This window comes from Mercenaria mercenaria, chromosome 14 (genome assembly GCF_021730395.1).
Source record: "Mercenaria mercenaria strain notata chromosome 14, MADL_Memer_1, whole genome shotgun sequence".
Classification (NCBI taxonomy): domain Eukaryota; kingdom Metazoa; phylum Mollusca; class Bivalvia; order Venerida; family Veneridae; genus Mercenaria; species Mercenaria mercenaria.
The window spans coordinates 58,906,470-58,960,799 of record NC_069374.1 but is presented as its reverse complement, the minus strand read 5'-3'; the positions used below and the strand labels follow the sequence as shown (position 1 = coordinate 58,960,799).

General features: G+C 35.1%; 1 protein-coding gene across 3 annotated transcripts; it reads right to left on the bottom strand.

Moving 5' to 3' along the window:
* Window positions 1–453: 453 nt before the first annotated feature.
* On the bottom strand, window positions 454–32,971 carry LOC123527023 (carotenoid-cleaving dioxygenase, mitochondrial-like). Of its 3 annotated transcripts, XR_008367131.1 has the most exons (16): window positions 32,773–32,966; window positions 31,876–31,926; window positions 30,774–30,844; window positions 29,512–29,634; window positions 29,066–29,201; window positions 28,661–28,802; window positions 27,672–27,810; window positions 27,050–27,261; window positions 25,877–25,988; window positions 25,391–25,548; window positions 24,590–24,695; window positions 24,052–24,152; window positions 20,671–20,782; window positions 16,772–20,450; window positions 14,643–14,713; window positions 12,884–13,006 (listed from the first exon to the last, which is right to left on the bottom strand). XR_008367131.1 is itself a non-coding variant. In XM_053523619.1 (13 exons), the coding sequence occupies exons 2-13, from the start codon at window positions 30,835–30,837 to the stop codon at window positions 526–528; spliced, it is 1,566 nt and encodes a 521-aa protein (XP_053379594.1). In that variant the 5' UTR covers window positions 30,838–30,844; window positions 32,773–32,971; the 3' UTR covers window positions 454–525. The 3 variants fall into 3 exon arrangements, 1 of the variants encoding a protein (XP_053379594.1); XR_008367130.1 differs by lacking the exon at window positions 31,876–31,926 and having other exon boundaries at window positions 32,773–32,965; XM_053523619.1 differs by lacking the exons at window positions 12,884–13,006; window positions 14,643–14,713; window positions 16,772–20,450; window positions 20,671–20,782; window positions 31,876–31,926 and adding exons at window positions 454–686; window positions 1,460–1,571 and having other exon boundaries at window positions 32,773–32,971.
* Window positions 32,972–54,330: the final 21,359 nt, after the last annotated feature.

Genomic DNA, 54,330 nt, shown 5'->3' with positions numbered 1-54,330 from the left:
AGAGAAGACTGAATATTATTTCAAATACATAATTCTCAGACATGTTGATATTGCAGCTACTTACATCACGCTTATTTTGATTTGGTTTTTATGGGGCACCAACACAGTACAGGTTATATGGCGCCAAACAGTACTTAAACTTTGGTTTCATACCTCATTTACATCGAAATAAAAATATGAAATATGGGTACAAAACTTATGTACCTGCTGGAATCAGAGAGATACAGTAAAACCACGTGTTCAGACCATATTAGTCGCATGCTACGATCATGCAAGTGTAAGAAGAAATAATATGTACATGATGTATGTAACTATATTTATATTCGGTCATTGCTTCTTGATAGCAAATGCTAAAAGATACAAAAACAAGTCATGATACCCATCTTTTGAGAAAGGTTAATAACAATAGTGCAAAATATGCACAGGAATTTGTTTCGGAAAAAACAATGTATATGACTTGAAGTCTCATATTTTCGGATGAACTGAAATACTGTTATTTCCATTTTTTTCACGCAGCAGACTCATTCACTGACTAGATTTAAACATGCCATGGAAGTCCTTGGGGAATCTTGGAATATCAAACTCTGCTCTGGCAATTTCTGTCATAGATTTAGCATCCAACACCAGTAGGAAGGCGTTCTTCCCTTTGTCGAAGTCAGAATTGTTCACAGCGGATAGCAACACACCTAGAAATAATAAAAAAACGAGAACCTTTGTATATTGTATTAAATGCCACGAAACTTATATGGTTTTGAAAAATAACATTTTACAAAAAAAAATGAGATTTTTATGCTCCCCGAAGGGCAAGCTTTGTCCGTCCTTCCGTTTGTCACACTTTTGTCCGGAGTATAACTTGAAAAGTGTTAACGGCATTTGATTGAAACTTCACATAATACAAAATAAGGCTTGTCCGGAGCATTACCTGAAAAGTATTAATGGCATTTCAATTTTCTTCTTTAATTTTATTATCTCCATTTTGTTGGTTTCTAATACGTTATTCCCCATATTGGGACAACCAGGAGCATCATTCGGTTTTACCGATTCCTTGTTTTTTACTTAATTTATACGTTGAAATATAAAAAAAACAACTTGATTTTAATGTAGCTGATATACGGACACGATTGTTTTTCTTTTAAAAAACTTCGAAATTGGACGCATTAGAGTAAAATGTTACCCTGCTAAATTTCTAAAATGGACTGATCCATCATTCAGTTTTAGCAGTACCACTTATGATACAAAGGGGTGTTCACTGAAAATTAAGTGACTGAATAGCGAACAGTGCAGACCATGATCTGCCTGCACGGATGTGCAGGCCGAACTTGGTCTGCACTCGCCGCAAAGGCAAAATCACTTGCCGCCAGTAGGCTAAAGGTTAAGTCTGGTTTTTAAATTTGTATTGAATAATATATATTTTCTACCGTTTTTCATATTTCACTATAAAGTAAAAAGTCTACCGTACCATCATCTTCATCTGTACCTTTGGGATTAGGTACAAACACTGGTTCTGAGGGGTAGCAATTATCTTCACTCCATTCCTTGAAAGTCTTCGTGTTGATGTCAATCTTCATAACCTGTGGAATAAATTTACATCTCAATCAAGCAAATCATGTGTGAGGGTTACATGTAGAAAAACATCGATTCTGATACAATGATGGGAGATATAAGTCGCTGGACACGGGCTCACTTGAAGCATGAAGGAACAAACACTTAATTACATATCCACATAATCTCCGCCACCCTTGAAATTTCATGAACAAAATTACATTTTACTCTTGCTTTCAAATTCTGTACATAAGATATTATTGGATGTCAGAAAAGTTGTTTGATATGTTCTGTTTATTGTAATATTCACTATTTCTCAGAACAGTGTCGGAATGTTTTGAAGGTTTCTTCGAGACTAAATTTCTACTCTGGTAATGAGAATTCTAAAAAAAATGGAAAGAAATTAGCTTTTCATTTACTTTTGATCATTTAACAATTGATGTTTGCTAATATATGCTAAGTTACCAACCTGTTTCTAAATAATTAACGCCGTCTTACAGTTAGTATAATATTTCTCACAACGTCATAGTAATAACTTGCATATTTCTTTAACACAAATATCATAAAAATTAACATTGTCTTTCTTTGAAATTTATTTAACTGTAAAATATTTTAACAGCTGATCGTTTTCATTCTTCTGAATATGGTTCACACTACATACTGTGTTGTTACATATAGCTATATATAAACACTGTACTGATATTTTTTACACAGGTGCTCGTCCAGTCTTGGTGCCCATAATATTATGGGTCCCCCAATTAAAAAAAAGTTAAAAGCCACTGTTTTTAATCCTAAAACGAAAAAAAAATGATTTTTTTTCCGATATACTGATTACATTGAACATTTGTACTTCGGTCACATACAGACGAGAAATTATCACCATACATATTTAGATAAAATATTTCACTATCTTTGATACACTTGTTTGATACAGGCATGCAATTGTCACCTCAGATAGAAAGATAAAATACTTTAAAATCTTTGGTGTTGATACAGACTGAGTGATAATACAAATGGTCTGCTCTCATAAGTACATATTGTACTCTAAAGTCAGACTTTTGCATAGAATCATATTGAACCATGATACTGCCTCCATTGCACATATCTGCACTCAGTAAATTCCGTTGTGGTGTTGCACACCTTAGACTAGAAACTGGGAGATACGAAAATTTGGAGGAACAAAACCGTAAATGTCTGACTAATACAGAGTCAGAATTTCATGTAATTTTACATTCTCCGTTATACAATGATTACAGGCATTTTATTTGCAAAGGCAACAGCAGTCGAACCAGAATTCTGTAATATGCCAGAGAGCGATAAACATGTGTTTCTTTTCACTAATACCGTATTAATTAGAATGTGTGCCAAAGCCTGTTTCAATATTCTTAACAGACGTAAATCTTATCTTTGTAAATAATGCTATATGTTGTTTTTAATTATAGCTTTCAATTTTATAGTCATCTAAGGAGTAGCTGTTAATCAGTTCGCTTATGTTCTGATCGAGGTCAGTGCCGCTGTTCTCCTCCCATATCCTATTAAACGCATTAGTGCCCACTTTTTGATTCAGTTTCTTACACCAGTTTTGTCTTAACTCTGTTTTGCAACATGATTAGCAACTGCCCCTTAGCTTTAGCATGTAATCTGTTTGCGCATGCTATAACTGTCTATTGTTTTACGATGTATGTACATAGTCTCTTATAATTCTGTATAGAATGGCCATTTACATGTAATCTCTATTGTGAATACGTTGTATTATATTGATCATATATGTGTATGAGACTTTAATAATAAATAGATAAATAAGTAGCTTATCAGTTACCATTTAACTGTATCCTAATATACACTTAAAATGAATGGCTTACCGGTCAATAGTCAAAACTATTGTCCGAAGTCCGAAAGACTGAGGGTCAATAGTCTCGACTATGGTCATTCAATAAGTATTGTATTGCATGGTACCAGTAATATATCTTCAGTTATTTTCTTCAAGTGTTGATTATTATATATACCTTAGTGTTCAACTATAAAACAGTCATTAGCACAAACAAGGAACCGGGTAATACTACTAATAATTTTAGTTTTTTGCATTTGTAATGAATTTTGGCAAACTATATACCTGTCAATACAAATATTTGACACATTTGTTATAATAGTGCTTATTTTCATATTATTCCTTAGGCAAAATATGTTTATTAAAGTTTTACTTATGCTAAAATAACATTACTACAGGATAGGAAAATTAAATTTTAAAAATATGTCCAGTGAAAATCGAACATGTATTGAGAAATCAATGAAGACAATATAAGTTTAAATGATTAACTGTTAAAGTTTTGAACAACTCCATTAGTTGACCAAAATCTGATTAACCAAATGAAAAAAAGGCATTAATTATGAAAATACTCAACATTTCCACGTTTCAATTATATACTTTTCGGTTATTAAAGAAATGGTTATTTTTAAAGTTTATAAGATACTTACAGTATGGAAATGTTTTCCTTTCGGATGCCATCCCACACCATACGCATATCATATGCCATATGACAATGCAGATGTTTTAGATATCTTTTAGGACATTACCTAGTCTGAGTTAATTTCAGTACATAGGACTGACTCAGATGACAGGAAACATTAAATGTATCTTTCCATGCTTGCCTATTTCCTTGCGACAGTTTAAAATATTAACTATTGCATATAGTGGAAAATTATTACACCAATCCGCTCCAAACATTTTCTTCTACATCTGTCACATGTGGGAAGTGCCACAAGATCAGAAAGTTACCTGTATTAGCAAGTATCTCCCAAGTACAATACACCGTGTCGCCTGCTGTCTTTTCTGCTTTGGCGGCTGACTGTGTTATTTCCACCAAGTTCCTGTTCCTCGGCGTCTTGATATATAGCGAACAAACATTTTGTCAGCCAAAATTTAACAGAATCTAGTTTAGTCATGTTGCTAAAGCGTGTACTTCGTTAAAATGTCATTAATGTCATGCATACAAATGTAAAATTACGATAACATAAATTACAAACAGGATTGAGAGGAAAGAAAACTCTCGCCTGATTGTACTGAAGTCAAATACTCTAAATTCCAGGAACCTGCATCTACGATTAAATAGCTCAAGTCTGAACACAGATCCTTTTAGCATGTCACTCAAAGTCATTCAGCACGACACTCAAAGCCTTTTAGCATGGCATAACTCCCAAAGTCTTTTAGCATGACACTCAAAGCATTAAAGCAATACAGTCAAAGCCTTTCAGCATGGCGCTCAACGCCTTTAAGCATGTCAATCAAAACCTTTAAGAATGACTCTCAAATCATTTTAGCATGTCATTCAAAGCCTTTTAACAAGACACTCAAAGCCTTTTAGGATGTCACTTAAAATCATTTAAGCATAACACTCAAAGCATTAAAGCAAGACATTCAAAGCCTTTCAGCAAGGCGCTCAAAGCCTTTAAGCATGTCACTCAAAGTCTTTAGGCATGACTCTCAAATCATTTTAACATGTCATTCAAAGCCTTTTAACAAGACGCTCAAAACGTTTTAGCATGTCACTCAAAGCCTTTAAGAATGACTCTCAAAACCTTTTAGCAAAACACTCAAAGCCTTTTAGCATGACACTCACAGCATTTAAGCATGTAACGCAGAGCCTTTCGGCTTGACACTGAAAGCCTTTCAACAAAACACATGAAGCCTTTCAGCAAACCCTTAAGCCTTTTAGCATGTCATTCAAAGTCTTTTAGCATGACACTCAAACCCTTTTAGCAAGACACGCAAAGCTTTTAAGCAAGACACGCAAATCCTTTTAGCAAGACGCTAATAGCTTTTAGGCATGTCACTCGAAACCTTTTATCAAGACACTAAAAGCCTTTTAGCATTTCATTCAAAGCCTTTAGCTTGACACACAAAGCCATTCAGCAAAACACTAATAACCTTTCAGAAAAACAATAAAAGCCTTTCAGCGAAACAATAAAAGCCTTTCAGCAAGATACTCAAAGCATTTTAGTATGCCTTTCTAAGTATTTAAGCACGACACTCAAAGCCTTTAAGCAACACACTCAAATTTTTTAATCAAGACACTCAAAGCCTTTTAGCTAGACGCTCAAAGCCTTTTAGCATTTCATTCAAAGTCTTTTAGCTTGACACTCAAAGCCTTTCAGAAAAACACTAAAAACCTTTCAGCAAAACACTAAAAGCCTTTCAGCAAGATACTCAAAGCCTTTTAAGCAAAACACTAAAAGCATTTTAGCATGACACTCAAAGCCTTTAAGCATATCACTCAAAGCCTTCTAGCAAGACACTAAAAGCCTTTTAGTATGTCACTCAAAGCCTTTAAGCTTGACACTCAAAACCTTTCAGCAGAACACTAAAAGCCTTTCAGCAAGACATTCAAAGCTTTTTAGCATGTTATTCAAAGTCTTTTAGCATGTCACTCAAAGCCTTTTAGCATGATATTCAAAGCTTTTTAGAATTACACTGCTAAGGTAATGCAGCCGAGTTTGTTGCACTTCTGTACGCACGTCACATTATTTTGTAAGTTTAGTTCCTTTAGTAGTCACGTATTATGACTCCAGGCTGGTCAGTGTTCGGTGGCGATTAAGTGTGAGAGGTGAAAGGTAATTCCAAGACTCGATAAAAGTTAGTGCGGAAATTGTCTGAGATTTTCCTACGAACAGCACGTTGAAATTAAAAATTCACATCATTCTTTGTTTACACTGTTGTGATCATAACATATACCTGTTGGTCAATTTTCAAGGGCAGCACATATCGCCTTGGCTCTGGTACGTCAAATTTTCTCCACTTTTCCTCACATTGTTCTGACGTAAGATCCTTCAGATAGACATAGTTTAGTGCATCCTGAGAGGTAAAGGTACACAGGTCCAACACAATGTGACCTTCATGAAACAGACATTAAAATGTTTTTGTGCTTGGTTTCCTCATGCAATGGCACAGTTTAGAATAGCTGCGCACAGAAGTAAGGTGGCTGTTTTCTGCCATTTCGCGTTTTCGCCCCGCGACCCCGCCGAGCGAAAACACAAGAATTAACAAATTAAAATGGCGGGGGCGCGGGGCGAAAACTCGCTATTTAGTGGGGGCGCAGAGAGAAAAAAACACGATAATTGGCGGGGTCGCGGGGCGAGATTTAGTAAGTGAAATGTCGGGGGCGCGGTGCGAAAACTCGACGTTTAAGCAGCGCTAATTATCATGTTTTAGCGCCGCGCCCCCGACATAAAAGTTACTAAATCTCGCCCCGCGACCCTGCTAATTATCGTGTTTTCGCTCCGCGGTCCCGCTAAATAGCGAGTTTTGCCCGCGACCCCATTTTACTTGTTATTCTAGTTATTCGCGTCGGGGGCGCGGGGCGAAAACTCGCTATTAGCGGGGGCGCGGAGCAAAAAAACACGCTAATTAGCGGGGTCGCGGGGCGAGATTTAGTCACTGGAATGTCGGGGGCGCGGTGCGAAAACTTAAGCAGCGCTAATTATCGTGTTTTCGTGCCGCGCCCCCGACATACCAGTTACAAAATCTCGCCCCGCGACCCCGCTAATTATCGTGTTTTCTCTCCGCGCCCCCGCGGAGGGGCACCTGAGGTCTTCCTCCACCATCAAAGCTGAAAAGTTATGACCTATAATTGTGTCGGTGCGATGTTAAACCCAACAAAAAACATTTAATAAACATTCAATAAATAAAATGCAGAGATATTGTGGAATATCCCAAACTGAAGTAATTTGTCATACCATCATCCTCGTAAGCATTTACATGATGAAACACCATCAGCGGATCTGCTTCATATTTAATATCCGGGTTGACTTCTTCGCCTGTTTTCTTGTCTATAATACGAAATCTTGTCTGAAATTCACATGAAAGCAAAGATAAATTAAGAATACAGAAGTCATACTGTGTATAAACACCTGTTACAACAATTTCAAACGTTAATGGTAGCTGCAGTTAACCCTTAGCCTGCTGGCGGCAAGTGATTCTGCCTTTGCGACCAGTGCAGACCAAGATCATGGTCTGCACTGCTCGCTAATCCGTCAGTAAATTTTATGTGAACACCTCTTCAAATGATAAATGGTACCGTCTAAACTGAATGATGGATCAGTCCATTTTGGACATGAAGAGGGGTAAGGATTAAAGTAAATATGAACTGTACGTGTACATTCTCCGTATCGAGTTTTGTAAGGCATTTCATTAGTCTACAGTAATCTTCATGAAGTTAGCAATTGCATGTGATGCCAGACCTATCTCATAGAAAACTGAATCACATCCGGTTATTTCAAAAATCACTTTATTCAGGATATGTTGCCTTCAGTTTGAGTGAATATTGCAAGAACTAAATCACACGAAAGGTGAAAACCTTTTTACGGAATACGTATATCAAAAACTATATCTTTGTCTAAGTATCTTTTGTTGCCATTTTAATGTTTGAATTTTTAAATCGTTAGACAGATGATACTAGTATACAAATTCCATACACATCGTTCGTTCCAATAGTTCAGGATTTCTGTCCTGGTATAATTGATTGTAACTTTGCATGATATACATTCAAATAGTTATCTCGGCTGAGACGAACCCTCTTCGTAACAGAAGTCTTAACCCTTAGCCTGCTGGCGGCAAGTGATTCTGCCTTTGCGACCAGTGCAGACCAAGATCAGCCTGCACATCCGTGCAGTCGGATCATGGTCTGCACTGTTCGCTATTCAGTCAATAAATTTTCATTGAACACCCCTTTGAAAATCAAATGGTATTGCCCAATTTGAATGATGGACCAGTCCATTTCAGAAATTTAGCAGGGTAAGAGTTAACATAAGAATGTTCGTTTGCAAATGCAACAATGTTTACCTTGATACTAGGATACCAGTCTATGGCATTAACCAGCGGTGAACCACGTATTTTTGACGTGAGTACTTTCAGTAGGTTCACGAACATTGGTTGTTCAACATACACATAATAGTTCTCTGTCATCCCAAAACTGTGCATATAGTTCACTCATTTTCCCTGAGGATTTTATCGATGACATAACCTGTCCTTTAGGGAACTCGTCAGATTTTTCTGTTGAGGGATAAAAAGTTAATACAATTATTTTTCATATGATTTATTTCAGATGAGTTCTAAACAAGAGGGCCATGATGGCCCTATATCGCTCACCTGTTATCATTCCACTTAAGGACAAGGAGGTCCTCAGAAAAAAATATCTAAGTCTAAAGGACAGTAACAACAAGGAGAAGAAATTTAACCAAAAAGAAAAAAAAATTCTTACAAGGTACAGATATGTCAAAATACACCTAAAAATTGGAGGTACCATCCATGTTGTACCACAGAAAAGTGGTCTCAGTTTTTCCCTACGGCCAATAATAAAAAAGTTACTAAAAGTAAGCTATTTATAGTAATGTAAAAGGGAAGTAATTTAAAAAAAAATATTGCAAGTGAACAAAAGAAGGATCTGCCAAAAAAATCTGTTGACATAAATGAAATTTCAGATTAATTTGAGGTACCATCCATGTTGTACCACAGAAAAGTGGTCTCAGTTTTCCCTACGGCCAATAATAAAAAGTTACTAAGTAAATATAGAGTAAAGGGAAGTAATTTAAAAAAAAATATTGCAAGTGAACAAAAGAAGGATCTGCCAAAAAAATCTGTTGACATAAATGAAATTTCAGATTAGTATCTTCATTAGTTACGGAGATATACCCATTTTATTTGAAATAAAGGGAGGTAATTGACATAAAATCAGTCATAGTATTACTGATGCTCAGTCAACTAATGACATAATGAAATTTCAAATAAGTCCTATAAGTACTTACTGATATAATCCATTTGATTCAACAGGGAGTATCAGATATAATAATCTGACCTACGCTTGGATTGTTTGTAATGGAATCCAGAATTAATGTTGTTGAGTTATTTGGAAGTTTGTATCAAATAAAACCATAAATGAAGTCTCTTTATGGCTGCAAAAGCCAAAATAGCCAATTTTGGACCTTTAAGGGGCCATAACTCTGGAACCCATGAAGAAATCTGCCCAGTTCAAGAACGGAACCAAGATCTTGTGGTGATACAAGTTTGGTTAAAATCGAATCATAAATGAAGCTGCTATTGTGCAGACAAGGTCAAAATAGCTAGTTTTGGCCCTTTCAGGGGCCATAACTCTGGAACCCATTAAGGGATCTGGCCGGTTCAACTAAGGAATCAAGATCTTATGGTGACACAAGTTTTGTGCAAGTTTGATTAAATTCAAATCATAAATGAAGCTGCTATTGTGCAGACAAGGTCAAAATGGCTAATTCTGGCCCTTTCAGGAGCCATAACTCTGGAACCCATAATGGAATCTGGTAAGTTCAAGAAAAGAACCAAGATCTTATGGTGATACAAGTTGTGTGCAAGTTTGGTTAAAATCAAATCATAAATGAAGCTGCTATTGTGCAGACAAGGTCAAAATAGCTAATTCTGGCCCTTTCAGGGGCCATAACTCTAGAAACCATAAGGGAATCTGGCCAGTTCAAGAAAGGAACCAAGACCTTATGGTGATACAAGTTGTGTGCCAGTTTGATAAAAATCAAATCCTAAATAAAGCTGCTATTGTGCAGACAAGGTCAAAATAGCTAATTATGGCCCTTTCAGGGGCCATACCTCTGGAACCCATAATGGGATCTGGCCAGTTCAAGACAGGAACCGAGATCTTATGGTGATACAAGTTGTGTGCAAGTTTGGTTAAAATAAAATCATAAATGAAACCACTATCGTGCAGACAGGAAATTGTTGACGGACGCACGCACGTCCGCACGGACGGACTGACGACGGACGACGGACGAAGGGTGATCACAAAAGCTCACCTTGTCACTATGTGACAGGTGAGCTAAAAAGGGTAGCAGTGGTCTAGTGGTTAAGGTGTCGGCCGATCAACCCGGGGGTCGTGGGTTCGAGTCCCACTGGGGTTACTTCTCATATGACACCAGTACTGAGTTTTCCAGGAATCGTTCAAATAAGCTTACAGCTTTCATCAAATAAATAAGTATAAACTAAAAAAGAAGTCTCAATCTATATTTATCAAGCATTTTCATATTTTGGATTATAGTGTCCAGCTCTTACCGCAGAGGTCACTGATTTGATCGGTACCACCTTAGATGCTACCCTTTGATATTTTCGTTTAAGAATTCATTATCTGCTTTTGTCTTCACAACTGATCTGATGGCTTTTGTAAGTTTTAAGCTGTCTTTTAATTCAGACATTTACATTTAGTTAGCATAGACTATCAAACAACATGCAAGGTCAGCTTTTAACGAGAAATGTCGAGTATTCCCTCCCTTGATTATTGATTGTGTTAAAGCAATGCCTTCAAATTGGATTGTCTCCCTTACATTAGCTACAGTCGTATCATTCATAGCTCATATCAATAATTCTGTGTCATAGATTTTGCATTGATCTTGATATTGCTTTGGGCAATACATTGAAATAAAGCTCTCATATTTCTCCATAGAAAGCAACAAAACTTTCTGCATTTGGGCCGTTTTCAATATAAGTCATGTTGTTTTATAGAAATATTATTTCTGTAAATACAAAAAACTTCTGTAAAAAGCACATGATACATTATGTTGGTTATAATATTACGAAATTCGTGCTTTCATGTAACAGAAAATGAAGACATTTAGATAATTTTCTTTCCTTTTGTTTTGAAACTTTAAATTCCGCCATACATTGAAATCCGAGGATTATTTTATATACGAGCTTTCCCGAAAAAACATGTAGGCCCTACAGCAATTTTCTTCGAGAAAAACGAGACTCATGTGGAGATACATGTGTTTCCATTTTGTTTGAATGCTTTTGTCCATATAACAGTACTTTTGTTTAACTTTACATGCCTAGACGTCAGAAGTGCGGAAGTTAGAAGTAGGAAGTAGGAAGTCAAGAAGTTGGAAGTGAGAAGTGCAAAAGTTAGAAGTCAGAAGTGGGAAGTACGGAAATCAATTGTCCCTCCAGGGCTTCCATACTTCGCCCATATATTAAACGATTTTCCTTGTTTTCCCTTAATGCATACATGCAACTTTTCTGCGCGAATTTATCAGTCGAACTGAAATTTGTTGCTGTTCTAACATGCAGTATGCATCATTGGTTATGTTTATTTGATTTTGAAGATAGGATGACCAATTATATGCATTGCTTTCCCAATTGATGTGATAAACTTGTACATGTACTTGTGGGAAGTTTAAATAACAGCGGAATAGGCGTGAACCTAATTAAAAACTTGTCCGTATGTTTTACTGATGGCCTAAATGCACACACAAAGGGCCTTAATATATATAAATAAGATGTCGTGCGCTCGAGATAAGATGTTGATCGCACAAGTTGAGATGTTGATCGCTCAAGATAATATGTTGATCGCTCCAGATAAGATGTTGATCGCTCAAGATAAGTTGTCGTGCGCACGAAATAAGATGTTGATCGCTCAAGATAATATGTTGATCGCTCAAGATAATATGTTGATCGCTCGAGATAAGATGTTGATTGCTCAAGATAAGATGTCGTGCGCACGAAATAAGATGTTGATCGCTCAAGATAAGACGTTGATCGCTCGAGATAATATGTTGATCGCTCGAGATAAGATGTTGATCGCTCAAGATAAAATGTTGATCGCTCGAGATAAGATGTTGATCGCTCAAGATAATATGTTGATCGCTCAATATAAGATGTTGATCGCTCAAGATAATATGTTGATCGCTCAAGATGATATGTTGATCGCTCGAGATAAGATGTCGTGCGCACGAGATAAGATGTTGATCGCGCAAGATAATATGTTGATCGCTCAAGATAAGATGTTGATCGCTCGAGATAAGATGTTGATCGCTCAAGATAATATGTTGATCGCTCGAGATAAGATGTTGATCGCTCGAGATAAGATGTTGTGCGCACGAGATAATATGCTGATCGCTCGAGATAAGATGTCGTGCGCACGAGATAAGATGTTGATCGCTCAAGATAAGATGTCGTGCGCACGAGATAATCTAATCTTCAAAAAATAACATATGTCCTAAACATACCACCGTACCTTAAAGCTTTGATGTAAATTTTTAATATTTTTATTGCAGTAAGTGATTTTTTTTAAATTCAGACTTAATTTTCGTGACGGTAAACATTGCGAAAAACTTTGTGCGTGGTTCTTGTCTAACTAGTTTGTATACATCACGGTATAGGAAATGGATATTGAAACGGGAAGAAAATGTGTAAGTGGTCGGGTAGCTCAGTCGATACAGTATCGGAACGGAATTCCGAGGCCCGACGTTAAAGTCCCGGTCTTGCTGCACGTTTTTCTCACCCTGTGACAGTTCGTGTGAAAGAAAGTAGCATACACACCTATGTGGAACCTGGTGAACATTGCTAGAGCATCAAACAGGTGGTTGTATTTGTACTCGCCAATATCGAACATACCCGGCCCATTTCTATACAGACTACCACATATCCATTCAGGAATATCTCCTGTAAAAATGAATTCACCTTTTGTCCATTGATTCAAATAGTGCAACAGTTTAATATACGTTTAAGACAGGGAAATTACATACTTCAACTTTCTTTTCTCATTTTTCTGAAGTTTTGTGGATACCATGAAAACTGCTCTGTTTTAAATATCATTAACTTTTGAGGATTTTATTTTCAAAATTGGGACAGAAGTGTATATATTTTCCATAGATGTAGCCAGTCCCAAATGCTTGACTAGTGCGTTTTCACGTTTACTAGGAGATTTAGAAATTATATATATAATATATGATAAACTAGGCTCCTAAAGATCATGTATAGGTCCGAGCATTTTTGCCTAATGGATAGCTCCTATCCTTTTAGTGGTAGGGTTATGTACTTCTACCAGTTATATATTGTACAGTTATATTGCAGTGCTCGACCACTGATTAGTAGGCAGTGAAAAGAAGTCCACTTATCTCAATTTTGTATACATAGTGATTGCTTATTAAAACAAATTATTACACTTGAAATGATACTAAGAGTAAGATTAACAATTTCATAAAATACCTTTTGTCACAATTATGACTATATTCTTAAAGAAATATGTATTGAAAGTTTAAAGCCCTTATTACAATAAAATAGTATGTTATTTTTAACAAAACATCCTCATTGACGAATAATGGTAACTGAACAATGAATTATAACACATTTATTCACTGTATATTTAGATGCTGGCTTCCAACCACAAAACCAACCATTAACATGTTTTTTCTTTATACTTTGTAGGTAACAAAATTCTGTCGTCTGGGTCTTCACCATGAAAGTCTTTCCCGATTGATAAAAGGATTGCAATGTATGGTTTATCAATTTACAAATTAACATGAAAGAGAATTTATTATCATGTTACATTTATTTATGTTTATAAATATCATTATGTTATGTTATAGTATCAATATAATATGAACTGGAGATGCTTTTGAGAAAAGCGCATGTCTCCCACAACTGCCCCTATCAAAAATGTCTAGTTTCTCTTGATGGTTTAGACGAGTAGATCCAATTAGATGGTCTGGACGAGTGGGTCCAATCAGTAATTCAAGGGCCATAAATCAAAAGTGCCTGGGCGGATTTGGCTAGTTATCGAACTTGGCTAAGGTGTTATGGCCAAATACATTTTATTCAAGTTTGGTGAAGATTGGATGAGAAATGTTCGACTGAGAGAGTAGACAAGAGTAAAAAGGCCGATTTTTTGATAATTCAAGGGCCGTAACTCCAAAATGCCTAGACAGATTTAGCTAGTTATCGAACTTGGCCGAGGTCTCATGGTCAAACACATTTTGTTCAAGTTTGGTGAAGCTTAGATGAGAAATGTTCGACTTAGAGTGCGGACAAGTGTGAAAAGGCTGATTTTTCGGTAATACAAGGGCCATAACTCCAATACGCCTGGACCGATTTGGCTAGTTATCGAACTTGGCCGAGGTCTTATGGTCAAACACATTTTGTTTAAGTTTGGTGAAAATCAGATGAGAAATGTTCAACTTAGAGTGCGGACAAGGTTTGTGACAGACAGACAGACATACACACAGACTGGAGTAAATCAATATGTCTCCCACACCACTATGTGGTGGGAGACATAATAAATCGGACTTAAATAATATACCTGTAACTGTCCCTTCTACTGGCTTTTCATGCTCCTCTTTGATAGTCAGGAATAACTTGTGCATCTTCTCTCTGACAGGTAACGTTAATATATACGTATATACAGTTTATATTCACATAAATGAGTTGTCATACGCTAACAGGACGCATCTACCATATTTTATTCAGATTTATTACTGTTAAATTGTTTTTCCAGCAGCAATCACTGACAGGCAGTTTCCCAAATGCGTCCTAGTGAAATTATTACACCTGACGTTTAACCGCCCATCGTGCATAAATAGTGTTAAAACACACTTTTGCTATAAATTATCTCTTAATTAAATCTGGTAACAGTCAGCCATTTAGCCGGTTATTAACATTTTAACACTTTCTACAGGTTTTAAGTGACAATGTATATTCATATTGTGCTTACGTATATGTCACGCTAATTGTCCAATAATTACGTGAACCAAGGTTCAGGGTTGAAAAACTAGTATTAACGATCGATAAACCAGGTTTTCCGAATACTAACCTATATTATCGAGCGAAAACATAGGATAACGCCGTAAAATTATAGTTCACGCTCGTAAACGTAGATTCACGCTTGTAAAACCAAGTTCACGGTCGTAAACATAGGTTCCCATTCGTAAACTATGGTTTACCAGCTTGAACATAGGATAACGACCGTAAACATGGGATAAGGACCAAATTCGTAGTTCAATCGAGAAACCTAGTTTATCAAACCGATATATTAGGATTTAAAAATCAACTGTGAATTTCGGGCGTGAACATGGGTTTACGGCCGTGAACCTATGTTTACGAGCATGAGCCTAGGTTTATAAGCGTGAACCATAGTTTACGGGCGTGACATGTATGGCAATTGTCCAATAATTACGTGAACCCAGGTTCACGGCCGAAAGCCTAGGATTAATGATCGATAAACTAGGTTTTTGGAACGTAAAATCATGTCAACATATTCTTTCGAGCGAAAACATAGGATAACGTCGTAAACCATAGTTCACGCTCGTAAACGTAGGTTCACGTCCGTAAACCCAAGTTTACGGTCGTTAACATATATAGGTTTACATTCGTAAACTATGGTTCACGCTCGTAAGCACAAGAAAACGACCGAAATTCATAGTTCGATCGAGAAACCTAGTTTACCGGACGTAAACCATGGTTACGATTGATATACTAGGATTATGAAGTCAACTATCAATTTCGAAACTTGGGTATACGAGCGTGAACCTAGTTATACGTTTGATAAACTAGGTTTCTCGAACAAAACTGAATTTCGGTCGAAAACATAGGTTCACGTTCGTAAACTATGGGTCACGCTCGTGAACCCAGGTTTACGCCCGTAAACATAGGTTCTCGCTCGTAAAATTTAAAGTTCAATCGAAAACCTAGTTGATCGAACGTAAACATGGGTTCAAGAGCGTAAACTACGGTTTACGCCAAATATCCTATCTTTTCGCTCGAAGCTGTAGGTAAGTAGTCGATAATCCTAGGTTTCTGACCTAGAACGTAATTATTGGATAATTGGCTTGCCGTGAACCCTAGTTTACGGACGTGAACCTATGTTTACGAGCGTGAACTAAACTATGATTTTCGGTCGTTATCCTTTGTTCACGCGCGTGAACCTATATTTACATTCCAAACCCATGTTCACGGTCATAAACCCAAGTTAACGGCCGTTATCATAGGTACGTTCGTAAAGTATGGTTTACGCTCGTGAACCCAGGTTTACGCCCGCAAACATAGATTCAAGCTCGAGAACTTAGGATAACGACCGAAATTCATAGTTCGATCTAGAAACCTAGTTAATTGAACGTAAAACTGGGTTTACGAGCGTAAAAATCTTAATATATTTTCGAACGAAAATATAGGTTAGTATTCGGAAAACCTGGTTTTACGTTCGAAAAACCTGGTTTAACGACCGTGAACCGGAGTTCACGTAATTATTTGACAATTGGCATGCTATATACGTATACATGAAAATCGTAACATACAATACCGTATGGTAAATAATTGTTCATATTTTCAGGTATGCTATATATTTAAATAGCTCTTTTTATTTACAGTTAAACATTTACAACGTCATGATACTAAGCCTTATGATTTTTTTATCAGGCAAAATATGCAACTTACCTTGCCTGTTTAAAAAGTAAGTGTCCTCTTATCCGTCAATTAAATAGCATATAAACATGAATGTAAACTGAACAAAAGTAATGTGTATTTGAACATTTCAAATGTATGTTGACCAGAAGATAACAAAACATTGTATGAATAGCAAGATATTATATAACATAGATATACCGATACAAATTTGATAGGAGTGTGTCCCGTGTTATTAGCATTTACCTTGCTAAATTTGTATAATAAACTTGTCCGCCTTTCAAATTGGACAGTATTTTTAACTGTTAAATGGGGTGCTTACCAAAAGACTCTGACTAATTGGCGAACAGTGCAGATCTTGATCAGACTGCACGGATGTTTATTGTCGGTCCGGTACAATTTCTCCTTCTTTGCTGTATAGTAAAACAAGCAGTTTTGAACATGGATTGTTAATTTCACAACAAAAATTGCAGATTTGACAGCTCTGTATTTCTAAAGAGTAATGCTATCCCAGTCAATATATCAAACACAAAAACACTATCATCTACGATGAATGTTTTTTGCTACACATCAAAGTATTTAGTCCATGTTTATATTTCCCACTCACATCTGTCATTGCCGCCATTCTGAAAAGATATTGCGATGATAGGCAGTGCGGCCTTTGACCTTGAACTGATAATGACGAAAGTGGCGTTCTGTACATCTTCTCATCATGGTTAAGCCCTATTGTGATGGGGTCAGTAGATCAAACGTGAATGTCATAGCTACCTTGAGACAAGAAATAGTTTCCCCTTTGAATGTTTGACAAACATACGTCAAACTTCATAGGGTGATTGCCTGTGGTCCGTAGATGACCCTGTTGTTTTTGGGTCAGATGGTCAAGACCAAGGTCAGAGTGATTCCGAGACTGAAAACGGTTTTCCGGTCAAAGATTTTTTGTTTTTTTGTTTGTTTTTTAAATATGAAATTAATGAAATATATTCAAGGGGTTTTTAATTTGAGCACAAATAATTATTGAAAAACAGAAAATTAGCACTAAACTCAATTTTCCTTAACACTTAAGATTATTACGCGAAAGAACGAGTGCATATTTCACGATGCAAATCTGATAATCTTTTTATTACATACACATTCTACACTAATATTAATTATATAATTGATATGAAATTGTTCTTTAACCTGTGTAAAATTGAGAATATCGTCGTTAAAGGACTTTTAAACGCAACGACATGCATGAAATCGACGTCACAAATGACGTCACGTACCCGATATGAAATTTGAACGTCAATATGGAAAACTAGTGACGTTTAAACGGAGTTGATAGATGAGTATGATAAAATAGGGTTATTATAACAGTAGACTGTTCTGGGATGCAGTATTCGGCTGGAGTGGATTTTGCCAGATCGGATCTCACGTGGCGCGCAAGCGCCGTGTGTGATCCGACCTTGCAAAATCCACGAGAGCCGAATACTAAGTCCCAGATCTAGCTACTGTTATAATGACCATTTTATTATATACCTTTACCATTTTGATTCTTGTTTTGTTCTTGAACGAAATCTTCAATGTTTATCGATATTAAATGGAACTTAGTGAAGATTTTATGTGCGCTATTTATAGAAATGTGTCGGGTCATGCATATTTATGAAAATAGACCGGCAGTATACAACACGGAAGGTACAATTCGGAATTTAAATGTAGGGTTAACAACATCTGCAGAATCCCAAGGGATTGGTTGGTGCACGAGCCCGTAGGGCGAGTGCACCAACATAGCCCGAGGGATTCTGCACATGTTGTTTCACGAAACAAACGTGTGTTATCGCTATTCTTGCATTAAACACAACTAAAGTGCTGGAAATATCGAAAAAACAAGACTATTCAGCTGACATTAGCCGATCGAAGTCGGCCGTTTCAGGTTGTTATGGACACACGTTTTATTTATGCATTTCCAGAGTCTACAGAAACAGTGCATATTTTACACATGTCGAACGGACATTCTTGATGTGGTAATTTCTTTAATATTAAATTATGTAAAATAAGTATGACTCCCCCTTTTCCCGATATATCGGTAGGAACGTTAGCTTTTAGAGGCTCGGAATTATGAGAATAGGGCATACACGGCATCCTGTCTTTACACAATTTGCAGGTGAGGTACCGACAGAACACAATTCTGCTTGGTTTAACTAAATAGTCTGTCCCTTACGCTTCTTAAATGTAAAAATTATCGTTTAATAGAAATTGGTATCGATACCTATATTCTTCATATCGTTAAAAATGAAATCTCTAGGCCTATAACGTAGAAAATTTTGCTTTGCACCCCACCCCATCGCGATCAAAGTTTGATAAACACAAAAGTTTGAATTTTTCTAACATCGAAATAATCAACTTAGATTGGATTTATAAACTCAAACATGGTTGGTGAGATCTACAAATAAGTTGAAAAATATATAATAAATACCTTCTGTTCATCAAATGTTCATTAACTATGGAAAAATCTCTCAAACTTAACGCTTCGTCATGTTTGTGCTTTACATTACACACCATCACTACATCAGTAAACTGCATAGTTGTGTAAAGTAGACACACACATTTTTTAAAAGGTTTAGTGTAAGATTTAAAGTTAGCATGTCAACTTTCTCGACTCAAATAAATTTGGAAAACGAAATAATGTTTTTGTAAATGTTGTTTGCCTATCATTTTCAGGGATTAAATCGCGGCGTGTAAACTTACTTTGAGTCAAATGCGCGTAACAATACAATAATACGGAACGTCAATGCAGTCGCGTATCAAGAGAGGCAGCACTTATTACAAGTTAAAGTAAAGTTAGGTTGAAAAATGATATTTTTGATAAAAATGCAGATGAAAAGATTTCATAAATCTCGGACCTTTCGACTTCGGCCGAAATTGATTCGGGATCCATAATTTGCTTACGTTGGACACCCAACAGCATATTCAAAACGTTCACCAACAGCGCGTGCTCACGAGAATTTCCTTGTTTGTACACGTTTTTCCCCTGTTTGTGCATGCCCGAAATCGGCAAAAAACAAACGTTTTATGCAAGAATATTTGATAATATCTGATGTCTGTATTTATTGCACAAAGTGATACATAATTGTAATTAAATCGATACTGAATAAATGTTAAACCCGTTTGCTCTTTTAGCGTTTGACTGCTCTACTCTTACAGCCTTCACTTGGAATAAATTGTTTTTCATTCTTTCCAGAAATAACAGTCCACTTTCCTAGCAGTCTTAAGTTACCTATATCTAGAACTTAAGATGGAGACAACTGCACGTTGTCAAATTCATTGTCCTTGGTTATGTTGATTTGCAATTACTTACACAACTAAGAGAGTAAACTACATATACAATTGGTCACTGCTCCTAGAAAACAAACGGTAAATCACAACAACAAATCATAATACATATATTTCAAGACAAAAACTGATATAAGAATAGTTCAAGAATATGTACAGGAATTATTTCTGGAAAAGGTTATATTAGTCTTGAAATGTCTTAAATATTGATATTCTAAAAATTCTGTTTTGCCATTTTTTCACTGATTTGTTTTAAACAAGCCATGGAAGCCATTCGTAAATCGCGGAATCTCAAACTCTGCCCTCGCAATTTCTGTCATAGATTTTGCATCCAACACCAATAAGAAGGCGTTCTTCCCTTTGTCGAAGTCAGAATTGTTCACAGCGGATAATACCACACCTAGAAGAGTATGTTCAAATTAAAAAGGATAAGAAATAAAAATGTTTCAATGTGTTTAGTAGGCTTGAAGAGCAGAAATAAAGAACTGAGGTCGGATATAAATTAGATAAAATGCATTTCAATAAGATCTTATTTAGATTGTAAACACATATTGAATCTTGTCTTAAAATGGTTATTGAATATGTATTTGTTTTGTACTGAAATAAAAAGTTCAAGTTACCATCATCTTCATCTGTACCATTGGGATTAGGTACAAACACTGGTTCTGATGGGTAACAATTGTCTTCGCTCCATTCCTTGAATGTTTTTGTGTTGATGTCAATCTTCATAACCTGAAACATATCTTCGTTTATTATATATACTTATAAAATACTGGTCGGTCTACTGACAGGCAAACCAAACAAAAATTGTTTTATTACGTTATATAAGAACGTAATTTTTACTAAACCTAGCAAATATATGTTGAATATTAAAGAACATAGTGCACAAACTGTCAACCAGCGATTTATACGAGGAGTCATATAATAAAGTACAGTCGAAGGAACCATTTTAAGGGTTTGCAAAACATTGAAACATATGACATGTTTGACCCTTGAAGCCTAGTGGTCAAAATTTCAGTGATCATGTACACGTATGTGTTGATTTTTCCAAAATCACTATAATTGTAATGCTGCATTAAAAAGGATGATCATGTATATTTCCGTTGATGAAGTATACCAACTTTTGTATGGAAATTGTAGAAGCAGTTCAAAGAAAGTTGTAAGACTTTTAAATTAAAACAAGAGCGCCGTGGTTGGGAGTATAAAACGTCTAAAGCATTGTGCAATATTATTATAATTGAGCCGTGCCATGAGAAAACCAACATAGTGGGTTTGCGACCAGCATGGATCCAGACCAGCCTGCGCATCCGCGCAGTCTGGTCAGGCTCCATGCTGTTCGCTTTTAAAGCCTATTGGAATTGGAGAAACTGTTAGCGAACAGCATGGATCCTGACCAGACTGCGCGGATGCGCAGGCTGGTCTGGATCCATGCTGGTCGCAATGCCACTATGTTGGTTTTCTCATGGCGCGGCTCAATTGTCAAGTTTGAGAATCATAGGTAAAAGTATTCTAAAGTTACTTGTCTGAAAATAAATTGCAACCAGACGAGTGGATGACCAGCACCGACACTTAACACGTCCATCTTAACTCTTCACAAAGGAGCACAATGGGGCAATGCCTTGGGACGGTCAGTGGCAAAACTTACACCAGTTTAGGGTGCACCTAAGTTTACCCAAACTTCAAACTGAGTTAATATCAAAGATTTCTTTGTTCATCTGAACAGAGAAATTTTAATGGAATTATTTTTCACTGTATACAAATGTACTATGTTGATACATTTAAACATAGTATTTATGTTTCATGCTCATTTTTGTCTTGTTCTGTTTAACGGATACAAACGGTATGTCTCATTAAGGGTATTCATTAACCATAAATTGATTTAAGGTATGTTAGTTGTTTGAATGCAATATTCACGTTTGTTTCTCACATATACAGGAGCTTTTTTATTATTCAGAGCAGACTTATTGTAATTGTGTCTTTCAAGTCCCCTTAATGACATGTATCACTGTATCAAGGTATATCAATGGAATTAATGTCATTCTATTTAATACTGAGAATATAAAAAAAAAAATAGTAAAAAAGGTAGACACTTTAGAATAAAAGTCTGATAATACACTTGTTACGTTCACTTTTTTCACTGTATAAAGTCTTATAAACTCCCCTTCGGTAAAGTTACAGCTATTCCTGATGCAAAAGAGAAATAACTCTTTAGCATGATTCAGGGCAGAGTAATTGTAACTGTGCATTTCAGTTCCACTTCACAATATTATATTAAAGTCCCTATGTTGGTTATTCTTTTAATTATCAAACGTGTGAGAAATTAAATAGAATAAGGAAGGGAGACTTTTGTACATAAACAGTCAAGAGTTATTTCAACTTAATCATGAGTTAACAGGTCTATGTAAAATTCCAATCACTGGTTTTACAGCAATTTAAATCCTGCCAATAACCACTTCTAAAGTCCAAAAGAGGGAATGATTTTGTCAAGTCAAAATGAAATAGAAAAATTGGAAACTACTAATGTTTCCTGATATGACAGAAATGAAAATGTTGCTGGCTTGGTTTAATTGAGCCCGTCTATGCCCACTAGCATTTAGCAGTTCTCATCATTTTTACATGTTACAAGTACCAACAACAATTTAGAGTCACCCGCAGACGTTTTCATACGGCGGTTTACATGTAACTTTAAATGATATGCAAATTGCAATGATATGAAAAGCGGTGTATGGTCTCCATTTGAAATAATGACCTGGCCCTAAACCAGAAAACAATAAGCAGAACTAAACAAACTGAAACGTACAGAGATATCTGAGGTTACGGAGTCACAAAAACTGCTAAAAGACAAAATTAAGCATACAGTTCGTATGGAACTTGACTTGACTAGAGGTTTGTACTATTTCATTATGTTTCCTCCTTGTGTTTTATTAAAGAAAATAACATTTCAATGGCATTTTCAAAGTGTTACATATGTAAAAGTGAAATAATTATGTAAAATAGAAGTCAGAATTTTGGGAACTTATATATGAACCTGTTCTATGATCCCCACATTGTCAACCTGTTTCGGAGTTCAATACATTATCTCCATTTTTGTCAGATTTTTGTTGTTGAAAAATCACAATTTTGCTATATTTTCTTAGAAAAGAGGGAGAATAGTTTTGTCGAAAATAAAGGCAGAGTTATGGACGTTGATTTATGAAACAATAATATGATCTTTAAGGTTTGTGTGAGTTAACAATCAAATGACAGACTAGGTTTCAGATATATTATTTGTCAATTTTTGGCCATTTACAAAGTGATAAATTGACCTTTTGAACTTCAGACGTAATACTTTCATTTGTTTCATAAATATTCAAAGAAAACAACAGCTTTGTCGCATTTTCCAAGTCAAAAAGGGGAATAATTCTACCAAAGTAAGAGTTATGGAACTTGGCGTGTAATTTTAAATTATGGCCTCAAAAAGCCAGAGTTATGGGACCGGGTATGTGAATTTGCTTTATGATCCTACAGATAAATTGTGAGTTTTACATGATATCTGTACTGGTTCCCTTGATGGCATAGAGCGGAACGGAACAGGGACGCAGATGCAGTGATTAATATATACATAAAAGTAAAGTATTTGTTTATTACAATGTCAGCCCTTCTGATAGACTAGCCACATGACTCACGAACATTCATTTCTGCAAATACTAGACAAAAGGCAGAAAAGCTATCAATAACCGTTCTTTGACTAGCTGACGGCTTACAAAACAGCCACTTCGGAACTTATGTCGATTAGGTTAGAACATTCTACCTCCTGTTCCCGGGGCGCGGTGCCTTAACCACAAATCCATGATGTAAATTGTACGAAATAGACCTTAGATAATTACCTCAAAAATGTGATACAGTGATTAGATAATTTAAAACATATATCTATTTTTAATCGGTTTTTATCAGTATGTTAATGTTAATTACCAGTTACATGTACAAATTAACTATATTCCATATGTAATTGAAATACTTACTGTATTGAAATGTTTTCCCTTCGGATGCCATCCTACCCCGTACACGTATCTATATTTCTTGCCATTCACTCGGGAATAGTTTATTTGTGGAAACTCCATACCTTAACAAACATTTGTACTAGTATACAGTCCAATACAGTAATTGGCTTAAAACTTTTATTAAGTTTTACAGATTTAACTGTGAAGAAATTTTAACACTTTCCTTCATTTCAAAGCTTTTATGTACATATCATCTCTCAAGGAACCAAACAAAACATCTACACTCGAAAATGGTATTACCAGTAAGTATTTAAACTTGAATGTTTTAGTGTGCAGCATAAGCGGAACAATCGTTCAAACATAATTACGACCTTCCATACAAAAGAATGACCCGAATGATAAGAAACATTAAAAGCATTGTATTTAATATCATTAAGCAAATCTCTTTTAGCTGTATAAATAGTAATTATTGCACTGAGAAGAGAGAACAGACAATTATATCATATTGCTATAATAAATATACACATTTGTACCAAAAGTATTAACAGATTAAAGTTACCTGTGTTGGCAAGAGTTTCATAACTACAATGCACAGTGTCGTCTGCTGTCTTTTCTGCTTTGGCTTCAGACTGTTTTATTTCCACCAAGTTCTTATTCTGTGGTGTCTGGATATATATATATATATATATATATATATATATATATATATATCCACAATATTTTGTAAAGTTCTAGGATTCGCATATGGAAGATAACACATTTTAATAGAAAAAAACGAATAAATATTAAGAGAAAAATTCTGCTTAAGAAAATCTATGAAAAATATCCTTTTGAAGCATAGAACACAATCTAGCAAAACAGTAGCAGACAATGTTTGATTGGTTCTGTTCACGATAGGTATTGAAATGTGAACAATCCCTCACGCCCCATAGTACTGGCATAAGCGGAATTCTATCATAATAGTAAATGAATGTTCTCACTGACTTCAAAGGACCAGGAATGATAACAACACTGACTTGACATGCATTTGCCTCCGGGTACCCTTATTTACAATTACATTGACTCAAATATGATGATACGCATGATACTCTTACTTACTTGTCGCTCTTCTATATTGACGTCATGTCATTGTGAGAGGTACAGTACCTTTGATAAGCTTGTGTTTAGATTCTAGGCTAGTCAATTTTCTCTGTCGATTTTTTGTAAGAAGTTTCAAAGTATCAAATAAAACTTATGCCGCTTCAGAAAGTACAACTTTTGGTTTAAGGTAACTCAGCAAAACTTAAGTGTTGGGAGGCTTTGAAACCTTCCTAAAAACAATTCATATCTTTCTCTACACTGTTTTTATAGTACGATATACCTTTTGGTCAACGTTTAAGGGAAGAACATATCGGCGAGGTTCTGGTGCGTCAAATGTTCTCCATTTTGCCTCACATTCTGCCGAGGTTAGATCTTTCAGATATACATAGTTCAGTGCATCTTGGGAAACAACTGCACATATGTCCAGCACAATTTGACCTTTCACGAAATAAACATTAGAATGTTTTATGAAGTTTCAATCACCTGATTACAATATTTCTTTCCTATAGATTTTTGTCAATATAAACTACAAACCCAACAGCTTTTTATTTATGTTGGTTTTGTCTTGCACCCTGTAAATGCTTATCAATATGCTATCACTACTGAGATATATTAACAATGTTTGCTTCATTTGGACATGCTTTGCCAAAGTTTAGAATTACGGTACACAGAAACTCTAAATATCATGTCTAATTCACATATTGAGCAAAATGATATAAAATACAGAACTATTGTAAATTGTTCCAAGTGGATTAATGCATCATACCATTCTCCTCGTAAGCGTTTATATGATGAAACACCATCAGCGGATCTGCTTCATATTTGATATCCGGGTTGACTTCCTCGCCTGTTTTCTTGTTTATAATACGAAATCTTGTCTGAAATTCGCATGAAAGCAAAGCAAAATTTGGAATCAATCAGCCAAAATGTGTACAGATCCATCTTAAATTTAACAGCACTTTGTCTCATAATTTTTCACATACCTTATATGGCTGAGGAACGCACATGGGTAAGTTTCAGACGAACTATTATTTTATATAATTATATTTAATCTGTGCGCTGTTTATACTATGAGCAGTTTTTACTATTTTCATTTACATTATTATTTAGAAATACATAAGTTGTCAGATATCATTATACCGCTTGAAATTAACCTTTATTTTCAAATACTGCCTGAATTCTTCTTGATACATCATTTTATATCAGCGTGAAATCTTGCTTTGTTATTGATTTGATAAAGTGAATAAGAGTGGTCTTCTTATGGTCAGATTTCCTCAGAAGAATAACTGCAAATATGAAGCTATGCTTAAGAATAATTTCCTTTTGTAGGGTTTCCAGGCTCGGAATTTTGTTAAATGATACAATCATTTTTACAGTAATTTAGTTACCATTGAGAAGAATTAACATAGGTTACTGATTTTAAATACGCGAGCGCCAACGCGACAAAAATAATCTACAAACACTAGAACAAGACAGAAAGACAAACCATAATTCGTGCTGGTGCGTGCGCCAAGGCGAAATGAAATATTTCGCGGTTTTGCACTGGTTTGTTACACATCCGCACGCACGCAAATGCGAAACAAGGAAACATTTCATTTCATTCCGATGCCTCCGCAAAAAAAGAAAATGTTAATGAAGCGCGCATTAAATAAAAAAAAAATTTGTTTTGTCGCGATCTATGTTCTTTTATGTTCAGTTTTTAGTTTCGTTTTGCTGCGTTTTGACGCAAGCTAATACGACACACAAAACATTCCAAGTTTCGTTATAACTCACCGAAACGAAATGTTCTACAATAGTAAAGCACCAACGCGACAAAACAAAATGTTCTTAATCAGCCTAAATCTAAATGTTTTTATGTACATCAAAACAGCTCTGTGTCAAGCAAACGCTCTACGTAACAGAATGCGTGGAAAACGAGCAGTCAATGGCAAATGTTTACCTTAATGTTAGAATACCAGTCGAGGGAATTACTCATTGGGGAGCCACGTAGTTTTGCCGTCAGCAATTTCAGTAGATTCAGGAACATCGGTTGTTCAACATACACATAGTAATTCTCCGTCATCCCGAAACTGTGTATGTAGTTTATGCTCATTTTCCCAGACGATTTTATTGATGACATAACCTCTCCTTTCGGAAACTCGTCGGACTTATCTTTCGAGGGATGAAAAGATAATACAGTTGCTTTGATAACATATATTTATGGTAAATTATTTGAAATAAAACATTCTACGTCTCTTCTGCACGATTATAATGGCCAGTAATTAACCACGAGGTACGAACACTACCTCCCTGCAAGAAACTTATAATTCTCTTAAATCAGCTGATTTTAGGCGATTGGGTTAACTTGTGAACAATACATGTAATTGAGTCCATACAATAACATTAGTTAAAATCGATTGCAATTAACTTTCCCAAACTGTTTGGTTTTACTCGATTGGCATGGTCAATATAATATTTCTAAATGAATAAATTTCGTAATTTTCAAAACATTTTGGCACTTTAAAATAAACGTCACGCACGTTGTATACACTAATTTTAACATACATTGTATTTTGTAATACCTTTCTTTGGAGGAATCTTAATGATACAGATTTTTGGACCTCCTTTGAAGGAGTTTCCGATATTGTGAACTGTTCCATCGGCGTCATAATGAGGATGAGCAGTAGCTGTGTTTACCGCCACATGATCAGTCAAATCTACCTGTAGGTATACAAGTATAATGTTAACACTAGATACCATTTTAATCTATGCCGGGATTAAGGCAACACTGATCAGTCATCTTAAACACTTTGCTAAAATGATATGTATGTGCTCATATTGTCATGTAAGTGTCTTGTGAATATAAACTGTTGTCTCTTGTAACAAATATTCAAGTGTCATATACCTTTAAATGGTGAACGGTAACTGGTATTAAGTGACCATTAACTGGAATCAAGGGACTATAAATTAGTGTATAGTGACAATTATCTGATGTCTAGCGTCCTTAATCTTAAACCTGCCATTCATTTACCTTAGCCTGCTGGCGGCAAGTGACCCTGCCTTTGCGACCAGTGCAGAACAAGATCAGCCTGCACATCCGTGCAGTCTGATCATGGTCTACACTGTTCGCTATTCAGTCAATAAATTTTCAGTGAACACCCCTTTGAATAATAAGTGGTACGGCCCAAACTGAATGATGGACCAGTCCATTTTAAAAATTTAGCAGGGTAAAGGTTAACTGATGTATTTTGGCATTTATGATGTGTAGTGACCATGAACAGATATCTGGTGACCTTAACCTGCTGTCTGATGACCAGTAGTACATGTGCCATAATTTATAAATTAAGCACTTCATTCTGATGTACATATAAATGTATAACTATTTAGATAGATTGGAAAGTAAATATCGTTTATAAACAAACGGTTTTCAATATTCTTTAACCTATTTCCAGATTCTAAACAGTGCAACTAAGCTGCCGCTCTTGATTGAAATGCAAACGTCTACCTTTACTGAAGGTGCCTCATGTGTCATAACTCATGTGACACTGTATTCCTAGATTTCATAACTTACCCTCTCTAACGTCTCAAGAGTAGTGGGGTCTACTTTCCTGATAAAGTTTGTCTCTGTAGATGCATACAGCTCGTCTTTTAAGGGATAGATGTTGACATTTGTGTTATCATTTCTTTCGTCTAAAGTGAAATAGCTTAGGAATCTAAAAGCAAATTAATTTGAGAAATCAGACATTTACCCACTATATCCTAGACAACACCGAGTAAATCTGATGTGTTGAAAAAATTGGTCGAAAAGATTTAAAGAATTACGATGAGAGAGTGTATGTATTAAAAATAAATAATACTACTACTACTGACAAGGTCTCGAGCTTCATCCGATGTAGCTTCAAGACGTAACAAGTACATACACTTTTAACAGCTTTAGTTTAATTACTGATACTGTCTAATTTTTAATAAAATTTACCTCTGAAAAATGTTTTGACAAGGATCGGGAACAGGCAATGTGCCGAATCCATAGATAACAATTCTTTGAGCAGCTACATTCTTTTTATATGTCTCGCTTTTCAAGAATCGATTCTGGTAGGTCACTTTTTTGTTTTCTACAAAAGATATAAACAGTTACTCTAAAAATATTTGCTTGAGTTTAACCTTGCTGCCTCGTATGTATTACATTTTACATAACATTTTATCACAAGAAGCTTTAACCGGACAGATGTATCCAGATGTCATTGCCTTTTCTTGTTATAAAAGGGTAGATTTCCCGGAAGCACAAAACACCCTAAGTATAAGTTTAGTATGTAAGATTCAGACTATAGTTTAGTGATTTAAAACTGACGCCTTGCCGGTATTGTAGGTAAAAACAATTTGTTCACTTCTTCTTTTCTAGTAATTTTGCATGAAATCACCTACCTATGTGGAACCTGGTGACCATTGAAAGAGGATCGAACCAGTGATTGTATTTATACTCGCCAACTTCGTACATACCCGGACCATTTCTATACAGACTTCCACATATCCATTCAGGAATATCTCCTGTAAAGCAATGTAACATTGTGTCTCTTTAGAGCAGGAAAATTAAATAATACATCTATTTAATGATTTTTCTTTTAACGTTTGCTTGCACCACAAAAACAGCCTTTTTAATCTGATAACTTATTTTTGAAATTGTATCATGTTGCTTGAATGAGTTTAGTGGGTTCCAGAGATACAGCCAGTCCCAGTGGATGAGAAAGCAAAATTTAACTGGAGTGGCAACTCCTTTTAAACATTCTTAATAGAAGAAAGGGCGTTTGTGCATATACACGTTTGCTTGGACGTTTTACCAATTTAGAAACTATTCAAAATATTTTTGTAATAAACTAGGCTTTTGTGCCTAATGAGAAGCTAGTATCAAGTAAAAATGTACACCCTGTTAGATATTTATCAAACATTCTACTATTATCTAATATACAGTTAAAAGTTCACTTATCTCAAATGTGTATACATTGTATGTGAAAATAAATTGACAAATTATAAAATTTGAACCGACATTAAAAAGTAAAATATTAAAACAGATTCCCCGAAAGCCTAGAGCACTCCAAACACAGTCAGGGAGCAACGCATCGCACAGTAGACCAGCAACAAAAATATACAAAAATGAGTAAGGGTAAATGAACGGCTTTGGGTAGGGGGAGGAGTAGGTGTGCGACAAAGCAATGATGAATATTCATCAGGTACTTACACTAGTTTTAACGGAATATCTTTTTTCATGGGTTATATGATATTTTTATCACAGAAAAGTAGATTTGAAGTTTCAAAAACTCATAACACTAAAAAATTTGAATGAGCTCTACCGTAGTTAACACCTGCACTAATGGATAATGTGAACTGAATACTGACTTTTGTAATGATAATCGGAAATCGCCGTATAATTTCGTATTTTTTGTCTGTTATTTTGATATTCTTCGGCCGTATAATGCAATGATTTCCCTACCTACCGGAGAAAGCAGAGATCACCCACGGATAATACGTTAACACACACTACATTAACACACACTACGCAGTCATTATAATTTGACCGGATGGGATTAAATTGTTTGACAATGGTCCGGCTGTTTCAATTCACAAACCCAAGCTGACAAATTGTAAAATGCAACTTTATTTATATCTTTGAAATTATCTTAAATAATTACCTGTAACTGTCCCTTCGACAGGCTTTTCGTGTTCGTCTTTTATTGTCTGGAATAGTTTGTGCATCTTCTCTCTGACAAGAAAATTTAATATACAGATATAGATTTATATAAATCAGTTGGCGCACACTGAGCTATTGCAGTTCTCGTACGTTTATTGCAATTTATCTCTGTTACATGTATATTATTTTTTTCCAGCAGCAAACAGCTTGACGAAAACTGGTAGACTAATTTAAAATCTCTGACAATAAAGCAATGAATCATGTCCATGTGGGGAGGAATATAATAGTAGGTTTGAGTATGTACTAGTCGTTCCCATTTAATTAGAAGGGGTTTAGGGCTTCACATTATAACATTTTAAACATCCTCAAGTAGAAAGTACGTCAGGATGTAGTTTGCCTTGGATAATGCATGCAGCAAAATGTGCATTTATAAACTAACTTCGTATGTAGAGTTACTGCTACAAATAATAATGAATGCCTTGAAATGTCTGATGGTTGCGGGTTTTTGGTAGATTTATTTTCTGTTTAAATGCCAGTCTATGAATACACATGAATGAGAAACAAATACAAATTTAATGTGCCTCATATCTAAGATGAATTCTGCCTGACCCAGCTTGTATGTAACCATGGGCTGGAATACCTTATCATTGATAGATCTTATATAATCTAAATGGTCAGTGTGAGTGGATACAGGTTGAATAAGAACTACTTGTTCATTGATAATTCATCCGTATTGTTCATGAAAGGGACTATTTTGTGTAGCACATGAACATCCTTTGGATGTGATTTGGAATCAAATAAAGATGCTATATGATTGTCTGAAATACACTTTAACTTTGGTTGCGGGATAAACCCGCAACCAAAAATTATCTAGTAGCATTCGTTCCAGGATTTTAGTGACATTGCATACTTACACTGTTATTACGTTTACTGGAATTTTGAATCTATCATACAGTACTGTATATGCTACTATAGGTCTATACTGTTTATTTATTAATAATATTTTCAAATATGAAATTTGGGCAAAATCATCTTTAAATAGCCCTGTGCACATGAGGTCATGATTCGGTGTAAAAAGTAGAAAGTAAACATATATCACTTACCTTGTCGGTTTAAATAACACTTGTCCATACCTTTGCCTTAGGCACGACCCGCTGATAAAATAGCGTAAACAAACTTACTTTAAGTTGAACAGAAGCTATGCATATTTGAAATTAAATATAGTGTTCGGTGAATGACAAAAACCAAAAAAATATTGTTTCCAAAATTTTCTTTACCAAACAGAGAGGAACCACATACCTTAGAATCAAGTTTTGGTACCCTTATTACTAACAATAAACTAGAACAGTAGACAACCTAACGTGACGACATCAATGAGCTCAATAAAACATTTTCTAGTACAACTACCATGGAATATTATGCTTCACCCTACAATGTTCTCTCAAAATACTTACAAAAAATGCAGAATTAAATATAATGTTGACAAATTGTGAAAATTAACGACAAAATTTGACAGGTTGATAGTACGGTGCCCCTAAAGTGACATGTTACGCACTTTTTCCCACTTAGGTAATGTGAGACATTTTTTATTTCGTTTAAACGAAATCATTTCGTTTAAACGAATTAGTTATTTCGTTTAAACGACGTTTAAACGAAATGTTATTTCGTTTTAACGAAATAACTATTTCGTTTAAACGAAATCATTTCGTTTATTAATAAACAAAATAACTATTTCGTTATTTCGTTTAAACGAAATCATTTCGTTTAAACGAATTAGTTATTTCGTTTAAACGAAATAGATATTTCGTTTAAACGAAATAAAAAAAGTCTCACATTACCTAATTGGAAAAAAAGTGCGTAACATGTCACTTTAGGGGCACCGTAGGTTGAAGACGATTTGTGATCTAACCTAAAGTTTGATGTTATTTATAGTTTCAGGTTTATTGTCTTTAAAAGGCTCCTATATATTGTAAATTAAAACAATAAAAGAAATGACTTACTGCCGTTTTCTCTATCCAAGTCCCGTTAGAATTCCTATTTTTTGATCACCTGACAGTAATTAGGATTATTAGCAATTAAACAGGTGCCTTATTTTCACATACATAACTAAGGATTTATCTCATGACAGAAATCAAAAACCTATTGAATATCATATATATCCCAAACACGAAGTGTACTAAACAATGAATTTTGATTAGTAAATAGCACATATTTGTATGATTAGATAAATCTAGCGTTAGGTAAACAGATAAACCAATGGTTGAGATAAAGGGCGTGTTGCAGGGACGGAGAAGTAGTCTAAAATAGAGTATCTTGCACAGCAATAGTGATGTAGTTACATATACATGTATGCAATTTGTTTAACTGTGTGAAAATGCTAATTTCTTTAAACAATTTTGATTAAAAAACTAGAAATGTTCAAGCTACTTCACAAAACGACGTGTGTAGGTGAAAATGCATTTCTTTATGACATTCAGAAAACAGTTTCTTTTGTTGGTAATTGCAAATTATGATAATAATAAAAAAAACAACATTTCATGACTTTGGGTTTGATTTAAATATTAAAACTGTTCAAAGTGATGAAAGATCATTAACTCATCCGTTACGCGACAGACGAAAAAAAAAAACCACAAACAAACACACATTAGCTATACTTCACAACATATTGAGTTTTTATATTTTATAGAACTTTCTGCATGTTGTAAAATTTAATGCCTCTAAGTTTGGCATATAAAAATCAGAGTCCGTCTGTCCGAGATATACCTATACTAAACAAAACTTGTATTTATTTAATTTCGATTCGCAAACATTTGATACATATAATGCATTCTTCATATATTTCTGCCATTAGTGCTTTTGTTCTTTGGCCGAACTATAGGACATATAAGAGTTATCGCTCGTTGTAAAATATTGCAGTTCTATGATCAACTGTTACATTGGGAAACATAGTATTATATTATAACAGAAATAGATATTTCATAGGAGAATACAGTACACTAGAATTGACTTCTCTGAAGTATTCTAGAGCAGTATGGAGTGCTCTTGAGTAACACGATAGTGCACCAGCATGCACTACAGCTCCATATAGTACTTAAATACACCAAGAGCACTACGTATAGTGCACTAAATTACAACAGAATGGACTTCTTTAGAGTAGTCCAGAGTATTCTAGAACTCTTTAAATGCGAAACAGACTTTTAAAAGACTTTTCCTAATTTATGCATATTGAGTGAAGCGTATATTCTCTGTGACGATTTGATAATAGACAATATATCAGGAGTCAATTCGTCTTCTGAATCTTGCGGAATACGGTATACAGAATCTATGAACAATGGTTGGCATTACTTACGGAGTACAGAATCCACGAACAACGGTTGGGTTAACTGCTTAGTCGTTTTTTGTTTACTTAAATGCTTTAGTAAACAGCGCTAAGCAAGCAAATCAAACAAAAATTGTTCTCAGTGTTTCTGTCTTTCCTGTTTATGTTGTAACGATTTAGATAGATGGTCTTTCTGTCTACATTTTCTAAAAGTTTAATCCAGCCTGTCTTCATGTTAAATGCATATGCATATAAGAGTATGCCATGCTACGTTACAGTATGATAAAGTTATGTCTCGAAAGCAGAATAATGACAATACAATAGCACACTTATGACAATAAATATTGAGTCTTCAGTGTGTCTATCGCGAGTGTACTTTATTATCATCGTACTGTCTTCCTTTTGTGGTATCGCATTAAATGTTGACAGGACAAATTGCACAAACGATATGCGGTATTATTCATGTTTTGGGTCTAGTTTACGTGTGACAAAAGAAAAAAAAACAACATTTTAATCCTTTCATTTTACAAACGCAACGGGTGTTCCTGTTGTTCAATATCAACGTGCAACAAGACGATCAGCGTCTCTATAGCCTAGTGGTAGAGCGTCCGCTTCTAGTGCGGGAAGTCGTGAGTTTGATCCTCGGCCGCGTGATACCAAAGACGTAAAAATGGTAGCAGTACCTCCCTTGCTTGACGCTCAGCATTAAACGGGAAACTGTCTTCTTTTCTATATAAATTATGTATAAAATAATACGGTCACAGAAATGTGAGGTTTGTTAAATAATAGAAAAGAGGAACTATCAACTTATTCGCTTTCAGGTTAGTTTAAACTAATTGATTTTATCTCGACTATGATGAAAGCTTTAAGCTTATTTGAACCACTCTCGAGTCCGCTGGAAAAAAAAAAAAAAAACAAAAAAAAAAAACAGTATTCTACTTTAAATCGGATATGTGTGGGATTTTGAAACGGAGTTATAAGGTATCAGTTTTGTCTTCAGTACAAAATCCTTTCTCGTCACGAAAGAACGGATTTGACCTTATCGAATAACACCTGTATGCCAGACCGTCATGCACAATTGCAAACTGAATCAAGGTATGATAGGGTTTAATGGGTCGTAAAGCAAGTACTTGTTTTCAAATTCTTGACTTCAGATCTGTTGTCCTTCACCTATGTGATGAAGCATAAACCACAGACACTAAATAACATGACGCGCTGCGCATAATAATGAGCAGTCATCGTAGGGATGTTTTTCATTTCGTGTTGATATCCTGTCGCCGGCTTTCTGGTCTCAGAATCATAGCCCAATGTGCATTGAGTAATTGCCTTTTTAACGGCAAGATGAGGCGTGTTTAAATTAATTTGTTAAACAAGATTTTTTTTCTAAAACGTTTATTTTGTTCACATATGCATATTGTATAAATGCATCAATTATATTTTTTGTATAATACATGAATTCAGCTAAAGATACTCCTATTTGAACTAGATTTACAGGGATGCGGTCGTCGGTAAGGTATACCCTATAGCTGTAAAATTAGTGACACACTGAAAGTAAAAACATTTTACCTACTTTTCCAGTTATAACGATTTCATGTTGATTTTGTTCGATAAAAAATGCCTTTGTGGGTGGTGGACGTATTCAGAAACCTTGGCGTAATGCCCAACGAGAGGCTGCGAGATGTTCTTTTGCGGACTTGAATTTTGCATCGAAATAACGGAATGATGTTTTACAAATATATTAGTGTATGTCTACTTTTGACAAGAAATAAAGCCACCAGACATCACCTAAACTTACGAAAGTCAGGCAATTTTGAAGGAATGATAGGTTTGTAATTGCTTTCATTTAGTGTTCAGGGCGGTGCCAGGGGTATGAGGGATGTTGCACTTTCATCACTTCTCCTGAACAGACTCAATCAAATCGAATCTGCTACTGTTTTGATTGGTTGGGTTCGTTGCTTACAATGGATCTTTTTAAGTTTAACTTTGTAATAAAATTGGATTTTCGTTAATGCAAGCTACGGGACTCATTTAAATTACAAAATGAATTCCAAGTACACAGATAACAGTGGTCATGTTTCAAGAAGATTATTTTTAAAAAACATAATGATATAAGACCGGAAATAAATGATGATAACAAGTGAATACAAAAATAATTACCAAAATATCGTAATTATATTTTCAATAAACAGATGTTAGATCTTAATTTCTTTGTGCTTAACGTTTGATATTACCAAAATCTAAATCCCTGTAGATATATACGTTGTAGCGGTCTCTTTAAATCTGACTGTTAATATTTTCACTTTGGTTGCATATAAATACAATGCGTAAATATTTTTGTTAACTCAGACATCTTTAACAGTCTAGATAAATATTGTATATGGGCTACTTACTTGAAGCTTTTATTTTAGGATCTGCCATTGATATAAAAGTTGCATCATCTTTTGCCAAACAGATGTAGACCTTTACATAAAATCGTTTACTAATATATCTACTACATGTGTATTGTACGTGAACCTTAACAAACATGTTTCCTGGCATTACAAATCATTACGTTAAATGCTAGACTGGTTCCTGTCTGTAGATATTTAAAGATAATCCAATTACTGTTTGTACCTTCTATTCCGTTACAATATTTTTCCTCGCTAGATGCTGTAGGAAGTAGCAGCACAAAACTTAATATTTTATTCCCGAATAAACTATTTTATCATAGAAAATAGAAAAAGTGCAGTAACTGTTACACAAAGAAAAAAACACTTGATTATTATCACAGCAAAATCAAGACAATGTAGACGTATAAAATATCATTAATATAATTTATATTAAATCACTTCCACAATATTCTCGAAATATATCTTAAATGTATTCCTATGTAACTTAAATGTAAAGCAGTATGAAGTCACCTTAAACTATATAAAATACTTAAGTTATAAAGTAACGCGAGTGTTCAACAGTCATTTTTTATTTTATGACAATTAACAGCTGATCCTTTGGGACAATAGATTCCATTAAATACATGTGTAAAAAATGTTCTGCGTAAGCCGGTGTTAGGGAACGTTCATATACAGACTCAATCACACCAAGTCTGCTATTGTTTTGTTTGGATGCATTCTATCCTATCAAATTTGTATTGATTCATTATACTATTCTATTTGTAACTCCATATTCTGTTTTCTAACAGTTGCTCGATCTGCTGTATTATATACTTAATATAGACATAAACTTCACTTCGTCTCTAACATTAAATAAGATTAACATCAAATGTGGGCTAACAAATATACTTTGAATGCTCTACATTATACAAGGAAATACAAAATCTTTGAAAGAAAGATATATATCGAACTATAGTCACTGTAGTTAAAAACCGAAAATATTCACAAAAATTCTCACAAAAGAGGGAAGCGGTTGTGCATTGTATTGCAACGCTACTGTTTTATTGAATAAGCAGTTGAAGTCATCAATATTGGAAATGGAACAATTATGTAAATACAGATTAATTATTTTCACGATTTGTATGTTATACTCCAGGAAGGGAAACCAAGAAGTTCAAGCTTCGCCGGTTGGAGATAGTCTTGTTAACTCTAAACTTGATAGTAGAAGCCTAATAAGTATGGGCAAGGCACTTAATAAACCAGTACTGACACTTCTAGGGATTACATTTGAGAAACAAGAAGAAAAGATGAACAAAACGATACAGTACGAGCTAGAGAGCGTGAAGGAAGAGACTAAATATAAAACAGACAATGTCGAAGATAAGACAAATAATGACGAGAAACTTCTTAAAAACGTAACAGCAGAATTTGAGAGCTACAAACGGGATACTAAATCTGAAATGGAAGCAATAAAGGTTAACTTTCAGAAAGAGAATGAAGTGTTGAAGTCTGAACTTTGCAAGTTGAAGTCGTGTTCAGAGTGGACGGAATGGTCTGTTTGTTCTGCTAAACAAGTTCAGACGTTTGGTGTTAGTTTCCGGTCAAGAACGTGTGGCATAAATTCAGTTTTGCACTTCAAAGTCTGAAAACAAAATAGAAACGGAGAAAACCATCTGCCAGGGTAAAAGAATCTCTGGTCTGCCCTTCAACGTACACACTAACTACCAACCAGTTCTGCATCAGAGTGAGAAACGATGTTGAATACACATGGGAAGACGCTCGGTATGCCTGTAATAGAGATGGTGGGCATCTGATCAATATTGACAGTGAATTGAAAGCTGCTGATGTCAATGGAGCATTGGAAACTATGTCATTTGCTGATTATACATATTTCTGGATTGAGGGTCAGAAGACACCACTAAACACAACATGGCAATATGCATATGGTTCTGGAAATATTGGTTTGTCGTTATGGTACAACGGGGAACCAAACACGTCAGATACACGTCTCATTTATTACAAAGTAAGAGGAATATGGTATTTGTATGGTGTCACCGCTGGTGGAAAAAGACATTGCATTTGTGAAATTATTGGAGCAAATTAGAAAATTTGAATGTCGAATACCGGAACGTATGCCGGACACAGTTTTATTTCAATCACTTACACGAAAACGACAATATTCAATTAAATGCAAGTTTAAAAAACTTATTCTAGACGGAAAGAGTTTACCGATTATTTGGTAACATCTTGGATTATCTTATATTATGACCTTTTCCTGTTGTTATTTGTTATAAGTTAAATATACAATTTCGTATTATTCGGAATGTAATATAAATATCTGTATAGAATCATTCAACATAAAAAAAAACGGCATTGGATACACCGGTCTAAAAGTGTTTAAATTCTGAAATCCGGAATAAAAGTTCCTACTATCTCAACTCAAGAATTTTAGAATGATGTGTAATATTTGGATAGTAAAGAAATTACAAACCGACAAATGAAACTGAAGCTTGAAAACATCAATACCTGAATTACATACTCATATTTATACTCCTCCAAGCGGCACGAGCGAATTAAATACAGTACAACCTCTCCAGAGCGGCCCTCTCTTAAGCAAAAACCTTTCTATAACAACAACATCAAAATTTTCCTAAGCTTAAATATACTACCAAATTTACCTCTCTAGAACAACAACCTCTACATAACAGTCAATATGTGAATCTCCCAAAGGACGTTGCTCTACAGAGGTTGCACTGTACATCAACATTTTTCCGTACAGTAAAACCTGTCTTAAACAGCCAGCCAAGGGAGTTAGAAAAAGTGGCTGTTTACAGCAGGCGGCTGCGTTATGCAGGTAATTTATAGAATAAATGACGATTTTGGGAAATGATAACAGGCTGCTTAAGACAGGTTGGCTGCTAATTAGAGGTGACCGCTTAAGCAGGTTTTACTGTACTGGCATGCAATTTTCGCATCGATCGTGACTTCATTTGTAACATCACTGTTTCGATCTTTTACCATCAAAATTTTCAATTTTACTTTGGTTAAAGAACTTAAATTTATTTTATCTATCAGAATAATTCTAAGATTAGATCTAACTATGTGTATGTAATGAACATAAACTTTGCATCCAGAAATATGAATTTGTTCTTTCTCAGATTCAGAATAATATTGCGCGAGTCCAGGCTCTGACTTTACGCGGACTATTCGGTTATCACAAAGCAGCGATCATGTAACTTTCGCGCCTTTCCTTTTGTTGTTCATACGAAATGAACGCCATAATTTTCAATGGAAAACAATAGGGCGAATGTAAATATTTGCTTGACAGCATGCTGCGTAGTTCAATAACATACGCTGCTTGCTATATAACAAATAAACCGGAATAAACGTTGAAAAGATATGTAGCCCTACAGAAATGTTGACAGAATTGTGTTCCAATATATTACAAAAAATCGCCCGAGTACGTAAGAACTGTCTTATTTTTATTAGCAAGTACATGTAGTACTACGGATGTAAACATCTAAAAAGTCAGTTGTTATTGATATTTTTATTGAAAGTAGCCTTGTGGTAAGAAATTTGATACATATCTAGTACACACATCTAATCACATAAAATTAAAAGATTGAGAAAAATCAAAAAGTTTAAATTTGCCACTACGGATCATTATGTTTTGTCTCGGAATGCGTTTTAACGAGTAAAATCTAAAATTATCTCGGGACGTCCCCCCAAAACCCCATCTGTGGGAGAGGACGGCACCTACCCAAATAAGAGGCAAGTCCGGGATCCTCCAAGGCCGGTGAAGGCAATAGACTGTCTCACAACTATTTCGTATCTATTCGCTGTACAATGAAGTTAAGTGCGGAATAATTTACCACCTCTGACGTCATTATCGTTACAGACCGGAAAATTTGGCCTACTCTGTCACCACCTTTGAGGCAGCCGTGGTCTTGAGCACAAACTTACAAGTACTCATGCCCAGTAAAAATTAGTTTATCATACTTTTAATATATACCAAGATGCAGTAAGTTACTACGAATAATTATCGGCTGCAGGCCTTTACTTAACATCTTTTTACTTTACATGGGGTTTGAATGCCTAACTGTATATATCACCGAATCGCAGTATCATATCGATGCTATGGTTGGCCAAATCATTTCCTATATGTATTGGCTTTCTAACTATCAAAGCGCTTTCAGCGATTGTGCCATTTTTGGAATGGATTCTTTTCATACACGTACTACTATAACATGGTGACATAAATACGCCTCCGTCAGTACTGCACTCAGTAGTATCAATACTTTGATTTTTTTTCTTTTTTACTAGTTGATAGAAATAATAGAATGACAAAGAACTAGTCCGAATGCTATGCTGGTGCTTGTTTAACCCATTCCTCTTCGAATGGCCGTAGACCTTTGAGATATGTTCAAAATAAGTTCATGTCAATAAGTACAATTCAAGACATTTTTACTTAGTGTAACTTAATCGTGATTAAGTGTATGAAATACAATAGGGTTATCATAATAGTAACTCAGTCTGGGATTGCTATATTCGGCTCAAGTGGATTTTTGCCATACTGGATCTCACGAGGCGCGCAAGCGCCGAGTGCGATCTATCCTTGCAAAATCCCCGAGAGCCTGATACACAATCACAGATCTAGCTACCGTTATAATGTTCCTTTTATTACCCCCACCCTTTTTGGTGTTGTTTTGTTATTGAACAAAATCTTCAATGTTTCAATGACGTTAGAATGTGTGCTATTTATAGAACTGTGTCGTGTCATGCATACTTATGAAAGTACTCAAGACATTCAAGACCTTTGAGACATCCTACGCAATTTCGTTGAACCACTAACTGACTTTCTGCCTCGTAGAAAAGATTGTTGTATATCACACTGGATAACCGGCTATCCTGACGCCCGCTGGAAATGTAACCCAACTGGAAATGTAACCCGGCTGTAAATGACCATGGCTTACATTTACAATTTCTGGGCCAAATATGATCGTTGCGTTTTGAGTTTTGAGATATTCGCTAGCAATTTCTTCAGTTTGAAAAAATCGAGCAAAAACCCAAAGTTTTGCGCCAATTGTTTTGTTTGTGAACAACCTGTGGAAACTTTTATCATCTGGTTTAACAGATGTGTCCTTTCCGGGTTTTACGTTATTCCTGAAAAAGTATATTAGCCGTTAAATAGGCATGTGTCGAAAAAACAGCAAAGAACTGTCGAAATGCGGCCGCTAGTGCTTGTCGTTTGAACTCGGATGTTAAACATTATAGATTCTTATACCATTAACTCTTCCGGTTATGTTTTGAATATTTAGTAGGCAGGGTAAAAAAAGTTAAGTACTGCAAGGTGAATTATGACCCGAAAACGTAATTATTTTGTAAAAAATGGCACTTTCATTTCAAGAGGCTTTAGGACTATATTCCTTCACACCCAGGCTGAAATTAAACCTAGTTCACGCGTTCTTGCCATTTTTCCGCCATGCGAAAGCCAGCCGTATATTGTTTGCAGTTACACCGAAGCAATATAGTACATATTGCCATTTTTCCAGCTTTTGATTGTGGATGGAAACCACTACAGATGCCTCCGGGCTACTACAGAAAGTAATTTCACCTCGGGTTTTGCAAGTGCAAATGATTGCTTCTGGTCGTCAGTCCTTTGAGTTTCGTTTGAAGAATTCAGTATCCGTTTAATGAATCTCAAACGCCCGTTCTTGTTTTGAAAAGTGCTCTTAGTGTGGTGCTTGATAGGTGTATATTGTTGCTGTATAGCGGCAAACGATTGAAAATGATTGTTTCAAATCTAAATAAGCAGAACTTTGCAAATTCTCACATGACTGTTAATCAGTTATGTCTTAACATGGCAGCCACATGCAACTTTAATCAACATATAACAAGGTAGATCGGAACTCTTCTTTGCTTGTTTACGATCTTACACAGTCAGCTATCAAATAAAACCGCATCATGAAAGTTCTACTATACGACACAAAATATTTGAAATTTTGTCTATGTATGTAGGAATTGCCAGTCTGACACAAAATAGTTATTTACAGCTCTGTGTTAAAGCTTTTTTGTTATACTGACATTGGAGGTGGTCATTAATGAATGGGCCTCACTAATACTTGTATCATCAGTAACACATGTTTGAAGTTTAAAAATCAATACTTAAAAATCAGTCCATGCAAGTTGAATCAGAGCCCGGATAAGACACTGCGGGCGGACGGACGGACGGACGAAAGGAACAAAGCAGCTTTTAGACCATAAATCAAAAGGACAATGATAATAAAATCAACCAGAATTACTCGACGTGGCAATAAGGACCATACATAAGTACATGTATATACAAACTGTTTACTGACTGCAAGTATACACATTTTACACAAATTAAAGACAAAGAAAAATCGCAAAAACACAGCCAGACTAAACAGATACAAAATATACATAAAGAAGAGACACTACGGGGCATATAACATGTCTACAAGACAGTAATTTTTACTTTTATACAGCTGTATTCTCGATAGCCGACAGCTGACTTCAGCGACTGCTTATTTCAAATACAGCGGCCGTTTTCGACAGTCTTTTATCTCGACCATGCCTATTTAACGGCTAATATACCTTTTCAGGAAAAACGTAGAACCCGGAAACTTCACACAGGTGTTCCGAAAGGACACATCTGTTAAACCAGATGATAAAAGTTTTCACAGGTTGTTCATAAACAAAACAATTGTTAGCGAATATCTCAAAGTATAACGATCGTTTTTGGCCCAGAAATTGTAAATGTAAGCCATGGTCATTCCTTGACAAAACTATCAAGTTGATTTGCAAGAATTGGCTTCGTTTTAATAGAAATAAATGAAAAACGTTACCTACCGATTTACAGCTGGGTTACATTTCCAGGGGTTACATTTCCAGCGGGCGTCAGGAAAGTCGGTTATCCATTGTGATAAATGTCGACAAAATTAGATACACCTTTATACTACAGTGGCGTACAACAAGTTTATAACATTGCACTGCGTATATCTTACAGCGAACAGAACTGGGGTCGGATGACTGCTCGATCCGAAACAAATGAATTTAGACTATTTAAACTCAAAAATAGCATGAATTAACCCCTTCACAGAAATTTGACAAAGCCTATTTTCATATATCAAAATATCCTCAAATTTACTTTATTTTTGAAATTTTATCTTTTATTCTACACTGCCGCTTCCGTGGCTCGATACCGAAGGTGTGAAATTATTTGCATTTTTTTCAAGGTAAACAGATTATTTTTGCAAAAAAAAATGTTGCCGAAGTCGTAGAATAGTATTTCCATTGTGAGAAAGTAAGATATTTCATAAATTCTTATCTTCTGGCAAAAATAATCGCTCATATTGTATACGGTCTTTATATCGGTTAATCTTGCCGACCCCCCTGACCCCATGTACGGAAATACCGGAAAACGGGATTTATCAATAATGTCGATATGGTCAATAAGATTCAAAATTATAATAATGTTAAAAATCACCGCTAAAATAAAGCAAATAACTTTGTACATTTGTAGAAGACAGTCTAATGAACAACTTCGCCTGATAGTTAGACTTGGACGGCCAAATATTGTTGAGATACGAATGGATATAAAACCATGAAATATTTAATGACCAGCTGGTCACTAATTCACTCGCCAGGCTTCGCCGAATTCCGTAAACCAACGAAGACATTGTCACATGACAAATTTAAATACGTCGAAAACAACAATGGCTGATCGGCCGTGATAGGATTTTGTGTAAAGACGGCGGATAAATGCAGAAATTTACAAATATTTTGCTTCTCGATGCCATTTCTACAAACAATGCATTAATGTTATAAAACAAAGCCTGTTGTTAAATAAAAGGAAAGGCAGTTTACCAGAAAATGCGATACGAATGTGCTAGACATGTTGTTTTGTTTCTTAAAATAGATTAGCGTGGCTCTTTGTACGGTCCCGTACGATTAATCATTTAGCGTGGCTCGTATTACAGTCCCGTACGTTTCACAATCAATTTGTCTACATCTGCACAGTAGTCCCTAGCTAAAAGTTCAGCTCAAAGATGAGATGTTTATATAATATGCTGTTACGGATCTCTGAGCTAAAATGAATCCCGTACTGACACCTAACCAGGAATCGTTCCAGAAGTCTGTCATGCTATAATTTTATCAAATGCAATGGACTCACCTTTTACTATACAATATTTCTAATCAATTTTCCTTTTGATCTGGCATAAATAATCTACGCAACATAATTTGAACACAAGTTTCAAATTGGTACCCCTGTCTGCAATATTTTGTCCGTCATTGCAGTTATCACCTGATCAGGGTACTCTTCATTTTGAAAAACCAATAGGCTGTAGAGAATCGTTATTTATTGACATTTTCTGAGAAATTGTATGTTGTTTTATAGATTTTATGTGATTATATTAAATTCATAAATATGTAAAAATTTATACTGATTTTCAAGAATAACCACATGGTCTGAACTGTTGCATGACATCATGAGTTTCTCACGAGAGACCGTGCGAGATGTTGCGGTTTGATACTGGTAAGTTATGGGGTTTCGCCATAACTAAATGAATGCGACAATCAGAAAATAAAAACAGTGTCAGTTAAGTTATGTTAGCTAGAACTAGATAGTCCCCATTGTCAATGACTGACTGGGACTGGGAGGCGACTGTCTGGTCGACACTGATGATTAAGCCTTCATAGAAAACACAAATTAATGTGCAATATTAAAATCAGCATTATTACAAGTTACAGGTTAAAAGATGATAAAACAGATATTTCAGGTTTGAACAATCTAGGCCACTCCTGAACTCAAAAAAGAGTAGCACTAGATTTAACATGATGTGGTGGGTTGTTTCAGAGTCTAATGGTTATTGGGGACAAATTGACTTCTTGTGATAATGGGTGCGAGAGGAGGGAATATAAAAGTAATGGTCCTGAGAGTCTAGCCGGTACTGGTGATCTACAAAAAAATAACAAAAAAACAATGGAATGACGGATTTTATATCAAAGAATCAGGGATGTAAGGATGTGAAATTTCTCCTTGTTTCTAACGTTTGCCAGTACAGTTAACATTTCTGTGATGCTTCATCTACAGACATACTTGATTTGAACATATCTGCCGGCAGCCTTTCGTACTCTTTCAATTCCATATGTTAGAGATTGTTGAATTCCAAATAGTTGAGCGATATTCCAATTGTGGTTGAACATGTTTTATACGGAGTTTCTTAAATTTGTACATTTATCATTTGTTTGATTTTTTTTATGTATTTTAGGGTCTTGTTTGTCTTTTTTGTGATCTAACACTGCTGGTTCGCCTAAATATTAAGCATTTTTATAGTTTTAAATTAATAGATATGTAGCTTATAGCGAAAAGCAATGTTTTTTTTTTATTTCTTTTTAAATACCCTAATCACTTCGCATTATCGGAATTCAACTCCTTTGACCGGGGCTTTTTCCAAAGCTCTAATTTATGGTGGTACTGCTAGAGAGTCTCACAATCATGCATGATATTTATAGTGAGACAAACTACATCAGCAACGAGTCTTACGGTGCTTTTAAGTGAGCCTGGCAGGTGACAGACATGTTAAAAAAAGGTAAGGCCTAAGGACATACCCTTGCGGTACCCTTGATACCAAATGTGGCATATCTGATTGAAGACCTTTTGTGTTCGTATTGTATTTAAAGGAAATATTTATCCCACATGGATGTTTTTCTATATATACCTAACTGAAATAGCTTGTAGACCAGACGATTGTGATCAACTTTGTCAAACGATTTGATAAAGTCTATTTCTATTAGGTCTGTCTATTTACTAGCTTCAAGGTAATCAAAAATTCTTGACTAAAATTTAATAAAAATTGAGATTCACAACTGTGCTTTGAGCGGAAGCCATGTTGGAAGGAATTAAGCAAATTTTATTATCTAGATGATTAATAATATTTGATACTAAAACATGCCCCATCAGTTGGAAGCAATTGCAAGTAAGAGAATAGGTTTGTGATTGTTGGCTTTGCTTCGCGGGCCCTTTATGTATACAGAGACAACGGTAGCAGTCCTCTAATCTTGTGGTACACTGCTGGTACCAAGCTTCTTTTTGTTTATTCCCCTTCTGATGAATCTAAGTGAATTCTTTGCTTTTGATGTAATGTTATCAACATATTCTGACCAAATGAGATACATGTATTTACTTAGTGTGACGCTCAGATATGTAGCAGCATCTCTAGTTTTCAGTGGGAGAGAGAGAGAGAGAGAGAGAGGGGGAGCGAGAGAGAGAGAGAGAGAGAGGACTTATTATTGTCAATAATTAGATCCCGTCTTATCAACCGAAATATGAAAGAAAAAGTAAGCATATTACATGATATTCAAACGATGATGTGAACTTCTATAGATGAAATTTTTATTTTTCACACTAATTGCATATGTGTCATGCGATGACAACAATATTGCATGCAGACATAAAATTAGCCTTTTTCTATATTCGAAATCATTTCCTGTTTATGTGTGACTGAAAATTAAAGAAAAGTAAAGAAATCGGCTGAAAACATATCAGTTGAATGACTTCAGTACAATGTAATACAGAACTGCCGTACGAATAACCACCTGCGGTTTATTTCACTATTCATACGGGACCGTACGATTAGCCACTTCCTTTAGCGTAGTCACGGACGTATCCGAATGATAGCGGTTGTGTCACTGAAACAGAAAGTAACATTTTTTTTTTATATCCGTCTCCATCGGTGGAATCTATCAATTTACAAGTAAATTTATCCAGCCAATTTCTTCGTGAACGGTTGTTTTATGCGTTGCTGTAGAAAAATGACCTTCCTATAACTTAGCTGGCCAGTATCATAACTTTAAACATAAAGGACTAAATGTGTTTTTTTTTTCTGACACTTTTAGGAACTCTTTTTTTTCAACAAGGAAAGTTTTCGAGAATAAAGATTGAATGACTATTTATGATTATGAATGCGTAATTATTATATCTCCTGTATTAGATGGGGTAAATCTTACGCACATTTAGTATTATTAACAAAAAAATGTGGGAAGCTATAACTTCAAAACATATTATTTTATGTATACTAAAATCATATAAATTAACACGTCATGAATATAACACGGAACTGATGGTATTATATACTCATTCCTTTTTGATGGGTTTAACGTAGCACCGACAGAATTTAGGTTATGTGGCGACATTCCAGCTTTGATGGTGATTATTTCATCACGAGCGGGCACCTGGATAGAACCACCCACCTTCCGTAAGCCATCTGCATGTCTTCCTCACATATACTCAAACAGAAATTATACATACAGTATAACTTCTGATGTGTGGAATCAGTTTCGTTCAATAAACGACTTTTAGACATGAAAATGATATTTTTATTATAAAAATAGGCTCAAGCGGAAACCCTACTTCCAGTTTTTCCTTGAGGAAAAGAAAATGAAAAGAAAGGAGTTCCTTCAGGTACTCGAAGTTCCGACTTTTGTAGTTGTATTGATTTATCCAACTTCGCCGATTCGCAGCAATAAATAGCTGAACGGAACTTAATTAAGTCGAAATTATACTATTAACGATATGATGTAATAGGGTTATTACATGTATAATGGTAGCTTCTTCTGGGATGCTGTATTCGGCTCAAGTTGATTTTGCCAGGTCGGACCACAAGAGGCGCGCATGCGCCGATTGATGATTCGTCCTGGCAAAATCAAAGGGAGCCGAATACAAAATTCCAAATCTAGCTACTGTTATAATGACCCTTTTACTATATACCTCCACCGTTTTGTGTTTTGTTTTCTTATCGAACGAAGATTTCATTTTTTATCAATACTAAAAATAGAACTTTTTGTAGTTTTATTTGCGCGCTATCTGTACAACTATGAGAGATCATGCATATTAGATGAAAGTAGTCCGGCAACAAACAATACAACAAGTACATTACGGAACTATTTTCTGCGTTTTTATATTTTCTTGTGAAATACAGTCCATATTTTTGATAGAATTTATATAGGTATATAATAGATGCCGGCATATTATGGCAACCTGCTTATCCAATTCTGAAATCAACTGAGCATTTAGAGCGCCATAAGGTGATTTCTCGAAGGTTTGAGCAAAATTTCCTTACCAGGAATTATTTTTTTTATAGAATCACTTCATCCATTTTTACATTTTCAGATCACCTAAGTATGATATTGACATAAATTTTGACTTTCAAAAATTTTAGAAATTTTTACATTAAATGATTGAATGGAATGGTCTTTACTTATTGTAGAGACCATACCATAGCTATCCGAATATTTCGATTTTTCAAAAGGAAGTGGTTTTTACAAGTGCACCGGTTACGATTAAAAAATGTAAACAATGGACTGTCAATGAATCTTCGGAATGAATAAATGGTAGTCGAACTTAGTCCTAATACTGACTGACATAGAATGCTAATGACTGCATTTGTTGCATAAAGGTATTTAGTTTGTAACTGTAATTTCCTATCAATTGAAATCCTCTCAAAAATTTGTAAAATAATTTGTTATATTTGGACAAAGCACACCATCTTTGCCGTTCGCCAGCTGCTAAAAGGGCAAATATAAAAGATTCAGTGTAAGTTATATTTCACTGGTACTACCAGTTAGTAAGCTCCTACTCTGAACAACACGTCAGAGAAATTTGGGCAGTTTTGACCGATTTAAAAGTTGGCAGCATTAAGTGGCAGGGGCCAGTTTTGCATTTGGCCCGGGTACGTTTTTTAAATAAAATAGACATATGTACTTTACAGGCATATATATTCAATTGGTTATTTATGATGTTTATAGAACTAAGGATTCCTGCGTACGAGTGATTATTGTGTAAAATAAATATGTGCATGTATCGATTTTCCTAGCTCCATGTAGACGGCCGGGTCTAAAACTTTACCTGAGGTAACGGAAGTCAGACGAATTGGAAACGGTCCTCCATCCATCCAGCTTCAGCTCAAATTTGCGGAAAAGGAAACGGTTATGAGATACTTTTCTTCCCACCATTATTTTCGTCTGACCACATGCTTTAAAAATATGCATGTGTTTTAGGTCAGTCATTTGCAGATAATACGGTACAGGTCGAGCAAGGAGTGCATTTTGGGCCATTTTTGTCTAAAAATTTAGTGTCCTGAAACCTGCGTTTTACTCGTTTTTATCACAGAAGCAACAGAATCGGCAGACTGAAAATGTCACATAATGAAGTGCTATGTCTATGCGAGACATTCGCTCAACAATTGCCTTGAATTTGTCGAAATTGGATTTTTTATGATTTTTTTCGCACTGGTATCAGCGCAGAGTTGTGGAGTTTTCAAATATACTGTCCCTTGCCCCCATAAGATTATATTTTTTCTTTACACGAAAATTGCCGTTAGGTAACAAAGCGAATACGCCGATAATCCGGAGTTCGCCGATTATGATATTATTGTCACAAAATTGTTCCAGTTCACGTAATGTATAATAGGTGCACTTAAACTGCATAGCTATTAGCTAGTGCTGTTATAGGGAAGTGGTAGAGTGTCTGCCTTAGGTGTGAGAGGTCTTGGGTTCGAGTCCCGGTCAGAGCTTAAATATTTGCATTCTGCTACAGCATATTTTTGCTGTTTACAGACTGTTTCAGATGTTCTAAATTTTTAACACACAGTATCATGGATCATTAGTTAGCAATACAGATCACAGTGGAATGTTAAATCAAATGCACCCAATTAGAAAATATTCACTATATTATGTCCCTTTGATGTTTCTGCTCTCCATGTTCAAGAAGAGTAACATTTCCTTGATCACAAAATTTTCTTTTACATGAAAATATTAAATGCTCGTAACTCTACGCTTCTGGTTAAAATATTGTCTATATATCTATTTTTGAGAAATATGTGGACACTGCCTCCATTTCAAAGTGTTTTAACTTCCAACATATGATTTTAAAAACTTAGGTACTATCTCTACTTATTGTAATCATTCTGTATTATTCGGCAATTTGACATTTATTCAAATTAAAATGTTGTTGTTTATACATTTTGCGCATAAAATCAATGTCAACATTATTCGGCGATTTGACATTTATTCAAATTAAAATGTTGTTATTTATACATTTTACGCATATAATCAATGTCAACGTTCTTCTTGCACAACATACATTTCCAAAAATGTCAAATACATGTACAACAAATAATAATATTTGAAAGGACATCACAGCTAAAACAGGGGTATAAATGTTTCTTTATTTCAAGTATTAAATCCAATTGATAATCCAATTGTAGTAATGGTGTACTGTACCCGTATTACCGAATTTCGATGTAAAAGTTAATAATGTTACAAAACTCAATTATCAGCATAGTGACCCAGCATCAATCATACATACACAGCTATTTGTTATCAAGCATGTACAGAAAGTTACATACGATTTTCTAAGTAAGAACACTACCTTGTGACTTTGTACGACTAGCCATGACCCCTCGGGCTATACTAGGTACCCGAACAGGGTCTCAAACTTTAACTAGTACCTGTGCCTATAATACCATGTATGACAGCTTTATATATCATAGTCATAGGGGTTCGAGCTAGGTTTAAACCCTTTCAGATATGGTCAAAATTGTCGAATTTCGCAAGTGTGAACACTTCGTCGCTGCGTTTTTCACGGGTGAAAATGCACATTGCACCGGAGAGGGAGCAGTTATTATTATACGGCGGCCTCTGTCGTACTAATGAGGACTGCTTCTCGGCTTCGTTTTATAACGTCAAACTTATTATGAGAACAATGGTATTTTGTTGCAGTCATTATTATGAGGACGATTATATGTTTGACAGCCAACATTTCATTGTGCGAATGATGTTCGTTTTTATCAAACACATAGATAAGTTCTTATTTATGCCTCTGTTTTTAGCTCACCTGAGCACGAAGTTCTCAATGTGAGCTTTTGTGACCTCCCTGTGTCCGTCGTCCGTCGTCAGTCGTCCGTCCGTCGTCGTCGGCGTCATCAACATTTTAACTGTTAACACTCTAGAGGTCACAGTTTTAGCCCAATCTTAATAAAACTTTGTCAGAATGTTTCCTCAATAAAATCTTGGACGAGGTCGATATTGGGTCATCTAAGTTCAAAAACTAGGTCACCAGGTCAAATCAAAGGAAAAGTTTGTTAACACTCTAGAGGTCACAGTTTTGGCCCAATCTTAATGAAACTTGGTCAGAATGTTACCCTTAATAAAATCTTGAAAGAGTTTGATATTTGATTATCTGAGGTAAAAAACTAGGTCACCAGGTCAAATCAAAGGAAAAGCTTATTAACATTGTCGAGGCCACATTTATGACTGTATCTTCATGAAACTTTGTCAGATTGTTAATTTTGATGTTTTTTAGGTCTAGTTTGAATCTGGGTTATGTAGAGACAAAATCTAGGTCACCAGGTCAAATAAAAGGAAAAGCTAGTTAACACTCTAGATGTCACATGTATGACCGTATCTTAAGGTAGTAGATGTGTAATAGAGTACCTCCTTTTTGAAGAGTATTCAATTCCTACCATAAACCCACATTTACTGCAATTCTCAGGGGGGCGTAGGTTCAAGCCCTACTGGGACCAAATTTTTTTTCCCCTTATTTTCGATTTTTTCTAGTAAGTTTTTACTTCTTTCAAGACTTATGATAGATTTATTGTACAAAAATGAAAAAAAAAACATTTGCTAAGCGATTTCTTGCTGTTCAAAGTGAATTTACTACTTAAACAGAAGGGGTAGAGTTACACATCTGTAAAAATATTGAGTTACATGTGGTAAAAGTTCTCTATTTTGCTTCCATTCTTTAGATTACATATTGTGGAAGAAATTTAGGTAGGTTTTACATCTGTCCCAAGGTAATTTTTGAATGAAGTAAGCAAAATTCAAAACAGAAACAAGGATTCGACCTTATTTTTTCAACGTTGAAATAAGAATTCTGTATCATTAAATCCGTTTACTTGAGGAACACTATATAAAATGATATCCACATTTTTATTTTGTGTTTAATAATTGTTTAACAATAGTTTGATGATTCTTTTATTAAAATTAATGGTAAAATGAGTTCTCTGCAAACATTTTATATAGCGGCCATCACTTTGAAATTTTTCTCTACTTGAGCTAGAGGAGATACCACAAGTTATACAAAATTTAGAAAAAACGGCATGGTAAAAGTTGTTTAAAATTTGCAATACAGTGCAAAACACGGTCATCTTTAAGAATATACCATGCAAATGCCATTTTGTAAACATTGCTATTACACCTCTACTACCTTAATGAAACTTGGTCAGAATGTTAATCTTGATAATATTTAAGTCCATTTTAAAACTGGGTTAGGTGGGATCAAAAACTAGGTCACCATATCAAATCAAGTGAAAAGCTTGTTAACACTCTAGAGGCCACATTTATGACTTTTTTTTATGAAAATTAAACAGAATGTTAATCTTGATGACCTTTAGGTCAAGTTTGAATCTGGGTTATGTGGGGTTAAAAACAAGGTCACCGGGTTAAATCAAAGGAAAAGCTAGTTAACACTCTAGAGGCCACATTTATTACCATATCTTAATGAAACTTAGTCAGAATGTTAATCTTGATGATCTATACATCAAGTTTAAATCTGGGTCAGGTGGGATTCAAAAACTAGGTCACTAGGTCAAATCAAAGGAAAAGCTTGTTAACACTCCAGAGGCCACATTTATGACTGCATCTTTATGAAACTTAATCAGAATGTTAATCTTAATGATCTTTTGGTCAAGTTTGAACCTGGGTCATGTGGGGTCAAAAACTAGGTCACCGGGTCAAATTAAAGGTAGTTAACACTTTAGAGGCTGCATTTATGACATATCTTAATGAAAATTGGTCAGAATGTTGATCTTGATGATTGTTAGGTCAATAGGTCAGGTGAGCGATACAGGGCCTTGTTTAAAGTACTGTTTTTTATATCTAAATATAGATAATGTTTTGAAAACAACAAAATTGTAACAAGGAATTTAACTTTGCAATTGTAAAACAATCAACTAAATTTAAGTTAAAATATTTGCATTTAATTTTTTTATTAAACTATATAAATTTATAACTGAAACATTTTAACATTTCATTAAAAACACTGACTAGTGTCATTATTAAAATGATATAATGTTAATGTACATACAAGCAAGGATAATGCATTTATAAAATCCAACATGGGAAATGAATTGGCAGAATGAAATATCATCTAATAAAATGTGTGAAATGACGGGTATCCCCTTCCATACCGGAATGGCACACAATGTTCATTGTCATTGGATTAATCATTAATCAAAAGCATATTTGAAATGGTAACAAAACACATTTTATGGCCGAGACCTATACGGACTTAATTCAAAATCCTCATTATATAGGCTGACTTTTGGCAGAGGCGGAGGAAGCCGGTGATGTCATCGTGTGCCATGACAATAAGTAAATGCATGCAATATCAGGCAACAGGCATGAATAGGTTAATCTCATGAACGATAACTCTTATAACTCTTACATGTAACATAATTTCGTTGAAACAATAATCATTTCAATATATGCAGTTTCTGTCAGAATTAAGTATTAGTAAGATAAACTAAACGATTTATGATTTGTAAGCAGTCCTTTGCCATACTCAAAACAGGTCCTTATAATATAATTTTAGCTTTCGAGCAAATATTTTGCTGTCTCCATAGGAACCTGTGATGAATGTATGCTCTGATATATCTCTGGGCAAGCCTATATTTGTTAATTAGAGATGCTGCGCCTGTAATGCCTAAACATGAAGGCACGTATCGGCATTACGTTAACATATAACAGCATTTACGATTGATTACAATGTATTTATTTATTTATTTTGT

Coding starts and splice junctions, on each gene's coding strand:
- LOC123527023 (XM_053523619.1), bottom strand. CDS start 30,837: ATGCACAAACTATTCCAGACAATAAAAGACGAACACGAAAAGCCTGTC. Junction 29,202..29,511: donor GGTCACCAGGTTCCACATAG/GTAGGTGATTTC, acceptor TATCTTTTGTAG/AAAACAAAAAAGTGACCTAC. Junction 24,153..24,589: donor TGAAACTCTTGCCAACACAG/GTAACTTTAATC, acceptor ATGTTTGTTAAG/GTATGGAGTTTCCACAAATA.